This window comes from Drosophila obscura, unplaced genomic scaffold (genome assembly GCF_018151105.1).
Source record: "Drosophila obscura isolate BZ-5 IFL unplaced genomic scaffold, ASM1815110v1 contig_75, whole genome shotgun sequence".
In the NCBI taxonomy this organism is placed as follows: Eukaryota; Metazoa; Arthropoda; class Insecta; order Diptera; family Drosophilidae; genus Drosophila; species Drosophila obscura.
The window spans coordinates 1,946,628-2,017,626 of NW_024542867.1; the positions used below are offsets into that span (position 1 = coordinate 1,946,628).

At 49.0% G+C, this 70,999-nt stretch overlaps 4 protein-coding genes across 4 annotated transcripts; all 4 read right to left on the bottom strand.

Moving 5' to 3' along the window:
* Positions 1–15,901: 15,901 nt before the first annotated feature.
* LOC121405175 lies at positions 15,902–16,895 on the bottom strand. Its single transcript, XM_041595782.1, has 2 exons — positions 16,355–16,895; positions 15,902–16,299 (listed from the first exon to the last, which is right to left on the bottom strand). Exons 1-2 carry the CDS (start codon positions 16,893–16,895, stop codon positions 15,902–15,904), a joined length of 939 nt encoding a protein of 312 aa, XP_041451716.1.
* Positions 16,896–31,838: 14,943 nt separating this feature from the next.
* Positions 31,839–32,966, bottom strand: LOC121405176. The gene has a single exon (XM_041595783.1). It carries the CDS (start codon positions 32,964–32,966, stop codon positions 31,839–31,841), a length of 1,128 nt encoding a protein of 375 aa, XP_041451717.1.
* Positions 32,963–33,466, bottom strand: LOC121405177. Its single transcript, XM_041595784.1, has one exon. The coding sequence runs from the start codon at positions 33,464–33,466 to the stop codon at positions 32,963–32,965; it is 504 nt and encodes a 167-aa protein (XP_041451718.1).
* An 11,597-nt stretch (positions 33,467–45,063) lies between these two features.
* On the bottom strand, positions 45,064–54,213 carry LOC111078282. The gene is made up of 7 exons (XM_041595712.1): positions 54,180–54,213; positions 51,107–51,156; positions 51,008–51,049; positions 50,487–50,695; positions 50,229–50,381; positions 50,071–50,125; positions 45,064–45,946 (listed from the first exon to the last, which is right to left on the bottom strand). Exons 2-5 carry the CDS (start codon positions 51,153–51,155, stop codon positions 50,232–50,234), a joined length of 450 nt encoding a protein of 149 aa, XP_041451646.1. The 5' UTR covers position 51,156; positions 54,180–54,213; the 3' UTR covers positions 45,064–45,946; positions 50,071–50,125; positions 50,229–50,231.
* Between the last annotated feature and the right edge of the window lie 16,786 nt (positions 54,214–70,999).

Sequence of the window (70,999 nt, forward strand, 5' to 3'; positions counted from 1 at the left end):
GAGCGGTTGACCCGCTCAGAAGTGTTCGCTTGGGGAGCGTGTACGGCGTTATTCTGTATTTCCTCAGCAAACTCTGAAACTTTTCGGATCTAAACTGCGAACCGCTATCCGATACTATTCCCTCTGGCACCCCAAATGTATGGAACAATTCCTCCTCTAAATACTTCAGCACAATGTCAGCATTGAGTTTCTTCACTGCCTTCAGAAACACAAACTTTGAGTAGTGGTCAAGGACAATGAAAATTCCTATATTACCGCTACGAGACCTAGGATAGGGACCTAAAAAATCTATATAGAGACGCTGGAAAATCCGTTGAGACTCTGCCGCTTTTCCCATAGGTGGCCGTAAAGGAGCATTCGGGGCTTTTGACATTTTGCACTGTTCACAGGACGCTACGTACTCTTTTACGTCATTGACGAGACCTGGCCAGAAATAGTAACGCCTGATCCGCTCAAGAGTCTTGTGGACTCCACCATGGGAAGCCAGTGGGTCGTCGTGTGCTCTTTTCAGGACTTCTTTTACCATATCCTTGGGTACCCACAGCTTCCAAGCAAATGTATCATTCAGGAGGTCTCCTTTCACATGCTCAGATCGGCGATAGATCAACGAATCGACTATCTTGAGGTCGGGAAGATGATTTATATTGCTTTTAATTTTCTCGATTAGATCAACATACTCTCCTGACTTGAAATGAGCCGAATCAATGTCTACCAATAAGCCATTGCTGAAATCCACTGCAGCTACTTGATCATATGGGACCCTAGACAAAGCATCTAGAACGACATTTAACTTTCCTTTCCTGTGCTGAATGCTAAACCGGAAACCTTGAAGTTTTAAAGCCCACCTCGCTAGTCTCGAATTCAAATCACTCTGAGACATGAGCCATTTCAATGAGGCATGATCTGTAATCACTGTAAACTCCTGGCCGTCTACATAAGCTCTAAATCTTTTTATGCTTACCAAAGCAGCTAGGCATTTCTGCTCTGTAACTGTGTAGTTTCTTTGTGCTTTGTTAAGCTTCTTCGAAACAAATGCTATTGGTAACTCTTCGCCTTCAGTTGACTTCTGTACCAGGACTCCACCTACTCCACTTTTACTGGTGTCACAGTGAATAAAGAATGGTTTTGTAAAATCTGGACTTTGGAGAACCGGTGCACGGCAGAGCATGGCCTTCAAACGGTCAATCCTCTTTGCCTTCTGTCGACATCACGAAACTTTGCTTTGGCCTCAATAAATCGGTCAGAGGAGCGAATACGGACGCAAAATTGCTTATGAACTTCCGATACCACCCTGCCAGTCCTAAAAAGCTTCTTAACGCTTTTAGCGACGTTGGTAACGGAAAATCTGATATCGCAGAGACTTTTTCTGTATCAGTACGAATCCCGCCATCTCCTATTATATGCCCAAGGTATTTTACAGAGCGCATTCAGAATTTACTCTTTTCAACATTTTTAGCAAGTCAGGCCAGCTTCCCGGATCCGAGAGGCGACTATATACCAACAACAAATCGTCCAAATAAACAAAGACTTCGTTTCTAAGCGATGCAGGAATAACCTTATCCATTAATCGCGTCATCGTTTGTGCGGCATTGCAAAGGCCAAAAGGCATGTCCTTGTAATGATACAGGGGCCGTCCTGGGACCGTGAATGCAGTTTTCCCTCTAGACGCCGGATCCAACGGGATCTGCCAAAACGCGTCTTTCAAATCGAGGCTACTTATAAAAACTGCCTTTGGTAACCGGGGAAGTGGGTATGCATCCTTTTTCGTAACCTCGTTCACTTTTCTGCTGTCCAAACAGACCCTGACCTTTCCCGGTTTACGCACAAGCACTACTGGTGAAGACCACGGACTCTCTGACTCCTCAATCACTCCTAGCTGAAGCATCCGATCAATCTCAGTGTACAGCAACTTTTCGATTGCCGGTGAAACTGGGAAGTGACGTTGCTTCACTGGCTTCGCGTTGATAGTGTCTATTGTATGCGACAGCACCGATGTTTTCCTGAGTCCGGATAACGCAAAGGACGGAAAACGTTGGATAATTTCCTGCAATTGGACTAACTGTCTAGGTGTAAAAACGTGCTGTTCTGTGGCTGCTGATATTTCTGCCACAGCTAAAGGCGGGGGGAAAAGATCGAAGGATGTCCAAAAATCTATGCCTAAATAAAGATCTTGACTTAACGATGGGATTATATATAATTCTACTTCTTTACTTATTCCCTTATACTCTATGCTAGTACTAAATTTACCAACTATTTTCTGCTGATTACCATCTGCAGTACATGCATTGGATAGCACCTTTTTAAACGGTTTCCTGCTGCAAATATATTCGATTGCCAATTGGCCTCCAATACAAGTTAGTGCAGCTCCAGTATCGAGCAACCCTAGTCGTTTCTTTTCAAGGAGAAATACTTCTGAATACAGCCGCCTGTCTCCTTTCTTTCTCCTAATGCTAGCAATATATTTGACTGACTCCCAATACTTTTTTAGCCGGCGACAGTTCCGAGACTTTGTTTTCGACTGGAATTTTAAATTCGAAACCCCAATCTTTCTTATTTCGTCCAGCTTAGTATGCCAAACATACTAAAGCTGCTCATTGGGAGGCAGGTGTTCCACTCCAAGCTCTTCTCTCATTCCTTCGTCGCCGTCTGCCGGTTGGGAACACTTGACAGGGGACGAGATGCTGCAGTGTTCCTTTGGGAGTTTTTTTGGCATCTCGCACAAGACGGCTTATATGCATTCGGAATCCCGCATCCATAGCAAAAAACTTTTCTTTTTGCCGAGCAGTCTTGGTATCTGTGACCCTCTTTTCGGCAGTTCCAACAAACCAAGGATATCGCTGCCATTTCATTCCCAAACTCCGATTCCAAGAACTCTTCTGCCTCATCTCCTGAGATGTCGTCCACTAGCTCCGAGATTTGCTTTCGAAATGGAGTAGGTTTTTGGTAGCCATGGGTCCGAGGCACCTCTTCCATAAAGCATTCTCTCTTCCTGCATATATACCTCAATACCTCTATTGAATCTATTGTCTGATTCAAGATTTCATGCTGTATTTCCGGACGCAAGTTCCGACGAACGATCTCGACAAGAGTTTTATGAGATAGAGGTTGCTCGAGCTTATCCGTCAGTTTCAAGATTGCATCGAAAAATACCTCGAAACTCTCTTTTTCTCTCTGCTTTCTATCACGAATCAACTGCCTAATATCTACGTCCATTCGGGAATCCCTAAACAGATTCCGCAAGGCTGCACACAGTTCTATCCACCGCACTGAGCCTGCTGTTTTGTGATACCTCCAATAAAAATCAGATGCCTTTCCTTCAAACAAGGTTCCTCCAGCGTTTGATGTGTCAGGGCCTCTACTCTGTATATAAATGAATCAACGCTCAAGGAGTCTGGTGCTCCTGAAAAGCGAAGCTTCCAATTATTCATTATATGCCCCACCTTGTCAGGTCTCTGAGCTAAGTCAGAAGCTGCTGATCTAGGCAGAGACATCCTTGGTGGAACTGTGAAATCTACGCCCTGGTTTTCCTCGGGAATTCCTAGCAATTTATCTAAGGAAGCGTTTCTGTTTAGATTACCTATTGATGGCTGCGGAATTTGTGCATCGGCTAACCGAGCATCCACCGTGGTAGCTATCATTTGAGCGGTAAGGAGTTCATTTTGCATGCCTTTTATGGCCCCAGTAATTTCCCTTGTAGTTTTATTTGAACCTGATGGTGTATTATCTGACTGCAATTGCGATGGATTGGTCCCTTCCGTGAGAACTAGCTTCGTCTGCTGTCTAGTTTTGCCAGGCACTAGAGGCGGCTGGGAAGACGATGAGGCAAAGCATACTGTGTTGCAAGCCGGGCAAGTTGTTTGGACTTTAAAGACTTTCTTTCACAGGTTTTATGGAATTCGTGATGACATGGGGTTTTATAAGAATCTTCGGGAGCTATAGCTTCCTTGCACTGCCCGCAACGACGTGCTGCAGGAACTTCCCCTTCATCATCCGACCGATCTAGTCCCATCTTGAAATTAACTGCCTAAACTATAATAAAATTGTAAATAAAATATTAAAGAACAAAAATTTAACAACAACAAAAATTGTATCCACAAAAAATTTGTATCCACAAAAAAAAATTCCTAAATAGTTTGATCTCCCATTTAGACTAGCTCCCTGCAGAACTGCATACACTGTCCGTTCTTGACAAAGCCTAATAGAAAAGTATAAAAACAACTGATCAAACAATAAATCGTGGAAGGAGGCATTCAAATGACAAATAGCTCTCCCTGTCATCCAATCGACTCAATTGCTCGAACACGAAAAATAGGAATAAATGCGTTTCCAATCCAAACCATCAGCCGTAGACAAGTGTTTATCCTTAAGATTGTATCAACTTGATTTCCAAACGACTGAATGGCCTCTAACCATAAACAAGAAGAACAGATAGAAATAAATGAAAAGAGTAGCGGAGTGAATGTGGTCAGAAGATCGCTGCTTGCAAGTAGTCCATTCCGAAATCCTATGCATTCAATCTCAGTTATCTCTTCACTTGCAATAAAAACATCCCACTCGAACCCACATCTAACTGGACAGGTGATCCCTCCCTAGGCTATGCTGCCTGTATTCCTAATTCGGATAAGGGTCCAGTGCACGCGGAAAACTTGCATCAGTATAGTCAATTGTCATTAAAGCCATATGCTAAACAGCTTAACTTTTCAGACAACAACCTTTTGATATGCAATTGGACAGAAAATGGCTGTAAAAGAAACAGGGAAAAATGGACACTTGTGGTCAATGCAATGTGTGAGTCACCTAGTATTGAATAATCTGAATTGGTCTGATGTAAGCAACAAAGATGCCCCACGTTGGGCGCCAAAAATAAAGAACTTCTTATTTATTACTGTAATGAGTAACTAATCTAAGGCGGGATGGAATTCTCAGCTATGACCGGCACGTATTATTTCCGGCTGCTGGCTCGTCGGCAGGGGGGGTGGTGTTATTTTATTTGCCATAGTCTGAGGCCTTAATTCTGCTTTATTTTAAATTTAACGTGCAAGACAAGCCATAAACATATACCGGATAGAGAACACTACACATGATCACAAGACACAGACAATTGTCAATTCGACGGACCGACTATCCCCAGATGGATCGAGGATCGTTTTGCCCACTCTACCTTGGTCATGGCCTACCACTGAAATGTTTGTCACAGCCATAACCCCTTATTATGCAGGCACAAACTACAGTGGCTCAGAAGGGGAGATTAAAATAAAAATGATTTACGTAAACATTATATTTTTTATTAAAACTAAAGGTAGCATACTAAACTAAAATTAAAACTGCCCATCTTCGCTAATTGGGTCTGAAGGCGGCAGAGTGTGCGAGCGAGAAAGAGATAGGTAGAGGGTCTCTGGCAGCAGGGGGCGGAAGAAACAACAGAAAATGTTGCTATATTCTGGCTATAATTATGATCCGATCTGATTCAGATTCGGCAGTCTGGTAGATATGGGCATGCTCTACGATAATGCGTTTTTAGTTTTATCGTATCTTTAAAAATGTGCCTGCCACAGATTTTCGTTCTTTGTAGTGGCGGAATGGGGCGGGGCGAAATTTTGAAATACACTTGTAGCAGTGTGATATCACATGAGTCTGGAAACCAAATTTGGTTTCTCTAGCTCTTATAGTCTCTCATATCTAGGCGCTCATCAAGACGGACAGACGAATTTTTGCAAGATCCTATCAATGTAAACTAACAACACTCCCAAACTCGTTTGAGGGCAAACTTGAAACTCAAACCTGTCAAGAACGGTCTTCTGAAGAGTTGGAAAGTCAGGACATTGCTTGATTTGACCAACAGCTAATAACTCAAAGACGGATTCAGCTCCAATCAGCATGTCTATTCTTTGTGGCTTGTAGAAATAGGGATCTGCCAGTGGTAGGTTCTCTGGGATTTTTGAATCATTACATTAACTGACTGGTCAGGGTGATAACCTGAAATGGATTTCAGGATCCAAAAATCAAAGGAGAACTCACTACCATTTATGCGCGACTTTACCAAAGTGTATATTTTATTCTTTACTTGAGAATTGGATTCACCAATACCAAGCAAGGTAATACACGACTCCTCTCTACAGATCTGTAAGCGGTAGGCGAGGTTTTCCATGATGAAGTTTGTTTGGGATCCAGAGTCAAGGAGAGCTCTGGCCAAAATGTGTTCACCATTTTTTGTTCTGACACTTACGATCGACGTAGCCAAAATCACCCTGTCCAACGAAGTCGCATGAAGAGCATGAGAGGTGGAAGGGTGATCCTGATTTAAAGGAGGAGATGAACTCTGTGGGGGTGGCGGCAACGCGAGACTATTATCAGTCACTGTGTATCGATGCAACAATGTGTGATGTGAGCGGCCACAAACTCGACATTTGGCGACCTTGCATCTTACAACAAAGTGACCCTTTTGCAGACAATTTATACATAAGGACGCAGACTTTGTGAACTCGAACCTTTGCATAACCGAGAGACGTGAAAATGGCGTGCAGTTGGCAACTACATGGTCTCCCGAATTGCAATAGCTGCATGTTCGCTGAGCTCCACTGTTGGGGGAAGTGGAAGAACAAGCAAATGAACTGCGATGGTGCGACCTGCTTGGCATGACTTTTCGTGCCTTGGCTTTGTCGACTCTTCCGCATACAAATGCTGGTATCGACGATTTAAAACTTTTTCAAAGTCGGACCAAAGCGGCAACTTTTCGAAGTCAAGCTGTTCTTCCCACTTCTGTCTATTCACTGGGTCGACTCTGTTCAACACGAGATGAATAAGCATTGCATTCGAAATCTTTGTATCGTCTCCAATCGATAATAATGAACCATAGATCGATGACACTGTATCGATGAGGCTTCTTAGGGACGATGCGGACTGTTGCGAGATTTTTGGCAGATTAAACAGTGCGAAGATTTGGTTCGAGAATATTAGACATTCGTTGTCATATACTCTTTTTAGGCTGGCCATGGCCTTTGCATAATTGGCCTCGGTGACTTGGAACGCCTTTATTGTTCCTAATGCTTCATTAGAGAGGCACGAAATTAAATGATTAAATTTTTCGATCACCGGTATACTCTCATCATTATGAACAAGAGTCTCAAAAAGGCTAATAAAATTTTTAAACTCCGAATATTAACCACTAAAGTTTGGTAGTGCCAATTTCGGAAGTCGAGCACGAGTTGGGGCCGTAGAAGCTGATACCGAAGGCGGCGTATCGCTTGATAGCTTCAAGGCATCGATAAGCGACATTATCTTTGCCTTGGTTACAATGGCCATTTCTTCCAGCTCTCCAAATTCATCTTTGCTATCAATTTCTTCTATTTGCTCCTGCAATAGGTTGGCCTTGTTAATAGCAGAATTCAGAACATCGAGTCTGCATTGTAGCTCTTTCAATTGCAATGGAATCGACCCTCCCTCTAAACGATCCTCTAAGCGGCGAATGCTTTTGACTCGGTTTCTGAGCTTACTTTTTAAGTCATCGAGAACAGACTTTTTTTCTTGTGCCATTTTACTATTTATAATCTACGCGACGAAACCCAATATTTTTGTAGATAAGTAAATAATAAATGTTCAAACAAGAACGAAAATCGAGAACGACAATAATTGAATGTCGAGCCACGAGGTGTATAGTTGGTTGCAAGTGACAGCCAAAACGATATACCCTCACACTGTAGGGTAGCGCGTCACTTTCCAAGTGAGAGCCGAAAGATATATACCCTAAGAATGTAGGGTAGCGCGTCACTTTCCAAGTGAGAGCCAAAACAATATACCCTAAGAATGCAGGGTAGCGCGTCACTTGCGAAGTGACAAGAAAAACAATATACCCTCGAAAAACAGGGTAGCGCGTCACTTGGCGCTCCGTTTTGATCAAGCGCGGCAACGAAAATTCTCCCACCAAATACACAGCAAGCAACGGTGGATAAGCGAAAGCGAGAGACGAAAAGAATGCACCGGTGCAGCTGCTTGTGTGTATGTATGTATGTATGGAAGTAAGTGTTAAGGCTTGGGTTAACGAACCAACCTTTTTGGCGAATTTCACACAACGAGATGGGAAAGGGGGGGCGACAGTGATTGCGGTAAACGATATATATAATTGTGCGTCCAAATAGCGGTTCAAATAGAGTATGGTATGGTTTTTGTACATATGTGTTATATGGTGTTATATATGTATGTATGTGCACTAATAAATTAAATGCATGCAAATCAAACTCTACTATATCATACGGCTGTGCCAAGAATTGAAAGCGAGGTGCAATTTTTCCAGCACAAGACAATTTATACATATATGTATTTATGTATGTCTTCGGCTCTAGCTTTCAATTTTTTGCACAAATACCTCAGGCTCTGCGTTCGGATCTTTAAGTCCAGCTGCCACTTTCCTCTTGCAGTCCGTGCAATCACAAGGGGCCATTCGTCTCCTGGGTTGCAGCAACGGTGTCTGATGGTGAAGCGGCAGCTAACCAGCAGGGTAGCAGCAACGGTGAACGAGCAGGGTAGCAGCAACGACCAGCAACAAGCGGGTGAGGGTATTGCGCGGCCGACACGATGGTTTTGGCAAGTCTTTTGTTATTGGATACACAACACGACGCGGGCCACGATACAATACACTTTTTATTCTATAATATAGAATTAATTAGTTATATTATTTATAACTGTCTGTATGTATGTATTTTTGTTACACTATTTGTGCTATCACTGTGTCACTGTCACTATTATTTGTTGCCTTTTAATTTGTTCTTTATCGTCCACCCGGGGGCGCCATGAAAAATTAGAATAGTTTTTCTAATAACGAAAACCGAAAGACTGTGGGTGGCGTAAAGTTTATTAAAAGAGCGGAGACGAAATATTTTGTGTGCGTTCGATCGAATTCCAATTTTACGATTATATTCTAAAAACTTCATACATTTCGTTCTAAGCCAAGCTAACCTACGGTGTCAAAGCGGGGCGAATTCGCCTTGAGCGAAAGAGCGAGCTTTTATTGCGCTCCCGCCTTGCCCTAACCTACTTAAACTGGACTTCAAACAATTCAAAATAATCTCAACATTAAACATTGACTACGACGATGACATGACGAAACAGAGGGTATATATATAGATGTAAATAGAGGGAGGTAGAACCTCATTTCAGTTATTATTATTTTTGTATAGTTCATAAGTATTCCATATCGACCCTAGCATTAAGTTTTTTTCATTTTTGTTTACATATAAGAGATGTTTATAGTGGAGAATAGAGGCGAAAGCCGAGTAGGGGAAAAACATCGTGAATTCATCGGGCCATGGTCAGGAACAGTCACCGTACTCGTCATCTCCGACAGCCCCACACACACGCACACAGCCACATCAGAGAGCAAAACATACGTCACGAGCACAGCAAGCTACGATCCACTGAGAGCAAAACATACGTCACGTGCAGAAATGGCGCGCCGCAGCAGAGAGAGAAACTTCGCTCAAAATGCGGCCCAGCGATAGAACGCAGTGGCAGAGCAGCAAGCAGAGGAACGAAGGCTGAGCAGCGACTCTCAGCAGCGGCTCTCAGCAGCGGCTCTCAGCAGAGTGTGGACCCACCTCCACACAGGGGAAATAGGGAGACAGAGCGTTCCCGATGGACGATCGGGAAACAGCCGACTACCTCTGCCAAGACGCTGTCTAAAAAAGGAAGGGTTCGAGCCCGCGTCGAAGAGTGCGGCTCGGGAGTGAAGTGGAGATCGCCACAAGTTGCAGTCGTTTTCGCGGAAGAAAGAAAACCCATGCCCTGCCGCCAAACGTGACCGCGCCTACCCCGCCCAACAACTACGAAGGGAGAACACGCTACCACCAAACGAGCCGCTCGGAATACCAGGCCGTAGAGTAGGTAAGCTGGCTTCACTTAAGTGAGTAGGGACAATAGCGGTGCGATAGCTAGGGCGTAGGGAATAATTTAATAAACTTACAAAAGGAATAAACCAAATTCACCCGGATTATTCTACTGGGAGGGAACTGGGAGCTCAAACTAGTACCCCCGACCCCTGCCACCACGACTGAAGTCCAGTTAGTCCACCAAAGCCCCAACCTCAACTTACTGAAGTCGGACGCGGAAGCACGGTGACTGTAGGTAATCCTTCCTCCTTTCCCCAGTAGTTATTTCCCTGTAGTTGGGGAGTCGATCCGCGGCACTGGACGTGGAAACACGGTGCCCGTAGAGCTGATCCTCCCCCATTTCCCAGTAGCTATTTCCCTTTAGTGTGGAGAGTCAGTCTGCGACACTGGACGTGGAAACACGGTGCCCGGAGAGCTGATCCTTCTTCTCTTGCCCTTCCCCAGTAGCTATTTCCCTTTAGTTTGGAGAGCCAGTTTGCGGCACTGGACGTGGAAGCACAGTGCCCGTGGGTCTGACCCTTCCCCGTAGTAACTGCCCCTCGCCACACGTGTCCGCCCTCGCATTCCGGTGCGCCGGTGCGGCATTTACATAGATCTTCTCGAGGTCCCACAACAAATAAGAAAATCTTGCTGTAGTGGATCGGGCCCTGGCCAGACTGAGAGTCTGTATCCCAGCGGAACTTCCTTACAGATGAGACGATAGTATCTGAAGTATGGAACACGTCCGTGAAATTTTCTTTTCGGCCTCATTTTAAATATAAAATTTTATAAATTCTATTTCGACACTTGGCACCCTCTTCTGATGCAAAGTGCAGTCCTTCGGCTGCCGAGAGGAGCGCGGATCTGTTCAGGCTTTCCTCCTTATACCCAGTCCAGAGCGCATTTTGTACTCTTGCGGTGTGTCTTGGTGCGGTGAAGTCCGTCACCACAGCGAGATGGTCGCTATGAGTATATGCACTCAGCACATGCCACTTCGAGTGACGTGCAAGCTCCGGGCTTGCAAAGGTGAGGTCAATGATGGACTCTCTTCCTGCTTTGCTGTACGTTGGTGTGCTGCCTTTGTTGAGGAGGCAGATGTTTAGACTGGCAAACTCGTCTAGAAGCGATGTCCCGCGAGGTGTGTTTTTGGTGCTGCCCCAAGTCGTTGCCCAGGCGTTGAAGTCGGCCGCTATCAGGACCGGCGATTTGTCTCGGGCGTCGATGGCGATGCTGCTGATTATCTCTTCGAACTCTTGTTGGGTGAATCGTGGTGCTATGTAGCAACTATATACAAACATACCATTATATTTAGCCCTCACATAGCCCACTCTGGATAATCTGTGCGTGAGCTGGCCTGGTTGTGGGCCACAGCTCCAGATTGCCGATCCTCCGTCTGAGCTTTGCTGCCAGACTCCTTCGTGTTTTCCCGAGTAGGGCTCGCTGAGTAGCGCTATGTCTATCTTCTGCTCCAGGACTGTTTGCGCCAACAGGTCCTGAGCAGCTCGGCAGTGCTTTAGGTTAAGCTGGAGGAGCTTACCCATCAACCAGTTTAGACAGGGCCTTCTTGAACTCAGAGCAGCTGCGGCTAAGGGCTGAGTGGGCTGCCGAGCGGGTGTCTCCTGACTTGCCAATGCATAGTATGCACTTTGGTGGGTTGTTGCATATGTTGTGCATGTGGCCCTCCTCTTCGCACCTAAAGCAGGCATCTCTTGCCACTGGACGTTTGGACCTGCACCTGGCTGCAGTGTGTCCAAAGCCCATGCAGTTGTAGCATCGTGTTGGCGTAATACGGCGTCGTATGCGACACACCACCAAGCCAATTCGCACCTTGCCAAGTTCGAGGAGCCTATGGGCAAAGTCGGGCTGGAGGTTTTATGTGGCTCTTTGCGTCGCTCCATACGCTTACCGCATGTATGGCGCTGATGCGTGTGGTAGTGCGCTTTCAAGCGCTGCGGATATCGCCTCAGATACCTCTTCGCTGGTCGTTCCCTCGTCTATGTCGAGGACTTCAACCGCAGTCGTCTCCTGGATGGTCTTCCCTGCTGCCTTACCGCCAAGCGCTTCTTGAATGGCCACCTATAGCTCCTGGGTGGCAGGGTCGGAGGGTTATTGCATCCTGAGTAGCAGCTCCCCCGAGGCAGTCTTCCGGATTCCCTGAACCTTGTTTATTAGGGTCTGAAGAGTTGGTGCTGCCTTCACCAGTTTGGGGATGTCGGCGTATGATGCCTCCTCGGTGCATTTGACCAGCACTGCGTCTGGCCGGGCTGTCTTCTTATGTTTGGCACGCCTACCTCTGACCTCACTCCACTTCTGGGTTGGGTCAGCGCTTTCTGCCTTGCTTATCGGAGTTTTGGTCGCCTCTTGCCGGATGGGGACAGGATGACCTTGCCTGGGCTTGGCGCGAGCGCTCTTCTCCTCAGTTTGCGTCGCCTTAGTCGCACTGGGCTTCGTGGGGTGTGGGTCACACTTGACCAGCCTGGGTAGGGGGCCTGCAGGTTGGCAGTGGCACTGGCAATCGCCTGGCTCTGTCCTTTCCTCCGCTGGCGCCTTCAGCTGGGACCTGACTTCCATTTGCAGCTACTTCATTCGCCCGATCATTTTCTTGATGGCCATGTTAATAGACCTCTGGCCCTTCTCGTTCATTTGATGTAGGAGATCATCCAGTATTGCTCCCATCTCATCGATGTCTTGGGCGCTGGTCCTGCTTCTCTTGGGGGGGTTTTTCCTCACGCTACTCGATGGAGAAGGGGGTTCCCGCGGCCTCTTTGGGGTATCGGCGTCCTTAAAGTCGTCCTGTGGCGGCCCACTGGCAAAGCTGCGCATCGAGCTTTGCTTCATGGGCTGCGCTAAGGCTGCTAGTTGGTAAGGCGTTGTTCGGGCCACCTTTGAGGCTTTTTGGAAAGCCATTGCTCCGTTGCTTGTCATGCTACTTGACAAGTGTGCCACCGGCAAAGCAAGGTTGGGGGAAATTTTTGGGCGGGGTTTTTCCTGGCCACGTCCACAAAGCTATCTGCTGGGAGCCACTGTTTCTCCGCAGCGGGCGCTGTCAAGGGCTGTCTGCTTTGGCACCCAGTGCCCCTTCACAGCACTGCTATCGATCAGCTGGTTAGTGGCCTGCACTCTCCAGCCCTGGTATACCAGTCGATCAGCTGCGATGCCTGGAGTGGAATGTGTGCAACCCCAAAGTAGAAAGGAACGAGAAGGAACGTGTGAGTCGCTTCTGGGGACGCGACTCTACTTATACCCGTACTCAGTCAGTATATACATTTTTAGCTTATGTTTTTAAAATTTTAAAAAAAAAAAAATTTTACATTTTACATTTTTTTGTATATGATATCTACATTACATATACAATGTATATTTACATCTAACATGTGGATTTTACATGTTCCAATTATTTACATCTCCTCCGCTAGGGGTTGCCCTGAACCGGCAGAGTGAGCGAGGATAGATGGTTGTCGTTGGCGGGAGGGGGAGGGGAAGCAACAAATTAATTTTTCATTCTGGTATAATTAGATATCTGATTCAGATTAATCTGGTAGTTTGGTTTTTATAGTTTTTAGTTTTATCGTACTAAAGGCCCCCATTTTCGTCCTTTGTGTGGGCGGGGGGCGGCGAATTTTGAATACCTAGTGTGATATCACATGAGTTGAAACAAATTTGGTTTCCTAGCTTTATAGTCTTAGATCCAGGCTCATCAAGAGACAAACAGGAGCAGGGAGGACGACTGGATAAGATCGTATTATGTATCAATATATTTATGGGGTGAAACGTTTCTTGTTACAACCATTTTTTAGTAGGGTATAAAAAGGAGGAAAAAGGAGGAAAAAGGAAAAGAAAAGGCGGGAGCCTCCGGGCGTTGAGTGACAATGCACTCAAGGTGGGGCCTGGCACCCCTTGCCCCCTTTGGGTGCCCGTGAAGGAACGACGAGCAGTCCGGATCCGGGGCCATCAGGTGTGTGGCTTGACTCTCCCAGGTGAGCACGCGGTGTCAACAAACGCTTTGGCTAATATGTATGCGGGTCTTTCCGCAGGTATATTTCGCGATTTCGGACTTTGTTTTGCAGAGCAGCTGTTTGTCGCGTACGCACTCGAAAAATTCGCGACTGTGTATCATTCCGGGAGTGTTTTTTTTTTTGTATTCATTCGTTTATTTCTTCTATTCTATTTTCTTGCTTTACTACTACAATCTTACACTAGTGGGCATAATTTTAGTGCGGGCCGTGTTGGGGAGTGGGCGCCCAACGCGCGCGGTACTGCCGCAAAGCATTGCTTCGCACGCTCGAAGGCTCCTACTCCGTCTCCTGCTTACGCCTTCTCTCCAAAACTCTCAGAGTTCGCATAACGCTAGAGGCGAACTCTGCGGCCGCTTCCCATGCCCTTGGCTCGGCCAGCATGATCGGCACCAAGGTCACGGTAGAGATCCTGGCGCCACTACTGCCTCCAGGCGGAGACGTTCGCGGTCAAACCTGTGGCATTCGAAGAGGACGTGCCGTGCGTCCTCCACTATGCCGGTGCCGCACGCTGGGCACCAGTCCTCCGTCTCATGGCCGAAGCGCTTGAGGTAGCTGCGAAAGCAGCCGTGTCCACTAAGCGCCTGGGTGAGATAGAAATCTATCTGCCATCTACTGATGCTGTTTCTTCTTGCGTTAGCCTTCAGCTCGGCTCTTGTCGCCTCGCTTCCGTCCTGCGCGGCGGTATGGATCTCTTTTCTCTCCCTTATCAGCTCCCTAAGTGGGACTTGCCCGGCGATGACCAGCGCTTCTCTGGTGTTGAGAAGCATTCGCGAGAGCGCTCCTGCGGTTCCGTTGGCCTTCCTCTGCACGTACTCCAAGTGCTCCTTGAAGGAGAGGCGAGTGTCGATGAGCACCCCGAGGTACTTGATTGCCCTCTGCGAGCGTATCGTGGTGCCACCGACCTGCACACTTGCTGTTTCTACAGCTTTCCGGCTCGATATGAGCACCGCCTCAGTCTTCTGCGCTGCCAGGTCCAATCCGGCGACGGTAAGCCACGACTCCACGGCTCGGACGGCCGCGTTGGCGAGCTCCTCCACTGCGGAGAGGTGCTTGGCCACCACCACTATGGCGACGTCGTCCGCAAACCCCACCATGCTGGTGTTGGCTGGCATCGGTAGCGTCAGGACACCGTCGTACATGGCGTTCCAGAGCAGGGGTCCCAAAACGGAGCCCTGAGGGACTCCGGCTGAGACGTTGTATGCCCTGGAACTCAGACTAGTCTCGTACGTCAGCACCCTGTCGCAGAGATGCTGAAACGCTGTAGGGCCTCTAGCGTGCGGCTCCAATCGGCCGAGTTGAATGCGTTCCTTATATCGAGTGTCACCACGAGACAGTAGGATTTGGACCCTCCTCTCCATCTGGAACCAGCGCAGGCTTCCTCTGCCGTTTTAACCACCTTGGAGATGGCGTCCAGCGTCGACTTCCCCTTCCTGAACCCGTATTGCTCCGGGGAGAGGCCGCCTGCTGCTTTGATGGCTGTACTCAGCCTCGTGGCGATCACCTTCTCGAAAACCTTCCCTGTCGTGTTCAGGAGGCAGATGGGCCTGTAGGAGGACGCCTCGCCCGGCGGCTTTCCCGGCTTGGACAGCAAAAAGAGCCGTTGCCTCTTCCACCTCGATGGGAACGTACCCTCGTGGAGGCATCTGTTGAACAGACCCGTGACCTCGCTTGGGATCAGCGCTAGTGCCAGCTTCGTCGCTCGGTTAGGAATCGCATCCGGCCCCGGTGCCTGCAGCACCCCTTCCTCCGTGACCTCGCATTTGTCGTCCAGACTGTGCTCGGGGCTCGGGGATGTTGTTATGGGCCGCCCTTGCGAGAACAAGGTCCTAACGATCCCCTCCAACACTACTGGGTCCGTTGGGGCTCTGCTTCCGGCGTTGATGCTCTTGACCACCATCTTGTAGGCGCCTCCCCAGGGGTCCTCCTCGGCGGCGTCGCACAGCTTGAGGAAGCATTCTCTTTTGCTGTCTCTAATGGCGGTCTTCAACTCCTTCCGCGCGACTTTGTATGCCTCGCAGCAGGTTACTAGTCGCGGAGTTCCCCTGGCTCGTTGGAGCTGTCTTCTCGCGGTGTGGCAGAAGACTCGTTCCACCAGAAGACTGGGGCATGGTGCTTCCCAAACGCACTTCGCTGGAGCATGCTCAGGTCGCAGGCCGCTTCCACTGCCTCCCCCAGCTGGGTCGCCCACTCGTTGGCTCCGTCAGACTCTGATGCCGTGTAGGTCCGGAGGGCGCTTGCAAAGGCCTGTGTCCTCAACGTGACCTTCCGATACGCCTTCCTTTGCTGAGTAGGAGCTGCTCTTACCCGATCCGGTCCGACAAACACGCACTCGATGGCCTCGTGGTCGCTAGCGGTGTAGGCGTCGCTGATTCTCCAACTAGAGTTTCTGGCCAACGCGCTGCTGGCGTATGTGAGGTCAATGACTGACCCCATGCCTCCCCTGCTGAATGTTTGTTGGGATCCTTCGTTGAGCAGCACCATGTCCAAGGTAGGCCTCCAGCACCGTGCGTCCTCTAGCGTTGGTAAGGGAGGACCCCCACTCCTGGGCCCAGGCATTGAAGTCGCCCCCGACTACGACGTCGCTTCGTCCTCGCAGGTCTCCGATCAGCTCGTCGATGATTCGGCTGAAGGTCTCCAGCGGGAGGCTAGGCGCCAGGTAGCAGCTATAGACCCACTTACCGCCTACTTTGCCTCGGACGAACCCATCGGCCGACTTTATGTCGCAGCTCTGGGGCGTCTCCACTCCGCATGTCCACAACGTAGCTCTGCCCGAGCGATCTGTGGCCCAGTCGCTGCAGCTGGGAACCCTATAGGGCTCGCTGAGGATTGCCACCTCCGATCCCCGCTCACGCACCGTCTGTTTCAGGAGGTCCTGTGCGGCCCTGCAGTGGTTCAGGTTGAGCTGGATCAACCGCATGTCTTTCTGCGTTGACCGACCCCGCTGAACGCGGCCGGGCAGCTTTTGCTGCCGGCCTGGTGCCTGGACTCCTTCTTGCCCGCTGCCGAGCAAATGAAGCATGATGGCTCCTTTTTGCAGTCAACGGCTTTGTGCCGCTGCTAGCCGCTCCTATCTATTGCACTCCTGCAGCTGCTCGCGATGTGCCCAAGTTCCAGGCATCTGTAGCATCTCGGGAGTCCTCCTCTTTCGCGGATCCTGCAGACGGTCCAGCCGATCCGCACCTGTCCCCGCTGCATTACTGCTTTGCCCAGGGAAAAAGGCAAGCTGACCACCGCCGTTTGGGACTCCGCGTAGCCGCGTCGCAGGCTTCGCACCCTGACTCGTCCCTCCTCTATCCCGAGCTGGTCGAAATAGCGGATATGTGTGAGTTATAACACAGATTAGGTACAAAGATTATTCCCAAGTCAGTAATTTTGTAAAGGCGGTTTAAGGAACAGTTATGGATATTATAGTCAAAGAGGTAAGGCTTGCTGCGATGGAATGTCATGACGTTAGATTTGGAAATGTTAAGGGAAAGAATGTTTATTAAGCACCAGTTGTTGAGGGCGTCAAGATCAGATTGGAGACATAACGGGGACATGGGGTCGCTATAGGAGTGAGTTAAGACTTGGGGAAGATCATTGATGAATAAATTAAACAACAGAGGGCCAAGATGGCTACCTTGAGGTACCCCCGACGATACCGAGACAGGCTTAGAAAGAGAGTTATTAAAACAGACACGCTGAGATCGATTACCAAGATATGCATTAAACCAGAAAAGAAGTTTAGGCGGAAACCCTAGGAGAGATAATTTATGAATAAGCAGATTATGATTCACTGAATCAAATGCGTTACTAAAGTCAGTATAGACTACGTCAGTTCGCGACTGCTTAGCGAAACCCTCATGCACGAAAGTGGAGAATTCCAGGAGGTTAGACGAAATAGACCGACGTTTTACAAATCCATGCTGCGATTCAGAGAATAATGAACAACAAAAGTGTTGGAGCTGGGAAGTAATTATTTTTTGGAAGAGTTTAGGAATGGCGGATAACCAGACCAGATGGCTGCCTTCCCGCATCTGCTGTTGATCCAGCCGCTTCCCGGTATCGTCCTGAATGGCTCGCATATAAGAACGACGTCCGTCTTCCGCTCTCTAACTGCTTGTCTTAGGAGAGACTGTGCAGCTTCGCAGTGGTTGAGATTCAGTTGAGTGCATCTCATGCTGATCTCTTCGACAGGGCGCTCCTAAACAGGGGGCATCTACCGCTGCCGGCCACGTGCTTCCAATCGGCGCTCCGAGTCGCAGTCTTTTGCTATGTGGTCCTCCTTACCACATCTCCTGCACACCTTTGATCTATCGATCTCGCTCCTGCACTGCCGTGCCATGTGCCCGAATTCGAGGCATTGGAAGCACTTGGTGACGCTGACCCGTTCGCGGAGTCTGCATCTAACCCAGCCTACCCTCAGCACTCCCAGCTTAAGCGCCTTTTGAGCGCTCTCCGCTGGTAGCCTGATTGTGGCCGTCTGAGTTCCTCCGTATGCCTTCCGCAATTGGATGTCCTCTGCGGTTAACTCCGTGAGGGTTACCTGTCTTCTCATTGCCTCCACTATATCGTCCCTAGTGGTGATCTCGTCGAGGTCCCTGCATTCGAGACTCACCCGATGCGTCAGGGTACGGACTTCCGCCTGCTCACCCAGCGTCCCAACTACTAGACTCTTGAAAGTCTCAGTCTCCTGTCCCGATTTGTTGAGCTGCAACAAGAGCTCTCCTTTTTGTGTCCTCCTTATCCTGGCGACCGCGTCTCCGAGTCCGTGAAGGGTTTCGTCCGTCTTCACTTTACGCAGTATATCAGCGTAGCTGGTTTCGCCTTTCGTGGAAATGATGATGGCATCCGGTCGCGTCTTCTCTACGAGAGCTCCAGGCGGCTTTTCCGTCTTCTTCCTTCTGCGTCGGTTGGACACGGTCTGGAAAGGGATCTCCGCGGGCGCTTCGTTCCCCGTTTCGATGGGGGCGTCGTTTCCGACTGCTACGCCTGGCATGGTCTGTGCTTCCACTGATGCCTTGGTTCTCTTCGTCCGAGGTGTTGGCGCACCTGCAGCCTGCTTCCTCTTTGGCTCCGGAGCCGTTCTAAAGAACGGGGATGTCTGAGAGGACTGGTGTGTCCTGATCACAGCCTTAGCTCCTTCGTCATGTAGCTGGATGGCTACCAGCTCATACAGCACCCGTATGCTCTCGATCGAGTCCCTCATAGGCTGGTGTATCGAGCGCCTCTTCCCATCGTCGAGCATCTCCACAAGCTGCGTGATTTCTCTTCCGAGATCGCGCAATGCTGTGCTGCTCTCCGAGTCCTGGCGTTGCACCGGATCCGTGCGTGCCGGCGGGGGCGCGTCAGTCCGTTCGCCAGTCGGGGTCCTCGCCATTTTGTTGCTTTTTGTAAAGCCGTCTACCTTCTCTTTCGTATTTGGTGTGGTTGTGCTCATTTTGTTGGGTCCCAACTCATAAGCCGTTGTCCTTGTCCGTTGTACAGTCGCGTTTTGATCCCATGGTTGTCTAAGCAAGCGGGGAGGCCATGCGAGGGTTGACTCTCGCCCTTATGGGGTCGGGAGTTCAGAGCCGGATCCGCGCTAGTCAGGAGTGACTCAACTGAGCCTGTACGTCCAACTTAATGGCGACGAAACAAGGAGCGTGCTTAGAGATTGGCCAATTTTTCACGGGACGGGGGCAGAAGCAGCATTAGCCTAACAGCCATTTCACTCCGCGTACTAAGGTGCTAGAATACTAATTTCCGTCAGCCCAGGGGTCGTCAGGTATGACAAGGGGGGTCCAGTTCCGATCCTAAGACTTTACTGGTCTCCGTCTTAGTCGCCTTCTCGTATTAGCTAGGTACTGTGCAGACCTATTTGGGGGATACCTGACATGTGCCGGCGGTTACGAGCTGCTTTAGTGCTCTGGAGAGGAATCGACCTGTCTATTACCAAGTTAATGGAATTCAGGGTCTTTCCGCCTACTACAAGGCACCTATCCGAGCATAACATCCCCGTGTCTTCTTAGTCGCCTCATACGACATATGAGGCGTGAGGTCGATCACCGAGCCTGCACCTCCTCGGTTGAACGTATTTGCCGATCCTTGGTTCAGCAAAACCACGTCGAGCGTCGCGAAGGCCTCCAGGAGGGCCTGACCCTTCGCTATTGCGTCCGAGCTGCTGGTTTTGGAGATATCGCTGCCCCACTCCTGGGCCCACGCATTGAAATCTCCCGCAATTACGACAGGCTTGCGGTCTCTGGCATCGTCCACCAGCTCGTCTAAGGCTGCTGCGAAGCTATGGCGACTTAAGCTTGGTGGGAGGTAGCAACTATACACCCACAGACTCGCCAGTTTGGCCCGCACAAAGTGTCTATACGCTACGCATGATGTCGGCCGTATGCATGGTCTGCCACAGGACCAGATCGCTGATTTCCCCGACGAGCTATCGACCCAACATCCGTCTGCTGGGGATCGGTATGGCTCGCTGATGATGGCGACATCCGACCTTTGCTCCCGCACCGCCTGAGTGAGCAAATCGCTTGCTGCCTCGCAATGGTTTAGGTTGAGCTGGTAAAACCTAAACATGCTGGTTGGCTTTCTTGCTCTCCTTGGCTGTCATGGGACACCTCTGGCTTCCAGCAGCGTGGTTGTGCGGCTTCCCTTTTCCAGCGCAATAGAAGCATTTCGCCTCCTTACGGCAGTCGCGGATTTTGTGACCTTCAGCACCGCAACGGAAGCACCATCCGCTTCTGTCCACTGTACTGACACAATTCGCTGCGATGTGCCCAAGCTCCAGGCACTTGAAGCAGTTCAATGGCAAATTACGCTCCCTTATCCTGCACACAGACCAGGCCACCTTAATCTTCCCAACGGCCAGAATCTTTCTTGCCTCGATCGCAGAGAGGCTGATAATGGCGCGTTGCGTGCCTCCATACGCTGGACGCATACTTTTTATGGCTGCTTCATCCAGCGTGGCGCCGAGCTGCTCCTGAAATGCCTGCTTCAGGTCATTTGCTGTGGCCATCTCGTCCAGGTATACCACTTCAAGCCTCGTTTGCTGGGTGAGAGCTCGCGCCTCCACCTTCCCTTGCAGGGCAGTGCTGATGCTGTCTCTCAGCTGCTGCGTTGTATCCAGGGTAGCGCCATTTAGCTCCAGCAAGAGTGCTCCTTTGGCGGTGCACTTCACCTTGCGGACGCTCTCTCCAACCATCCTCAATTTTTCGTCCAGGCTCCGGGTGACCAGGTTTAATATTTCCGCGTACGTCATCTTATCTTTTGGCTCGATTATAATGGCATCTGCTCGCGGTCGCACCGGTCGAGTGTGTGTCCTGCCCTTCACTTCCGTCCACTCGGTTGCTGGAAGAATTTTCTCCTTTGTCTCAATCCGTCAACCTTGGTGAGGCTGCTGTAGGGGGTCTCCTCCTGGTCTTTTTTTCGCTTTGGCGTGTTAATAGCGGACGTAGCGGGGGGTCTTTTTCCTCCGGTTTGTTGAGGGGAGCACTGGGTCTGCTGGTCCTTGTGCTCAGCACGCTCCTTCCTCTGGGCGTTCGAGTCGAAGCTAAAAAGGGCCGACTTTTGCAGCCTAACCACTTTTTGCGCCAGCTCCTTCATGTCCTTGTTGAGGTACCGAGCGTCCCTCAACATTTTCGACAATTCTGTCGATTTCTCCACCAGGCTCACCAGAGTAGAGCGAAGGTCCTCAACTTCCTCTACCCCTAAAGCGCTCTTCTCGCGGGTGGCACCGCTGAAGTCAAACGGGTTGACTGGGGCTTCCGCCGGGGCTGACACCGTGAGCGTCGGCTGCTGCCTCATATGTAGGGATTCCTTTAGAGAGGATCCAGTCTGAAGGACTGGGTGTGTCCCTTTCTCCGCTGGCTGCTCTCTTGGCCATATGCCCCTGGGCGTTTGCCACTGCGGTGGGGAGCGCTGCAGGCTCGATCTCCTCTCAAAAGCCATCTTTTCCTCCTCCTCCATACTTTCCGTTATGTGCGATCGGTTAGGGTTTTGAATTCAAGTAGCCCGCGAAGCTTGAATAACCGGTTCATCGGATCCACCAATCTGGCAACCTTGCGTCGATCAGCTGCTTTCCGATACCTCCGTTGTAATAGCAACTCTGCCGATCAGCTGTTCTGTAAAATCTCCAGCCGCTCGAACAGAAAAGTTGAGTGAAAATTGTTTTTATTTTTCCTCTACTAATACCATCAAACGTGAAAGGCGCCAAACCTCCTCTTCTCCGCCCCCCTCCAGAGTGGGGCACGACTGTTTCTGCCTCTGCAACTTGGATGGGCGTCGGCGGGATCGGACACCATGCGCAGTACGTACCCTGGCGACAGTATGCTGTCCTTAACCACTTCCCTTTGTTTTGCAGGCGGTGATAGGATTATTTGCGAGGAAAACTCGGAGCTCATCCAAAACACAACCGTACTAGAAAGGGTTCGATACTACTCCTCATCCTAAGAGTGTGTGTGTATATGGCGTTGTTGGCGTCCTAAGAGTGTGTGTGTATATGGCGTTGTTCTGGGGTGGGTTGGCTTTCCTGGTAGAGGTTGTGGTATTTTGGGCCAACGGTCCACCTTGGTTTGGAATCAGTCCCGGCAGCATGAATTCGGAGTAAAGATCAGCCCCCAACACCAAGTTGGTCGTTCTCGGCCGGAACCAGCGATCGTCCGCTAGGGTGATGTTGGCCGTGTTAGCAAGAAGCTGGTCCACTACGGGCTTGATGGGGGTGCGCAACCTGGTCGGCATCACTTTCAAAATGACTTCCTTCAGGAAGTCGGAGGAGCGCGATTTGAGTACGGCCGTGCATGCCCTTTCCGTGCCGACACGGGTGACGGAGAGCCCGAAGGCCGTTGCCAGGGATGTGTCGATACGGCTGAGAGGGCAGCACGAGTCGACCACTGCACGAATGTCAAATGTTTTGGATCCCGTATCATTCACAGTTGGCAACACTCTTGTCCGTTGGCGATCCAGGATGGAGGAGAGCGAGATGGTGGGAATCGACCTGGCGGGATGTTAAGGGGAGACCTGTCGTGTGTGCGATGTCGCTCAGGTGTGTGCTGGCGAAGGTTGCTGCGGCTCGGAAATGTGCAGCAAAGTGTGGTGGTCCCCCTGGCATATCTGACACCAATCTTTCCGTCGGCACGTTGCTCCCGAATGTTGGTGCGCGAGGCACTTAGGGCAATACTTGTTTATAAGCACGGCCCGTAGTCGCTTCACCGCCGCCAAACGCATGAAGCGCTGGCACTTGCGCTGTAACGTGCAACCAGAAAAGTATTATACGCGGGCAGTGTGATTCGAGAAAGCTGGGTACGCTAATTATTATCCGGCTCTAGCTCGTCGACTTTGGGGGTGGAGTTGTTGCTACCTCGAATCTGCCCTTTTCCGCTGCTACAATTATCGATAACAGAACGCTAGAACGGTAGAAGTGATGAGAAGGACAGAAGAAGAAGTAGGCGGGAGAGAGGAGAGAGAGAGATAGGTAAAGACAAAAGAGAATAAGAGAATAAAGTAGAAGGAAGAGAAAAGAAGAGACGGAGAGACATCGGGCTTATATCCACAGCTGTTATGTGGAGACTGACCCACCCTACCTTAGGTAATTTTCTCAAAAGCATCGCGCTTCTGATGACCCCTTGTTGGACCTCTACTAAAACGCGTAGGCTGGCATCGAGTTCATTGATTTGCTTTAACTATTCTTCATGGTTATTCCTTAATGTATAAAAATGCTAAAAATGGCGATAATAGGAGAAGTGGCTTAATAACTACAAAAAGTATATAATTTGCGAGATTTATAAACTATGAAGAGTTCAAATATACATTGATTATATAAAGGCGAAGGATCCTAAGGTAGGATATATCACTTCGTCGTTAGGATTAAACAATTAACTCTATTTTTTTTAGAATTCTACCTTGCTGCATAGGAAACAACCGTATTATTTAAATTTAATTCAGGTTATTCTCCAAGTACGGTCGTTCACTAAACGCAGAGGGCTTTCCTATTCATTTATGGAAAACGCGGTTTAAAGATAAACGCTTAAGCTTGGCCACGACAGACCATTGAACAAGACGGAATCGTCCTGATGTAGGGCGAAGGTTTGTTTACGGGTCACACTACACACATACAGTTTGTTTTTTCTTGTTTTACTCACGCACAATTCATTTTTCTCCCACGGCGAAAGATCGATCTCCCGACGTGCTCTGAAAATTTAAATGTTAACTCAGGAATGGGAAATGAATACCGGGTGTGTGTCCCCTGCTTGCCACATCAAGGTACTCTAATCTTCGTCAACAGTAGGCTGCATGCCCACCAAACTTGGCGCGCACTTATCTTTTCGCAACAGCAATTACAATGTCTTAATGATATTTATGATCGTTAATAATACGGAAATGGTTTAAATGGCTAGTGTCTAGGTGCTTTTAAACTAATGATGATGATTCCATAAGGGCAACATTGCATTTAACCCAAAAATGTACATTAAGGATGTTTAACAGTGGAAGCTTTAACTAAATGAAACTTAATTAATGTTCCTAACTGACGGGGCAATTACGCTGAATTTTTAACCCATTAAAGGCTTGGGAAAATCGTCCTCAGAATTTCAGCAGGGAGTCGCGACTCGTATAGGCAGCTTCTGCTTCTTGAATTCTATAGCTTTCCACTACCGCTTGAAACGCCGATAGACCCTAGATGCAACATGTGCGAGTGAGACACCAGCCCGGAGGGACAGAAAGAGAGCTATTCTCTCACGGTAGGAGGATTCGTTTCCCCTTTACTGAGCGATGGCCAAGATCTGGAGGAGGTTACTCCATCCTCGGGAGTTAACACCCTTCCTTGGTGCTGCAACGAAGGCCGCAGGTGGCTCTAGAGCGTCATCTGCGGGTACTCGGCGTCGGCTTTTAATCCTTCTTGAGCGCCTCGGCGCGGCGCTGCTGGGCTGCCCGGTCTAGGGCGCTCCTAGCGAGGCACGGTATGCAGACTAACGAAAGGTTATCCTGGAGTTATTCCAGCCTCTGGCCGGCGGCGACTAGCGGCTTACTTGGCCAGTGACTGGAAGGCGAGAAGCGTATATGTAGCGTGGGTCGCTTCCCCGCAATGGTACAAGACCGTCCGGTCTTTGTGGCGGAGCACGTTCTACTCCTGGAGTTATTCCAGCCTCTGGCCGGCGGCGACTAGCGGCTTACTTGGCCAGCGACTGGAAGGCGAGCAGCGTATATGTAGCGTGGGTCGCTTCCCCGCAATGGTACAAGACCGTCCGGTCTTCGTGGCGGAGCACGTTCTCCTCAAAGCGAGATCCCGTAGAGCCTCCCTTTGCCTGCACGCTACTCTGTTAAACAGCGGGAGCAGTCGTTTCGGGCGCTATGGAAGAATGGTCTTAAAAAAATGCTTTAGGCGCACTCAAATTGCCTCGCTCACCCCAAATATGGCAATCCACTAGCGGATTGCACGGTTTCACTATATCAGGCAGTAACTAGCACTCTTTTTATACACTGATGCACTTTATAACTAGTATTTTCTTTTTCCGCTTGTGCAAGGCACGTCTGGTCACGAAGGCGGTATACGACGGAAAAGGAAACGCTTAGCCTGTCATTTTGACACCACGGGTTAGGCCTCACCTAATTTCGATCGTCCCTGGGCTTGATCAAAGCACCCCTGAAAACCCTCACCTACCGGTTTGAGGTCTTGCGTTTGTCAGATTTAGATTGTCTCCATCCCTGAGCACCAAGATCGATATTTTTTTCCCAGAATATACTCGATTAGTTAGTCCCGCCAACTATCGTTTTGTTACAGGTCGCTTCAGGCCCGCTACAGCGCAAAGCGTGAACATCACGGCACACGCGGCATCGGAATGATGCCGTTCCTTTTGGGCCTTTCTGCTTCTGGGATTTACGGGGTGCCATACTGCTGGGTAATAAAAAGGGGAACGAGATGGAGATTAAGAACAAGGGATTACTTTGTTTTAGACCGGATGCCAGTCTCGATAGGAAGCAATATCAGCTTCGCGATTGGACGTTTGATGACGCCTCGGGCAGTCAAGACGTCGACTACTAGGACTTTGAGATCGGCGCCAGGATATGTGTTCTGGATTCGCCCGAGGCGCCATTCGTTAGCTGGAAGATTATCTTCTTTGATGATCACGAGGTCGTTTAGTTGGAGGTCTCGCGATGGCAGCTGCCATTTGTTGCTTTTTTGGAGTTCCTTGAGGTATTCCCCTTTCCACCGGAGACAGAAATGTTGATGGAGGGACTTAAGACGCTGCCAGCGATTTAAAATAGACGCTGCGTCGGCACCAATTTCTGGCTCAGTGTTGGATAGGATTGGGCTACCGACAAGGAAGTGACCCGGGCTCAACGCCATTAGGTCGGTCGGGTCTTCGGACATTGGCGAAATTGGACGTGAATTCAGGCATGCCTCTACTTTGGAAAGTAGAGTTGACAGCTCCTCAAAGGTATGCTTGAACGTGGCCGTGGATTTATAAAAGAGAGTTTTAAAACTCTTCACCCCAGCTTCCCATAAGCCACCCATGTGTGGGGCACTAGGAGGGTTGAACTGCCAGGATAACTGTTGATGGCTGTATTTGGAAAGGACAACATTTCTTGTGGCCTCCAGAAACTCACGCGACAGGACCTTGGCAGCTCCGACAAATGTTTTCCCATTATCGGAGTGCATTGTCGCTGGACACCCACGCCGTGCTATAAATCTCGAAAATTTCGGTCGTGAGGTCTGAGGTCGCTTCCAAATGGACCGCTTTGGTGCTAAAACACACAAAGACGCAAACGTACCCCTTGGTTATCAAACAGACTCGGCCTGTTTAATTCTTAATATCAAAGGGGCCGGCAAAGTCGACACCGGTGTGTGTGAAGGGGCGCGAAAAGGAAGTACGTTGAGCATCCATCCGGTAACGGCATTCATCCGGTATGTACTGCCATTCACGGAATTCTTAACGGTATCCATGCAGGAGTATATATGTTTTCTAACGGTCCCTCCGTGTCTGTCTGTGTGTGTGTGTGTATTTTTTTGCTTGTTTTTTTTCTGTGCTTTGGGTTTTTGTTGTTTGCCAAAAATCCCTGCAATACAAAATCATACGCTGTATCCGTGTATCCTCTTCCCTTTTTTTTTTTTTGAGGGGTTGCACACACACAATTCACTCGAGTTTTACTCCGAGCTCCGCACCGAATGCTATTCCGAAGTTCACTCCAAACTCCGAGGAGAGGGAAGATACACTGAGTCGATTGTCAAGTGCAGTTGTGTTTCAAAACGAGCTCCAAGTTTTCCGCAAAAAGAATCTGTGCCACGCCTGAAAAACAAAAGGAAGGCTGTTGAAAGCAGTCTACTGTCACGCCAGTACGTACTGTGTATGTCATCTGGCCTCGCCGACGTCCCGCCTGGTTGCAGGGGCACGGTTTAGTCACGGTGTAGTAGCGCTCCACGTAGGAGGGGGAGGGCTGAATCTCTGTTTTGGCGCTTTCCACTATCCTCATTGTTAGTGGAAGAAAAAAAATTTTCACTCAACCTGTTGCTCTCGACTGGAGTTTCACAGCTGATCACAGAGTTGCCAGACAGGTGATCGTGTAGAGTTGCTCCACGGACGAAGCTGCCGGGCTTCACAGAACGATGCAAGGTTGCCAGATCGGTGGAGATTGGGCAACCGGGTGGAAGTTGAGAGCCAACGGATATTTAAAATTTGAATTTCGAAGTAGGAGGAATGGAGGAGGAGGAAAAGGTGGCCTTCGAGAGGAGGTCAAGCCTGCAGCGCTTCCCACCGCAGTGGCAGACGCCCAGAGGTGTCTGGCCAAAAGAGCAGGCCTTCGGGAAAATGGCACAATTATGCCTTGATACTGGCTCCCCATTAAAGGAGCCTCTGAAGTTGATGCAGCACCCAACGCTGACTGTCTCGGCCCCTGCAGAAGCCCCAGTCAATCCGTTCGACTTTAGCAGCGAGACTGGTGAGAGAAGCATTACGGGGACGAAGGTAGCCGCAGAGCTGCGGACTATCCTCACGACTCTCGTCGATAGGTCGACAGAACTATCAAAGATGTTGAAGGAAGCTAGATACCTAAACAAGGACATGAAGGACCTGGCGCAGAAGGTGCTGAGACTGCAAAAGTCCGCACTTTTCAGCCGATGTGTAGCTGACTACCACAAAATCCGAAACTGCCATAAGGAAGCGAAGTGCTTTCATTGCGCCGGGAACGGAAAGCCGCACAACCACATCGCTGGAAGTCAGAGATGCCCAATGGCATCCAAAGCGAACGGTAGGATGAAAAAAAACGGCCATGATTAGATGCTACCAGATCAATCTAGCAGGCTGAACCACAAGCCTGCTATAATAGCAGGTGATTTCAACGCGTGGCCTCAGGAGTGGGGTAGCGACATCTCAAAAACCAGCAGCTCGGATGCCATAGCAAAGGGACAGGCCCTTCTGGAGGCCTTCGCGACGCTGGACGTTGTCTTGCTGAACCAGCGCTCAGCGAACACGTTCAATCGGGGAGGTGCAGGATCGGTCATCGATCCCACCTTCGTCATGAGCTCCCTCTCCCCTCAGGCCAAATGGAGTTTGGGAAACCATTACACTGCCAGCGACCATGAGGCACTGGTGTTCTCGATAGGCGGCGGATCTGGAAGAACCCAGAACCAGACCGAACAGAGGCTAGCCTACAAGGGAGACACACTTCGCGTTCCGGTGTTTTTGGAGGCGATGAGCGGAGTTTCGGTAGAAGGCTCAGCGCAGCAGATGGCCAACCAGCTGTCAGAACAGCTTTTGCTCGCATGCGACGCCAGCATGACTCGAAGGAAGAAGTTCGGTGGCAAGCAGTCGCCGACCTATTGGTGGAGCGACGAGATAGCGGAGGCGAGGCGCACCTGCCTGTCTGCCAGAAGGAGCTACCAGAGATCACGCAGACGCAGTGACAGCGATTGGCCGGGATTTCACCAAGCCTATGGAGAGGTCAGAAAAACGCTGAAGACAGCTATCAAGAGGAGCAAACGGGAGTGTTTTTTGAAGCTCTGCGATTCAGCCGAGCATGACCCATGGGGAAAAGCATACAAGATGGTGATGAAGCGGTTAAACGCCAGTAACGCAGAAGCGCCCTCTGACCCACATCAACTCAGGGCTATCGTCGAGGCGCTGTTCCCTACCTGCGCAACCAACCGCGCTCCAGGAGTCGACGAGATCCAGCCACCACACGATGTGGAGCCAGTAGCGACCGAGGAGCTTTTATCCGCATCGCGAAAGATGAAGCCGAACTAGGCTCCCGGCCCGCTAGTTAAAAGGAGTCTCCGCCAGTGTTTTGGTCCACGGGTGTTCAGCATTAGTCTTGTCAGTGCCGCATTACTGGACGCTGCCTTCGCACTCGTGTAGGCTAGGCGCTCTCGGAAACAGAGCCGTGTGATCATGATCATGACCCCCAGATATTTCACCGCTCTCTTAGACGTCACTGTGGTGTCTGCGACCCTGATGCAGGCCGTCTCCACCTTCTTGCGGCTGGACACCAGCTCTGCCTCGGTCTTTTGAGGCGCGAGCTCAAGTCCGACTTGTTCCAGCCACTGCTGGATAAGCAAAATCGTCTGGTTGCAGGTCGACTCCGCCAGGGTCAGCTCTTTCGCAACCACCAGTATGACCACGTCGTCTGCGAAGCCCACCACGTGCACTCCTCGGGGGAGCCTGAGTCGCAAGATGCCGTCGTACATCACATTCCAGAGTAGAGGGCCCAGCACCGAACCCTGGGGGACGCCACCAGTCACCTCGTATTGCTCTGTACCGGTCTGCGTATCGTACAGTAGCAGCCTCCCTTCGAAGTAGCTACGCACCATCCGTAGCAGATAAGCTGGGGTATTGAAGCTCTCGAGGGCCCTCAGAATGCAGCTCCACCTTGCTGTGTTGAACGCATTTCTGATGTCAAGCGTGACCATCAGGCAGTACTCCTTCCCTCCCCCTTTCCACCGCGTGCCGGCGTGTGTGTGTGTGTGTGTTTTTTTTTTTTTTTGTGTTGTGTGTTCTGGAAGCTCTATGCCGACTCATCGCCTAATGGCGCCGAAGTGTGGGACTCTAACCCACTAAACCAATCTAACACACCAACCCCGGTCCCGGCGGAACTGTCGCGAGATATTACTTCGCCGGGGGGAAATGCCTATACGCTCATCTATTTTAGACTATGTCTATCTCTGTTCCTTGCGTGCTCTTTCTTCGCGACGCAGCTTGGTAGTCATCACTGTGGCCATGTTGCTTATCGCAGCCCAGTTTTCTTCTGACTCCAGTAGACATTGCGCTAGGTTTGCCACTGATGGCGTCCTTCCAAGCTTGTTGGTGAGGACTACCCGATCTTGCTCGAACCTTGGACATTCAAAGAAACAATGTTCCGCGTCTTCGGTGACCCGTGTGCAAAGCACACAGAAGGGGTCATCCTCGTGCTTAAACCTATGCAGGTAGGATTTAAAGCATCCATGTCCTGTCAGCAATTGGGTCAGGTGGTACTCCACTTGTCCAACTCTACGGCTCCGGCTACGATTCAGCCAACTCTGCAGGTCGGGGATTAGCCTATGTGTCCAACGCCCTTTGATGCTGGAGTCCCAGGCGCTTTGCCATTGCCGTATTGTGCGCTGCCTCGCGTCGCCTCTGGTATCCTGGTCGCTAGTCCCTAGATCTCTTTGTGCCCTTATTCCTGCGGCTTCTGTTGCCAACAGGTGGAGAGGGATCATTCCTGCTACCACTAGTGCTGCGTCTTGCGATACCGTTCTGAATGCACAGCATACTCTCAACGCGCACACTCTCTGGACTGCGTTGCATTCTCGGGCATATGTTTTCTGTTTCAATGCATCGGCCCATATTGGTGCCGCATACATTAACGTCGAACTTACCACGCTCGCCAAGAGCTTCCGTCTTGGCTGTTTTGGTCCTCGCGTGTTTGCCATTATTCGAGATAGGGCAACTGCCGTCTTACCGGCTTTGCTGCTTGCATACTCCATGTGGTGCTTGAAACTGAGTCTATGGTCGATCATGACCCCCAGGTACTTCAGGCTTGGACTAGAGCTAATAGTGGAGTCACCTACTTGGATTGTGGCCGTCTCAACTATCTTTCTGCTGCTTATGAGCACCGCCTCTGTCTTATGGGTGGCTAATGTTAGGCCTCTCCCGGAAAGCCATGTTTTGGCTCGCTCTACGGCGTCATTGCAGATTCTTTGTGCCTCTTCTCTATATTTTGCCACTGCGACTATTGCTATGTCGTCAGCAAAACCTATCACCGTGGCGCCAATTGGCATATTCATCTGAAGGATTCCATCATACATGATGTTCCACAGCAGCGGTCCGAGTACCGATCCCTGGGGAACACCTCCAGTGATTTGGTGCTCAAGTGTCCCCTTGTCTGTCTCAAATATGAGCACTCGGTCTCTGAGATAGTCAGCGATGATTATCTGCAAATACGGCGGTACTTGGAAGTTTTCCAATGCTTCTAGTATGTGGTCCCAACTGGCAGAGTTAAACGCATTTTGGACGTCGAGTGTTGTCACTATGCAGTACTCTTTGCTCCCATACATCCATCGGGTGCCATCTATAGCTCGCTTTGCTATCTCACATACCTCGCCGATTGCGTCCACAGTGGAGCTGCCTTTGCGGAACCCATACTGTCTCGGTGAGAGTTGACGCGTTACAGCTGCATCCAGCCTTGTGTGGATTATGCGCTCGAGGATCTTACCCACTGTGTCTAGCATGCAGAGTGGTCTGTAAGATGATGGCTCCTCGGTCGGCTTGTTCCCTTTGGGTATAAGGACAAGCCGCTGTCGCTTCCATGGTCTGGGGAATATTCCTTCGGACATGCACGCGTTGAAGAGTCCCACATAGGTCTGTGGATTTGTCTCCATCGCAGTGCGGAGTACGGCATTTGGAACCCCATCAGGTCCCGGTGCTTTGCCGTCCTTGGTCCGAGTTAAAGCTTCGAGGATTTCTGCTTCTGTAGTGGGTTCTATTTCAAGTGGCGGAATTCCTTCCGTCACTCTCTGGGCTGACACTTACTCTGGAAATAGAGTTCCCACTATGTTTGCCAGCAGATCTGCACACATTGGTGGCGGGGAACTGAACACTCGCAGTTTCTTCATCACCAGCCTGTATGCGTAGCCCCAAGGGTTCGCATCTGCGTCTTCGCAGAGCTTTTCAAAGCATTTTCGCTTGCTTTCTTTGATCTGCCTCTTCAGGAGGCGTCTGCATTCTTTATATTCCCCTTGGAGCCTCTCGAATTCCGGGGATCCTCTCGAGCGTTGATATAGCCGCCTTTTGTGGTGGCACTCCCGCCTGGCACTAGCTATATCTGCAGTCCACCAGTATGTTGGGCTACGATTGCCAGGGCTCGGCCTTTTCCTTAGCATGGAGGCGTCGCATGCTGCCAACGTTTGCATAGCCAGTTGGCTTGCTCTTTCTGAGGCTGTCCCGCTGGTCTCGTAATGCTCGAACATGGCTCGTACCATGTCCGGCTCCAGCGTTTCGACTTTGTACCTGATCTGCTTGCCCAGGACAGAGTTGCGTGCTGCAACGTCCTTGACTTCATAGATCAGGGCCGAATGGTCACTCCCAGTATAGATGTCGCTAACCTTCCAAGTTGTCCTCGGGCTAAGGCTACTGCTCGCGAACGTTAGGTCTATTATGGACCCCGTTCCTGCTCTGCCGAATGTCTGCTGGCTGCCTGTGTTTAGCAGCACGGCATCGAGCGTCGCGAAGCTTTCTAAGAGTACCTGTCCCCTTGGGTTGGTTCTCGGGCACCCCCACTCCGTCGCCCATGCGTTAAAGTCGCCGGCAATGATGGTAGGGTGTTTCTCCCGGGCGTCATCCGCAATGCCTTCCAGCACCGCCGTCGCTTGCTGCAACGTGAGGCTCGGTGGCAGATAGCAGCTGTAGATGTAAACATCATTCAGCCGTGCTCTGGCGAAACCGTCTCCGACACATGTGTGCCGTAGTTGCTGCGTTGGGCTGCCACAGCTCCATATCGCTGCTTTTTTCCTACAATCAGCAATCCACTCCTCGGAATTGCGATTGCGGTATTGCTCGCTTATGACTGCTACATCAATGCGGTGTTCTCTGACGGTTTGCTCCAGTAGCTGCTGGGTCACCTCACAGTGGTTGAGGTTTATTTGGATGATTTTCATCTATCCCTCATTTGCTGGATCGCCTTTTGGTACTGCGGGCACCTCGAACTCGTCGTTTGGTGCTTCGTGTCCCTCGCCCGGTGCCGCTTGCAGAGAATGCAGGTCGGCTGGGCTTTGCAGTCTTTAGCCTGGTGGTCTGTTTCTGAGCAATTGTAGCAGCACTTTGAGAAGTCTTGGGCACTTTTGCAGTTCGTCGCGATGTGCCCAAACTCCATGCACTTAAAGCATCTTCTAGGCGTGGTTTTGGGCCGTATCCGGCAATACCCCCATCCCAGGCGGATTCTTCCTTTCCCTATAAGCGTCGCTGCTACTGTCGGCGAGACTTTCAGCGTCAGGGTCTGGGCCTCATTTATGGCTACCCCTGCCTGCTCCGTTAGCTCCGCCAGCACTTCCTCTTGAGTGGACACCTCGTCTATGTCCTTTACCTCAATGATCGCCGTTTCAGTAAGGCTTCTGACTTCGGCCGTGCTTCCGAGCGCCTCCTGCACCGCTGCCTGCATTTCCTGGGTTTTCGGGTCTGCCGATTTCTCCAGAACTAGTAGGAGCTCTCCCTTTGCGGTGCGTCGCACCCCTTGCACTGTTTGCCCTAGGGCCTTAAGGCTTAATGCTTCCTCTGGGCCATGGTGGCGGCACATGCTGCATCGATGCTCTCCATGACTTGGTTGGCCATGCACTCCGCGTTACCATGCGTCACGAGGTTTGACATCATGTTCGAAAACAGCGCAGTGTTGAACCTATCCGCGCGGTAGCATTTCCATCTAGGCGCGTCTGCTATGACGCCAGCAACCTGCTCGCCAATGTTGCAGATAATGGCCATGTGGTCGCTCGCTGTGTAGGCGTTGCTGATACTCCAACCCGAGGTGTTGAAGAGTGAGCTGCTGGTAAAGGTGAGGTCTACGATCGATCCGAATCCTGCCCTGGAGAAGGTATGTTGCACACCCTGATTGAGGAGCGCTATGTCCAGGGGTGCGATGGTCTCCAGCAAGACCCTACCTCTCGCATTCGTTGAGGCGCTTCCCCATTCCTCTGCCCACGCGTTGAAATCGCCTATGATAGCCACTGGGTGATGATCTTTGACATCAGCCGCTAGATTTTCTATGATACCTGTGAATTCGGCGAGCGACAGGCTTGGAGCGAGGTAAACACTGTACATCCAGACCCTTCCAACCTTTGCGCGTACGAATCCCACCTCCGGGCTTACGTTGGTGGCCTGCATGGGTGTGGTACCGCAAAGCCATAGCGCGGCTTTTTTGGTGGCATCCAGTAAGAATACCGGGGACTCCATGGGGCGGTATGGCTCGCTGATAATGGCAAGGTCTACCGCCATTTCTCTCACTGTTTGGCTTAGCAGGTCCTGAGCCGCAGCACAGTGATTGAGGTTGAGCTGTAATAGCTTCATCATTGCGGCGGCAAACTGGACCCACCTTTGGCTGCTGGGCATCTCTTGCTACCCGCGTAGTGATCCGTGTCCTTGCCCTTGTTAGCCGTGCAGATGAAGCAGCGTAGATCGCTCTGGCAGGTTGCGGCCTTATGGCCGTTTGCGCCGCACCTGAGGCAGCATCCGGTGCGATCCACCGCGCTCTTGCACCTGATTGTGTGTGTTTTTTTTGTATTCATTTAATGGCTTCCTCAATAGTGCTTATACCTAAGAACAATACAATATGGTACGAACAGTTGGGGGACAGATGGGGTAGGGGTCGTGCGAGCAGCGGTACTGCCGCAAGGCATTGCTTCGCCCGCGCGGAGACACCTACTCCGTTTGCTCCTTCCGCCTTCTCTCCATGGCCCTGAGCGTTTTCATAACGCTCGCGGCGAACACCGTGGCAGCTTCCCAGATCCTCTGGTCTGCCAGCATCAGCGGCACCAGGTTGTCGACGCATATTGCAGACCCTGCAATGGCTTCAAGCTCCTGTCGCTCGTATGCGAACCGGTGGCACTCGAAGAGGACGCGCTGAGCGTCCTCCACTATGCCAGAGCCGCACTCCGGGCACCAGTCCTCCGTATCGTGCCCAAAGCGCTTGAGGTAGCTGCGGAAGCAGCCATGCCCGCTCAGTGCCTGGGTTAGGTAGTGGTCTACCTGCCCGTGCTTCCTTCCGACCCAGGACGAGATGTGTGGGATGAGGGAGTGCGTCCAGCCCCCTTTTTGGGAGCTGTCCCACCTCCTCTGCCATTTCTCCATGCTGCTCCTTCTGGCGGCAGCCTTCAGCTCTGACTTGCTGATTCCTGCTTCGTCGTCCTGCAGGGCGTCTTAAATTTCTCTGCGCTCCCGGATCAGCTCCCCTAGAGGAATATGCCCGGCGATGACCAGCGCTGCCTCGTCCGAGATGGTCCGGAACGCGCATGCGATCCTGATGGCGCATAGCCGATACGTGGCCTCCAGCCCCCGCATATAGCTTTTCACCGTTGCGGCCTTCGCCCACACCGGCGCGGCGTAGAGCATTTGCGCCGTTACAACGCTCGTCAGCAGCTTCCTCGTTGCCTGTTTTGGGCCTCTGGTGTTGAGCAGCAACCTCGAGAGCGATCCTACGGTTCCGCTGGCCTTCTTGTTGATGTACTCCAGGTGCTCCTTGAAGGATAGCCTCGTGTCTATGTGGACACCCAGGTATTTAATCGACCTTTGGGAGGTGATCGTGGTCCCTCCGACCTGCACGATGGCAGTCTCCACCGCTTTTCGGCTCGATATGAGCACCGCCTCCGTCTTGTGGGCCGCCAGCTCGAGGCCTGCTACCGCTAGCCACGATTCCACGGCTTGGATAGCCTCGTTGGCGAGGTTTTCTACGGCGGCAAGGTCCTTTGCGACCACCCCTATCGCGACGTCGTCCGCGAAGCCTACCAAGCTTGTGCTGGCTGTCATCGGCAACCTCAAAACTCCATCGTACATGGCGTTCCAGAGCAGGGGTCCCAAAACGGAGCCCTGCGGGACTCCGGCTGAGACTTCGTATGCTCTGGAACCCAGACTCGTGTCCATCGTGAGTACCCTGGCGCTGAAATAGCTGTAAGCTATATTCAGAAGGTACCCCGGGATGTTGAAGCTTCTGAGGGCCTCCAGCGTTCGGCCCCAATCGGCAGAGTTGAAGGCGTTCCTTACATCCAGCGTCACCACCAGACAGTAGGACTTGCTTCCACCTCTCCACCTGGTTCCCGCGCATGCCTCCTTTGCCGTTACTACCACTCTTGAGATGGCGTCCAGCGTTGACTTCCCCTTCCTGAAGCCGTATTGGCCCGGGGAGAGACCGCCAGCCGCTTCGATGGCTGCACTCAGCCTCGTTGCAACCACCTTCTCGAAGACCTTCCCGATGGTGTCCAGCAGACAGATGGGCCTGTAGGAGGAGGCCTCTCCTGGTGGCTTGCCCGGCTTGGCCAGAAGTAGCAGCCGCTGCCTCTTCCACCTCTCGGGGAACGTGCCCTCCTGTAGGCACTGGTTAAACAGGCCAGCAACCTCCGTCGGGAGCAGCGCTAGCGCCAGCTTTAGCGCCCTGTTGGGGATCGCATCTGGGCCCGGTGCCTTCTTGGGCTTTAGGCGTCTGCCCGCACGCCGTACCTCGTCTTCCGTGACCTCGGATATCTCGCCTCGTCTTAACTCCGACCGTGGAGAGCTCACGACCCGTTGCCCTCGTGGGAACAGGGCGCTAACTATCCCCTCCAGCTCCTCGGGATCAGTTGGGGCTTTGCCTCCCGCGTTGATCCTCTTCACCACCATCTGGTACGCACGTCCCCAGGGATCTTCTTCAACTGCATCGCACAGCTTGAGGAAGCATTCCCTCTTGCTGCTCCTGATGGCTGTCTTCAGCTCCTTTCTTGCCGCCTTGTAGCGCTCGCTGCAGCTGTCCAGGCGCGAAGTGCCCCTAGCCCGTTGCAGAAGCCTTCTGGCGCGGAGGCATGTTCTGCCCCTCGCTCAGGCACGCCCACCGAGCACTGGATTGCGTCGTGGTCGCTGGCGGTGTAGACCTCGCTGACCTTCCATCGAGCGTGGCGTGCCAGCGCGCTGCTGGCGTATGTGATGTCAATGTCTGACCCCGTGCCTGCCCTGCTGAAGGTTTGCCGGGACCCTTCGTTTAGCAGGACGATGTCCAGCGTGGCGAAAGCCTCTAGCACCGTGCGACCTCTGGCATTGGTACGGGAGGACCCCCATTCCTGGGCCCAGGCATTGAAGTCGCCCCCGACCACGACGTTGCTCCGTCCTCTCAGGTCGCTGCACAGATCGTCCAGGATCCTGCTGAAGCTCTCCAGCGAGAGACTGGGCGCCAGGTAGCAGCTGTACAGCCACGTACCTCCAACGTTCGCCCGGACGAATCCTTCTGCTGACTTGGCGTCGCGCATCTGTGGAGCATTCACTCCGCAGAGCCACAGGGAAGCTTTGCCAGTGCTGTCCGTGGCCCACACGCTGCTGCTCCCCACCTTGTAGGGTTCGCTGAGGATTGCCACCTCCGAGCCCAGCTCACGCACCGTCTGCGCCAGGAGATCCTGCGCCACTCTGCAGTAATTCAGATTTAGTTGGATCAACTGCATGAGGATCTGGCGTTCTTGACCCCGCTGCTTGCGGCTGGGCAGCTCCTACTGCCTGCCTGATGCCTTGTCTCCTTCATCCCAGCTGCTGAGCAGATAAAGCACGATGGCTCCTTGCTGCACTCGGCTGCCTTGTGCCCCTGTCCACCGCATTTGATGCAGCAGCCGCTCCTGTCCACCGAGCTCTTGCAATTACTTGCAATATGCCCGGGTTCCAGGCACCTGTAGCATCTTGGGAGACCCTCTCTTTCTCGGATCCTGCAGACGGTCCAGCCGATCCGCACCTCGCCGCGCTCCAAAACGGCTTTGCCCACGGAAAAGGGCAAGCTGACCACCGCTAACTGTGACTCCGAGTAGCCTCGTCGCAAGCTCCGCACTCGGATTTGGCCCTCCTCGATTTTGTTCTGGCTCGCGATGGCGCCGCAGATCTCCCGCTCCGTTGCGAGTTCCCGCCCGCTTGTACTATGACAGCGTCTGGGCGTGCGCGACGTCTGTCCTCGGCTTTTTAGCCACTAAACTCCACCCGCTTTCACGGTCAGGCTCCTTGTTGGCTGGGGCGTGCGCCGCCTTCTCCTCGTGTGGCTTATCTGGGCCTTCTTCTGTTTCTTCCGGCGCCTTTGTGGCTGCTGGGCGCATAAGCGTTGGAGCCTCCCCCAGCGGGGCCATCCGACACAACAGGCTGGCTAAGCCTTCGCCACGGCTCGGTTTGCGATGCGGCATCCGTCTTCCAGATGGTCGTTGTGTGCTGTCCTTGTCCGCGCTTGAACGCTCTGTGAGCATTTAGACCGGACTACGCCCGCTGCGCCCTCCTATGTCGCTCCCCTCGGCTGCCTGGTTTGCATCCTGTATGGCCTACGGTGGAGTCGTGGCCGATGAGTGCCAGCTGGTAGATTGGTGAACTACCCAGCACTATCGATCGCAGTCAGCTGTTTGGCGAGTCGGCGAGGAAAAGAAAAACAAAATTGCGCGTGGAAATTTCGTTTGTTGTTGCTCGGAGAACACAGGCGAGAGCGTGGAACGGTACGTACCCCCCTCTTCTCCTTCTCACTCTCCTTTTTTTAGGGTGGTTTATCGCCTGCAACTTGGCACCTTCACTGGAGGATTCAAAACCACGACCGTTCACTTTCGGTAATCACACTCGTCCCTGATTGTGTGTGTGTGTGTGTTTTTTTTTTTGTGTTGTGTGTTCTGGAAGCTCTATGCCGACTCAGCGCCTAATGGCGCCGAAGTGTGGGATCTAACCCACTAAACCAATCTAACACACCAACCCCGGTCCCGGCGGAACTGTCGCGAGATATTACTTCGCCGGGGGGAAATGCCTATACGCTCATTCTATTTAGACTATGTCTATCTCTGTTCCTTGCGTGCTCTTTCTTCGCGACGCAGCTTGGTAGTCATCACTGTGGCCATGTTGCTTATCGCAGCCCAGTTTTCTTCTGACTCCAGTAGACATTGCGCTACGTTTGCCACTGATGGCGTCCTTCCAAGCTTGTTGGTGAGGACTACCCGATCTTGCTCGAACCTTGGACATTCAAAGAAACAATGTTCCGCGTCTTCGGTGACCCGTCTGCAAAGCACACAGAAGGGGTCATCCTCGTGCTTAAACCTATGCAGGTAGGATTTAAAGCATCCATGTCCTGTCAGCAATTGGGTGAGGTGGTACTCCACTTGTCCATGGCTACGGCTCAGCCAACTCTGCAGGTCAGGGATTAGCCTATGTGTCCAACGCCCTTTGCTGCTGGAGTCCCAGGCGCTTTGCCATTGCCGTATTGAGCGCTGCCTCGCGTTGTGTGTGTGTGTGTGTGTGTGTGTGTGTGTGACACACTTCTGGGACACTTCTGAAAATGTCCTATATTAAATCATTGGGTCCGCCTGTTGCTAACTCTCGCCCATACTATTCCCACTCGCCTTGCATGGCAAATAAAGAAAGCTAACATAATCAAACAAACTGTGTTGTGAATTAATCAAAGTACAAATTGTCGATTTAACTCTACGCTATTGAAAAATCTCAATAGCTCAACATTTTGGTGACCCCGACGTGATGTAATCGATAAATATATATATATATATATATGCCTCGCAAATACAACTTGTCGGTTGTTTAATTCGCTGTGTACCACGGTTTTTCGATTCGTCGTTTGTGCACAAGCAACATAAGCGGTTCTCGCGTCATCTGCTTTGCGGTTTTTCTTGCGGTTGCTTCATTTCGGTTTTCGGTGCTCTAAGTGTACATGCCATTGTTGTTGTCAGCTGCACCTACTCAGTTCCTTTAAAACTGTGAACTTTCGCTGCTGGTCTGTAGAACTGTGAGCCCGTGTGCTTGAGCGCTGTGATCGAGTGTACAGTTCCTATAAAACTGTTCGAGGCTATTCACCGGTTATTAACCGCTCCGTGCTTCAGAAACTTTAACCCAGTGCTTCGTAAACATACCCAATGGCTTCTAATAGCACCCCCTCACTCTTGCCCCCCTCACCATTGTTCGTCGATTCGGAAGCTGCATTCTACAAGCGCAAGGTGCAATCCATGGTAGGGGCAGCACGGAGAATCGAAACGGCCGTCGGCAAGGAGAGAATTGGCGAGCTCAGTGAGGAGGAGCTGAACGTGAGGCTGAAGTTGCTAGCGGAGCTTGTAGCACCATAATGCCCTGGAAAGGATTGATCTCGATGAGATCGGCAGTCCCTTGAGGGATGAGTTTGACGAGTGCGTGGTCATGCTGGAGATTCGCATGATACGGGAGTTAAACAAGCGGCAGCCCGCAATGCTACCATGCTCAATGCAAAGGCGGCCACGCCTGCCGGAGTTAAAGCTTCCTGAGTTCAGTGGGGGCTACGCTCAGTATTCCTCGTTTTGGAGCATGTTTTTCTCCATAATAGACAAGGATACCGATTTGTCAAATGTGGAGAAGCTGCAGCACCTGCGTTCCTGCCTGAAAGGACCAGCACTAGACACTATTTCGTCTCTAGAGTTCACGCACGCCAGCTATCCCATTAGGCTAGACCTCCTTGATAAGCGTTTTAATAACAAACGTTTAATTTTTCAGGCGCATGTCACGGACACGCAAGCCAAGTGGGAGGAAACGTCATCGCTGGACAGCATACCCACAAGCCAACAATTCACCGCATTTCTGGAGCAAAGATGTCAGAAGTTGGAGAATCGGGAGCACGCTATGGCAATGTATACGCCTGTCATTCAGGTGGGAAAGATTAAAAAAGTACAGAGCAACACTAGAAGTTCATTTGTAGCCACTGAGTCTGTTTCTCTTGAGTGTCTATTTTGCAATACTGCTGGCCATAGTATATATACATGCGCGCTGTTTGGGAATCTTTTGCCGTCCCTTCGCTTAATTGAGGTGAAAAAGCTTGGTCTTTGCCTGAATTGCCTGAAGGCTGGCCATCAATTGCGCACTTGCAGGTCATCAGCTTGTCGTCACTGTGGTAGCAAACATCACACTTTATTGCATTTAAACGCCAGACCCTCGCCCACGGAACCCGTTGTCTCTTCATTCCCGCACCTTGAAGCGCAGCCACAGTCCTCAGCAGCCTCTCTGGTTGCACAGAACTCCTGCAGGGATGTGGTGCTCTTAGCCACTGCAGTTGTTCTGCTGAGGGATCGTGCTGGATCGCTCGTACCATGTCGGGCACTCTTGGACTCCGGATCACAAATGCACCTTATAACCTCCAGCCTCGCCCAACAACTTAGACTGAACGAGAAGGAACGTGCGAGTCGCTTCTGGGGACGCGACTCTACTTATACCCGTACTCAGTCAGCATATACATTTTTGAGCATATGATTTTTTAGAATTTTATAATTAAAAATAAAAATTTTACATTTTACATTTTTTTGCTACATCTTTTATCTACATCTACATATATTATGTATATTCTACATCTAACATGTAGATTATACATGTACCATTTAGATTCTACATCTCCTCCGCTAGGGGTTGCTCGCGCACTGAACGCGGCAGAGTGTGCGAGCGAGAAGGAAAATGAGTTGTGTTGTCGTGGGCAGGAGGGGGCAGGGGAAGCGACTGAAAATTAATTTCTTCATTCTGGCTATAATTATGATCTGATCTGATTCAGATTCGGCAGTCTGGTAGATATGGGCCTTTCACAGATTTTCGTCCTTTGTGGCGGCAGAAGGGGGCGGGGCGAAATTTTGAAATACACTTCGAGCAGTGTTATATCACATGAGTGTGGAAACCAAACTTGGTTGCCCTAGCCCTTATAGTCTCTGAGATCTAGGCGCTCAACAAGACGGACAGATAGACGGACAGACAGACAGACACACAGACGGACAGACAGACATGGCTATATCGACTCGGCTATTGATGCTGATCAAGAATATATATACTTTATGGGGTCGGAAACGTTTCCTTCTCTGCGTTACACACATCCACTTTTACCACAAATCTAATATACCCCTTAACTCTTTTTTGAGTACGGGTATAAAAACGAAACACCAATTTGCCAATTGGCAGTGGAAATTGCCAAATAATTACTATTAGTGCGCCGTGCCACTAACCATACAGTATACACTCAGCTGCGCCCCTGTCGTTGTATGAACTGGCACATCTATATACTGTATGGTTAGTGGCCGTGCCTTGGTCGCGAGTAATTTATTTGGAAAGTGGAGAATGTTGGAGTTGGGGTAGCGGTCGAGAAAAGTGGCTGGAGTGCACGAATTGTACGAAATCTCGAATTTAATATTAAATTTGGCACTTGCGCGGAATATGTATGTAGTGTATGTGTGTGCAGTATTTATATATTTGGTATATTGGTATATTTATGCGGGGTGTAATAATTGGATGTACATTTATAGTCGGCAATATGGAATTTGCGGCCAACTATGGACATAAATATATGAATGTATGAGTAAATGTAGGTATGTGGACAGGTACAGGAATAAAACACTTAATTTTAATTGTAGTTGCACTCGGAATGTGCCAGTGTATATTTTTATTGGGGTGGGTCGTGCATGGAATGCACTTGGAGAGACACGGATGTAGGTGTGTTTGTATGTCCGCAAGCCGCTCTCATGGGCTGGAATGTGCGTACATACATATGCTCGGAATGCACTTTTTAATTAATTTTTAATTATTTAATTTGTCCGCGAATAATGGACAGACACAAGGAATTGAAGAACTACCGTATCACTGGTAGTTGGAGATGAACGAAGAGAGAACGGCCGGAATCGCCGATGATATGGCTTTGTCGAAAAAAGAAGAGACACGGATAACGGATGGCACAGAATGAGGAAATAAGTACATGTATAAGAATATATATATGTACTTATATCGCGGAACTCGGACTTTTCGGAATTTTGGAACACAAATCGCGAATGGATGGGATTTGTGGCACACGAAAATCGTACTTATCTTGGCATCCTGGTGGTGAAGGCGATGCCGTGCTCGAAGGCTGAATATGGTTGGGGAAGGCGAAGTATATCCGGCTCGATGGACCAATGTTTGAGCGAAGAGGCGTCGCGAAGTCCCACAGTTGATTTCCAAAAGATAAAGACGAGAAAGCGAGTTCCAATTTCTTCACAGTTTATTCGTAGGGTTAATTGTAGTATAAATATGTATATGTGTATCGCGTGCAAAAGACGGCCGTTTTGCTTGGGGTGGAAAAGCGAATTAATTACAGATCGGTGGCGCTTAAGCTGCCGAGGGCTGTCGGCCGCGAAAGCGGGAGCGTGGGCGTGGGCGGGAGCGCAAGCGTGGTGAGTATGCGCGCGAGAGCGCGTCGCCGGGGGGAAAAATGCTCTTAAGTACGATGGCGAGAGCGATGGCGAGAGCGAGGGCGAGAGCGAGGGCGACCGCTTGTGTAGCTGGAACGCTAACAGCGATGTGTGGCTGGAATGCCCACAGAGCGGTTGCCCCGCCAGCGCCGTCTTCACTCTGAACAATTGCTATTGAAGACCTTTGCTTGATGATGGCAAGCAAAGCATTAGCTCAATTAGGTATGACGGCGCCTAATCGTGATATAGACGACCTTTTCAACAAAGAACTGGAGCGTGAACAGCAGTATGATCGTGCCGAGCTTAATGCGTTAGTGCAAAATAATGAGCCACGGTTAAATAAACTACTCGACAAAATCGAACTTTTTTTTTCCTCAAGGATCCAAACCGACTTTTTCTGATAGATATGGGGATTTCAAAATTTTTAAAGAATTATGGTTTTTTTCTATGGCAGAACCTTTTTTTTGAAGAATTTTTGAAGTCTGTTATTTTTTTTTTTAAGCTTTTTTCAAAGTTAGCGCTTGTTTTTTTCACATAGCTCTAGTATCTTACGTCTGGTTGTAAAGAACTTTACTATTTTGAAAAGATAATTAAAACAGCTAGAAGTTAAGCCCAAACACTTTGTGATTACAGCTTACCGTCTGGGAAATATGAAGCATTGAAATGCAAAAATTATGATTTATGTGCGGTATTTTTTACGAAATTTTGACTTTAAAAACTCAGGAAAAGTCGAAAAAAAATTATACCCAATTCCCAGTTGGGCCCGCAACCATCGAAAAGGTATTTTTTGTTCATTTTTTTCAATTTTTAGGTTTGGTTAACGAATTTTAGCTCCAAAGACTTAGATCATAGATCATAGATCTATCATAGATTTTAATGAGCGATACCTTGAACGACGCCATATTAATGCACCTATACACAAAAAAATAGAGGACACTCTTCGACTTTTCCTGAGTTTTTAAAGTCAAAATTTCGTAAAAAATACCGCACAAAAATCATAATTTTTGCATTTCAATGCTTTATATTTCCCAGACGGTAAGCTGTAATCACAAAGTGTTTGGGCTTAACTTCTAGCTGTTTTAATTACCTTTTCAAAATAGCAAAGTTCTTTACAACCAGACGTAAGATACTAGAGCTATGTGAAAAAACAGCGCTACCTCTGAAAAAAGCTTTAAGAAAAAATACCAGTTTTCAAAAATTCTTCAAAAAAAAGTTCTGCCATAGAAAAAAAAATATCATCAAACCATTTCTAAGCCCCAAATCTTTAAGAAAAAGTTCGTTTTGTTCCTTGAGGAAAAATCGTGTTGACTAGTGTAATCGGCTTTTCTCACCCCTTTCCCGCGGTTTCTTTTGTTTCATCTCTTCTTTTGCGCGTGCCAATGCATCAATACCCTTTCAATAAGGTACATTGATTTTTTATCAGCTAGGTAATATAGACATAAAAGTTGATAAACATGATTTTGTAAACTTATTTTTACATTTTTATAAAAGTTTTTTATTTAAACATGGTAACAATAAAATCTATATAAACAAATTTTATTTTTACTATGATTAAATAATAGACCATAATGAGAATGTAATTTTTACAAGGTTACCAAACAAATACCAATTAAACTATTATTTTTTTTTATTTCCAAACATATCATTGCGCTCAAAATTTTAAACATTTAAAGAGTATACAAATTCGGTGGGTAAAAAAAAAATTTCGGTTTTTTTTTTCCACTAACAAATTGCATTGACTCTGACAAAATAGAACGGTGAGAAGGAGACGAAATGAGCGAGAGTAGAAGAGTTAGGGTCGAATGCAGGTAGAGAAAACTAAAAATATGAGAGAGAGAGGGAAATCTATGGATATCTGCTTCTCTTTCTTACGAGTCAGCTTCGATCTCTAGCAGTTGAAGCTGGTCAGAATTTCATGCTGACGTCGACGTCGCTGCCTTTGTCGACGTCGAGCCCGAACAATTTTTCCTATGACACTTTCATGCCGTGACAGCCAGAACTGCAGGGACGTGACTTCAGGCGTCTCAAAATTATCAGCATACACACATACACAGCTCTTTAGTAGTTTTGATATTAGGAATTTAGTTTAAACGCGATTAAAAATACTTGGTGACTGGGCCCATAACCTGTTGGTTTATCTAATATTCTGAGTAATAATTAAGACGGTTTGTGTAATACTTTTAAATGTTTCTTTAATGTTCTTTTCGTATATATAGCCGCGGCTTGCATGCGCACAGTTCAGAGTCAGAGATAGAAGAGAACAATCAAACTAAAGAGATGGCCTATCGCCAATTCCACCTATCGATACATATCGATGAGATCTTTGTCTCTTTTGTATGTAACACACTGGTTACTTCAACACACCTCCTCAAAAGATACATAGATCTAATATTTATAACAATGAAGAATATAACTTATATAGCAGCAAGCCGAGCATTCTGGGAGTTACAAACTACAGTCCAACATTTGTTGCAAAGGGTTGGGGAAACCCCAGAAAAACCCAACCAGACCATATTACTTAAATATTATAAATTTACAAATTATACATTAATTCATCTTTACAAAATCAAAAATAATAAAAAAATTGTACTATTCATTAGTATGTTGAGATCAAAAGGTAGTTTAAACAAGCTTCATCAGTTTATAAGTCCCAGTTGTTCTCGCAGGTAGACGAATCGAGGTCCAGGCAATGGCTTCGTCAAAATATCCGCCAGTTGTTTATCTGTGGAAATATACTTAACACAAATTAGTTTTTGTTCAATTTGCTCTCTTGAGAAGTGATATTTAATATCAATATGTTTTGTTCTTTTGTGGCATGTGGGATTATTAGCAATACTAATACAACCTTGGTTGTCTTCAAAAACATTTATAGGCTCATTAAATTCTAATCTAACACTTTTAGCTAAAGACTTTAACCACATAGCTTCTCTCGTAACCTCAAATAATGCCATATACTCAGCCTCAGTAGATGAAGCTGCAACTGAATTTTGCTTTCTTGTATTCCAGCAAATAAGGGATGAACCAAACATTTTAAACAAATAACCCGTTGTACTCTTTCTATCATTTTCATTTCCAGCCCAGTCAGAATCAACGTATCCAGCAAAAATATTTGCATGATTTATACTTATTACAAAAGTTAGCTTAAGATTGTTTGTGCCTTTCAAATATCTTAAAACTCTTTTAAGGCATTGCCATAGTTCTTTATTATTTTTACTGGTATATCTACTTAAAATTCCAACAGCTGTGCTCAAGTCAGGGCGAGTACAAAACATTATGTACATTAAACATCCAATTACATTCCTACAAGGAGCATTATATATTTCATCGGAATTTAATGCTTCATAATTGAGTTTACTTGTTAGTGGAGTACTAACTGGGTTGCAATCATCCATGCTAAATTTCTTTAAGACATTATTAATGTATGCAGACTGACTAAGTTCTAGTTTATGAATTGGGAGTACTGGTGGCTTATCTTTAAGCCTTTCACTTTTTCGTACTTCAGGTTTTGCTTCCAAACTACAATTTTGGAAACAAGGCTTGTCTTTTTCCTTACTCTCATTCAGGACATGACTGTGACTATTTCCCATACTTTCATTCTGGGCATCAACATCATCTGTACTATCATTCGAGACTTCAAAATTTATATTTCCCATACTCTCATTCTGGGTCTGAACATTTATATTTCCCATACTCTCATTCTGGACAACAATACCATCCATACTGTCATTCTGGATCTGAAAATTAATATTTCCCATACTCTCATTCTGGGCAACAATACCATTCATACTGTCATTCTGGATCTGAACATTGATATCTCCCATACTCTCATTCTGGGCAACAATATCATCCGTACTTTCATTCGGAATCTCTGAAACGTTTCCGACCCCATAAAGTATATATATTCTTGATCAGCATCAATAGCCGAGTCGATATAGCCATGTCTGTCTGTCCGTCCGTCTGTCCGTCCGTCCGTCCGTCCGTGTGTCCGTCTTGATGAGCGCTTAGATCTCAGAGACTATAAGAGCTAGAGCAACCAAATTTTGTTTCCAGACTCATGTAATATCACACTGCTACAAGTGTATTTCAAAATTTCGCCCCGCCCCCTTCCGCCCCCATAAAGGACGAAAATCTGTGGCAGGAACATTTTTAAAGAGACGATAAAACTAAAAACGCAGTATCGTAGAAAATGACCATATCTACCAGATTGCCGAATCTGAATCAGATCGGATCATAATTATAGCCAGAATGAAGAAATGAATTTTCTGTTGGTTCCCTCTCCTTCTCCAGCGCTGCTGACGCTACTGATTCTCTTTCTCGCTCGCACACTCTGCCGCGTTCAGTGCGCGAGCAACCCCTAGCGGAGGAGATGTAGAATATGAATGGTACATCTATAATCTACATGTTAGATGTAAAATATATATACATTGTAGATGTAGATAACAGATGTAGCAAAAAAATTTAATATGTAAAATTTTTGTTTTTTCTAAAATTCTTAAAAATCATAAGCTCAAAAATGTATATACTGACTGAGTACGGGTATAAGAAGAGTCGCGTCCCCAGAAGCGACTCACACGTTCCTTCTAGTTTTTTTTTATTCTAAAAAATCATTAGCTCAAAAATGTATATACAGACTGAGTACGGCTATAAGTAGAGTCACGTCCCCAGAAGCGACTCACACGTTCCTTCTCGTTAAACTTAGCAAATGGTAATCTGGCTTGCTTTCCATTAACGCAAGCTTCACATAAATCATTACCAAATACAATGTTATTTAACAAATTTATATCTTCACACATATTGTTTCTCTTTAATTCTATTAATTTTCCCTTGCGAATATGTCCCATTCGCTCATGCCAAAATTGATACATATTTAAATTATTTTTATTAGTTATATATGCTCGATTGCATAGTTCAAATTCTATAACGGGAACATCATAAAAATACGTACTTTTAAAAATAACGGTCACACCTCCTGCCGAAAACACAATCTCCATACCAGCATCTTGCATTTTCTCAACCGAAAGAAGATTCTGAGGAATGTGCTCGCAGAACAGCACGTTCTCGAGGGTGATTTTTGATTTTTGGTCACTCTGTAGCTCCATAGTACCTTTGGCTGTTGCCTGTACGTACTCGGCGCATTTGGCGATTGCGATCTCAATTGGCCGCTCCAAATCCTTGCAATTCAGCAACAGACTTTTTGTATTTACCATATGGTCAGAAGCGCCTGAGTCCAGGATAAACGAAATGGAGTTCACATTTTTTGTTCGGTACATTGACGACCCTTTTTAGCATAAAGGCAATGTGTCTGTCTGGGTGGTGTGCATTGGCCGTGTGAGCTTGCCTGCCATTTTCATTTATATTATTTGTGGAATTATTATTATAATTCTTTTGCCCCCCTTTGAAACTGAAACAGTCCTTTTTAATATGTCCCATTTTATTACAGAAATGGCATTTCAGATTTGCTCTTTTATTCATTTTGTTCTTAAAATTGTTTTTGTTTTTGAAGTTATTACTTGTATTGAATTTATTTCCTTATAACCATCATTTCGTACGGCTTGTAAAACTTTGAAACTGGTATCTTTCTTAGAACTTTTGAATGTTATTTCCAGATATAATTCTTGAGCGATGAATCGGCTGGACGCTAAACTTTTGCGCTCATATATGTTGTCCAAATTTTTGAGAATTTCCTGCGAGGTACACCCTTTGGTTACAAAACTGAGAAATGAATCTCCTAAATATTCGATAATTAAACTTTTCGCGACTCTTTCGGCCTTTTGCCACTGATCAGTTTCTTCATCTGGTTTTTCCCGGTCGATCACCTTTAGGACATCATTTTCGGACAAGAGCGCTCTTATTCTAAACTTCCAGATCGAATAGTTTTTACCGTCGAAAAGTTGTATGTTCCTTTTTATTTTATCCATTTTATTTTATTATTCAGTTTGGCTTCGCACAACTACACACACACACGTCGTCCAATTTCTGCAAGACTGTACACATACAAGATCTTTGAGTATGTACACACGCAAATGCATACAGCAGGCGTCGTCGTCCCACATACAAATTTTGAAAAAATGCGGTTCTGGAAATTTCCGCGTGGTAACACACGAACACAATTTTCGTGTAAGCATCGCTGACACACACACACTAGCTTTGCAATAGTAGTGCGGTTCTGTAAATTTCTGCGTGTGCACATATATGTACATACAATTTTTGGGCAAGCGTCGACAGGTTTTTACAAAATTTCCAGGAAATATATATGTATATACTCACGCACAATTGAGATTTACTTAGGATTTCCAGCCAGGCTTCGCTTCATCTCCAGAAATGCGTTCGTGTATGCACACATATGCAATAAGTTGCATACCCCTGCAGTTCCAAAAGTCACTTTTCACTCGTGATTCATTCGGTGAATCACTCATGGCATGTCCTCTGCCACTGGTGACTCACTGGTGAAACTCCAGATGCAATTTGTATGGACATGTCCGCTTTTGTCACTCGTGAAACTTCATATGAAATTTGCACTGAATATTCTAGTGATTTCACCGGTGGCTTATACGTATAAGCCATGAGTGAAATCACTCGAGTGATTCACCGGGACATGCCACGAGTGATTTCACCGGGACATGCCATGAGTGATTTCACTTGGGCCATGCCACGAGTGATTTCACTTGAGACACTTCCAAAAATGTCCTATATGAAATCACACGCGACATTTCTCATGAATATTAAAAAATGTCACGGTTAATTTAAATTTTAAAGCTACGTACAAGCTCTTTAAACAACATCATTTAAATACGACTAAAAATTTTTATTCTAAAGTTTTTCTTAATTATATTGTTTTTTTATATTTAAAATCGCCTACCTTATGGTGCTATCTGCCGACTCGATCGGATTATGCATCCGCAAGGCTCCTGAAACTAAAAAAAAATTATAAGTTTTATATTTTAAATACGTTTTATTTCTTTTTATTAAAACGAATTAATGAATTGTTAGACATTCTTAACTTTTATTTCGTCTTACTTGTTAAAACCGAATAGAGCCCAGCCCGGGATCGCAGACTTTTTTTCCGCAAGTCCCGTCGAGGTTGTATCCTCTCACAACCTGCTCGTCCAACACACTTTTCAGGCACCTCGACAATGGCTCCTTCTCCAGAAGCTTCCAAACTTGTTTGATCTGTAAATATATACAAAATCATGTAAATAGCTTTAAGTCGTTTAAGATAAAGTAATATTGTAATTTTTATGGCGCATGTAGCTTCCCTCCTTGTTCCGTACTTACGTAAACATCTTTTAGCTGAGGGGTCATGAGCTCCACAAACATATCGAGCTCCTCCTCTGTTTTTATTGGGAACGTTATTGCCCCTGGGACTACCTGCTCTCCCTTCACCTGCACTTTAACGAGAGCGGCTACTTCGGCGAGTTTGTCCGCCATAACATCAACTTTCTCCATCAATAGACGGTTCTGGTCCCGGAGGAGCTGCATCTCTTCTGAAATATGAAAAAATATATATTAATGAATTATTTTGATAAATGGACAGTTTATATATACACTGATAAAATAATGGAACAGTAAACATAGATACTTTGTATATTGAATAAAAAAAGACATTTAATATTTTAATTAAATATAAAATTGAGTAAATGCGGTAAGTGTATTAAATAATGTATATTAATATGTTTTGTATTTAATATTGTTTTTTATATTTAATTAAAATATTAAATATGTCTTTTTTTATTCAATATACAAAGTATCTATGTTTACAGTTCCATTAGTTTATCACTGTAGGATTGGAAACATACCTTTCAGCACGGAAATTATTCTTTCATCACGTAATGGCTCTTCTGTAACAACATTTTTTTTATTAATACAGATATCGTTTAAAGGGTATGTAGACTTACCATTCTCACCGAAGTCCATTCGCCTAATTTTGAAAGGTGGCTGAGACATACTAAATAGATCAAATACAAAATTATAAAACAAGGTATTATATGTATGTATAGCTAAATTTAACTATTAGCTAAGGTCCTAACGTTTTTTTTTTTTTTGGTGGTGAACCATGGCAGGTGAATCTTCGAAAGATATTTAAAGCCCCGTTGCAATAAATATGCCCGATTCGCAATGAAATTACGCCTACGGACTAAACACCTCCATATAAAAACAATAAATTAATTAATCAAACCTATTAATCCTATGAAAAATGCAGGCAAGGAGCTAAAACTATTTTTCCCTTATAAGGCATGGCTACTGCTTTTCTTTTAAAGTCTCCTACTAAAAACCTTTGAATGGAACAAGGCGCTTCTAGACTAACTAAATATATACCTAGGCTAGTCGACCTTAAAGGTTCATTAAAAAAACTTCCTATATCTTTTAACTCCCTACCTATTATAAAAATCGCTCCTAGTTCCTCTTCAAATGACTCTATTTGGATTGGTATCTCGTCTCTGACAAAACAAAAATTATCTGGTTCCCTATCGCTAAGGGTACAGTCGTTAATTTTTAGAACCCTGCCTACTAATTTAACTTCTTCCCTTTCTGGAGCTACATAACTTTCTTCGACTGTTTTCCTATCAATTTGTTCTAGGATATGCGTAGGCTTTCGGACAACTTTCTTAAGGGTCTGTAAGTAATTCTCAAACGCGTAAGAAGATCCTGAAATCGGGTTCCCGATTTGTTTTACAGTCTCTCTTACATGGAGTAAGCCGTGAACATTGTAGGACACACTGTTTTCGCCAAAAATAATAGGAAAATTTTTAACAAAAAGATTTAACATTTGTTGAGCAATCTCAACATTATTTTCCCGTTGTTTTTGCGAGCAGAGCAGTCTATATGCACAGTGTAATAACAAAAATACATAATACTGCTCCTCATGGATTGTATCTTTAAAAGCTACAATTCCAGTGTACAATAAAAATTGCCTAAACTCGGTGCTTTTCCAGTGAGGAAGCTCTAGCAATGTCCTCGGCTTTCGTGCAAATTCCCTAGGTATACAACCTCGCAATGACGCTAATATTTCAGAAATATTTAGTTTATTTTGTTTAAAAATTTTATTTATTACTTTATTATGGTAAATTCTATCTAAAAACTTACGCATTACACCTAGCTCAATAAGATGCATGCAATCTAAAGGAACTTGGGTTATCATACGATCGCCAAGTTTTTCAAAAGCGGACTGAACCCTAAAGTAATCATTGTTATGTTGACTTGGGTACTTTCGGTTTAAAAAAGCTTCATCTGTTATTAACTCTGCACAACGAGTGCTGTAAGTTAAGGTCGAATCCACTTTATATGCTACCTGTAAGCACTTGGTACAGCCGTGACTGGATGTATGTCCAGGTGTACCTGTAACAAATGCCCTTGCAGGAGCATCGCAAACCACCGCTCGAAGTTCAAGGTTAATTTTTTTATTTAAAATGGTAAATCCATTTTTCATAAGATCGGATAACTCACTAGAGAATTTGGACAAATATTCGGTTGAATTGAAAGGCTTATTGTGACCAGCAAAAATACCTGTTGGTAACACCGAACATTTATTTATATTATTTAATCTAACTAAAATGGGCCACAATTGCGAACGAGAGCTTTTAAATAAGGGAAGACCTTCAACATTAATGTCAATGCTCAGTACGTCGGGTAGTTTTGCAACAACAGATAGTTTTTTTAATTGCTTTAATAGGCCGATATGCAAATATGAACCACCTCCTATTTGCATAACATCTGGCTTTTTACTGCAATTAAATTTATAAAAAGGCTTTACATGTAAGCCTTCCGAATTCAAAATTTTAATCAATTCCAAAACACAACTACGCTTGGGCTTGTGCTTGACAAACCACTTTTTTAATTTTGAAGTTAAATCTTCATTATCTGTTTCTACCTCCATGACTTCTATATATTCCTGATCTACTTCTGTATTTGCCTGCTCTACTACGATATCTTACTGATTAAAATTATCTAACACCTGTGAGTCAATCGGTCTTTCTTCGACTGCTCTTAGCTTTTCAGCTAGTTGATCCCTTTCCCTTTTCACTAATCTACGAATTTGACGAGAACCAACCATTTTGCCTATCTAAATTAATAAAAAAATGAATATTTATTTATTGAGACCTGTAAGTTTAAAAATTTATTGATCATTAATAAATAATACATTAAGTATATTAAGTATATATATATTAAAACATTAAACATTGAGTTTGCAATAATTTCCACTTTTCCATAATATTTGACTTCTAAGTAAATTTCAATACAAATTATTAAACAAAAAAAAAAATTATTAACCAAAAAAACTTTTGAAAAACACGAAAAAAAAAAATAATATTTTATCTATTAATTTTCCTATCACTGTATATATTTGTATGAGTGTTAAACCTGATTTTAAATCAAAAGAACTCGAATTTTATGGAAAAGTAAAAAATGTTTCTGCAAATGGTAGTGGAAAATGTACATATAAAACCACCTTATCTTGGTAAAAATAAATTTGTGACGAAATATGCTTGTTTAAGTGTTCATTCAAACACACAAAATATTGTGTTTTTTTTTCAAAAATTATTTTGTATGATTAACACAATTGATTTTAATATTTTTGTGGTTTTTAAATACATTTTAATTGTCGTAATGTAGGAAATGTTAATTGCAAACTGCTATTTCTTTGCACACAGCTGTATGTAACACAAACAACAACATTTTCGTCACAAATTGTTTAACTTTCACCGAGTTTAATGGATTTTTATATACACATAAGTCAACTTCACAAATGCCACACAATATTTCATTCAATTATTTATGTTTTATAATTATTTGCAGTTACATACATACATATGTACATGGGTTTCACATGGGTAAACAAACTCCCGCTGCGATGCACTCGGTTAACGGCATCGTATGGCTAGAATGTTTTAGACATATTTGGTCTTGCTAAACCCATGTAACACTTTATTATAACTAATGACGCGCACTTTATTGACTAAATGCACTTACCTGACTTTCGTAAACAATTAAAAACACTTTTTAAAACACAAAACAGATATAAACAAACGCTTCAAAAAAATTGCTGCCTTTCTCTATGAAAAAAATGAACCAATAACACTACTCGACAAAATCGAACTTTTTTTTTCCTCAAGGATCCAAACCGACTTTTTCTGATAGATATGGGGATTTAAAATTTTTTAAAGAATTATGGTTTTTTTTCTATGGCAGAACTTTTTTTTGAAGAATTTTTGAAGTCTGGTATTTTTTTTTAAAGCTTTTTTTAGAGGTAGCGCTTGTTTTTTTCACATAGCTCTAGTATCTTACGTCTGGTTGTAAAAAACTTTGCTATTTTGAAAAGATAATTAAAACAGCTAGAAGTTAAGCCCAAACACTTTGTGATTACAGCTTACCGTCTGGGAAATATAAAGCATTGAAATGCAAAAATGATGATTTTTGTGCGGTATTTTTTACGAAATTTTGACTTTAAAAACTCAGGAAAAGTCGTTTGGCGTCGTTTAAGGTATCGCTCATTAAAATCTATGGAGAGACTTTGGAGCTAAAATTCGTTAACCAAACCTAAAAAATGAAAAAAAATGAACAAAAAATACCTTTTCGATGGTTGCGGGCCCAACTGGGAATTGGGTATAATTTTTTTTCGACTTTTCCTGAGTTTTTAAAGTCAAAATTTCGTAAAAAATACCGCACAAAAATCATAATTTTTGCATTTCAATGCTTTATATTTCCCAGACGGTAAGCTGTAATCACAAAGTGTTTGGGCTTAACTTCTAGCTGTTTTAATTACCTTTTCGAAATAGCAAAGTTCTTTACAACCAGACGTAAGATACTAGAGCTATGTGAAAAAAACAGCGCTACCTCTGAAAAAAGCTTTAAGAAAAAATACCAGTTTTCAAAAATTCTTCAAAAAAAAGTTCTGCCATAGAAAAAATAAAAAAATATCATCAAACCATTTCTAAGCCCCAAATCTTTAAGAAAAAGTTCGTTTTGTTCCTTGAGGAAAAATCGTGTTGACTAGTGTAATCGGCTTTTCTCACCCCTTTCCCGCGGTTTCTTTTGTTTCATCTCTTCTTTGGCGCGTGCCAATGCATCAATACCCTTTCAATAAGGTACATTGATTTTTTATCAGCTAGGTAATATAGACATAAAAGTTGATAAACATGATTTTGTAAACTTATTTTTACATTTTTATAAAAGTTTTTTATTTAAACATGGTAACAATAAAATCTATATGAACAAATTTTATTTTTACTATGATTAAATAATAGACCATAATGAGAATGTAATTTTTACAAGGTTACCAAACAAATACCAATTAAACTATTATTTTTTATTTCCAAACATATCATTGCGCTCAAAATTGTAAACATTTAAAGAGTATACAAATTCGGTGGGTAAAAAAAAATTTCGGTTATTTTTTTTCCACTAACAAATTGCATTGACTCTGACAAAATAGAACGGTGAGAAGGAGACGAAATGAGCGAGAGTAGAAGAGTTAGGGTCGAATGCAGGTAGAGAAAACTAAAAATATGAGAGAGAGGGAAATCTATGGATATCTGCTTCTCTTTCTTACGAGTCAGCTTCGATCTCTAGCAGTTGAAGCTGGTCAGAATTTCATGCTGACGTCGACGTCGCTGCCTTTGCCGACGTCGAGCCCGAACAATTTTTCCTATGACACTTTCATGCCGTGACAGCCAGAACTGCAGGGACGTGACTTCAGGCGTCTCAAAATTATCAGCATACACACATACACAGCTCTTTAGTAGTTTTGATATTAGGAATTTAGTTTAAACGCGATTAAAAATACTTGGTGACAGGGCCCATAACCTGTTGGTTTATCTAATATTCTGAGTAATAATTAAGACGGTTTGTGTAATACTTTTAAATGTTTCTTTAATGTTCTTTTCGTATATATAGCCGAGGCTTGCATGCGCACAGTTCAGAGTCAGAGATAGAAGAGAACAATCAAACTAAAGAGATGGCCTATCGCCAATTCCACCTATCGATACATATCGATGAGATCTTTGTCTCTTTTGTATGTAACACACTGGTTACTTCAAAAGGTTCGTTGCCTCACAGACAAAAGAGAATGCACGGGTGGGTTTAATTACTGGCTATGGATAATTTATTGGTATTTTATACTTAGTGGATCTTACGTTCTATATAGGTTAGGTAAGGTTAGGTTGAGGCGGCTGTCGGGATCGTCAGAGACCCGACACACCGCATAGATCGTTCCCTCTTCTCTTGTGAAACACTACACTGCGATCCGTCTGGGACTGATTGTAGACATGTCCGAAATGTCAATTAGGAAAAGTGCGCCCAAGTATTGAAGTCTCCTTCTACTGAGAGCCGGACAGAAGCAGAACCGATGTTCCACAGTCTCCTCCTCGTCCTCATCTTTACAGCTCCAGAAGTCGTTATAGGGGGCACCCAGCCTGTTTGCATGGGTGCCTATTAGCCAATGTCCCGTAGTGGAGCGTATGACTGAACTGCACCTGCTCCTACTGAGTTTGCAAAGCTCATCGGTGCGCTTTCTAGTAATGTTAGGCCATGTTTGCCGAGTTATGCGACATAGTGGCACTGTTTGCCATCTGTCATTTATTAGTCGCTTAAAATGTTCTTTTATTTTGAGCTTGCAGGTGGCCATTGGCTTACGAATATCCTCCATATCGTGCAGAAGGGGGATTGTTGTTGTTAATATAGTTAGTAGGTTTGGTGCTTTCGAGCGATAGGACTGTCTCGATGTACCTGTGGTCGGAGAAGGAGTGGTCCTCTAGGACTCTCCAACTCTTCATTATGTCTGACAGTTTGTGAGACAATAGAGTGAGGTCAATAACCTCTTGACGGTTTTTTATAATGAATGTGGGGTCATTACCCCGATTACCAATAGCTAGGTTGGAGTTAAGGATGAAGCTGAAAAGTGACTCACCCCTTACATTTGTATCCGAGCTCCCCCATTGGGTGTGGTGAGCGTTGGCATCGCAGCCTCTTATTAGGCTTGTATCCGACCTTTCGCTGTCGCTGGCTATCTTGCGAACGAGGTCACTGGGAGGATCGCTTTCCTCGTGAGCCATGTAGGACGACACCAGGTTCAGGCGTGTCCCCTGTAGCTCTAGGTTAGCCGCCGTGTTGTCGCCATTGCAAAAATTGTGGAGCAGAAAGATATTTAGGTGCTTTCTTGCTAGAATGCAGGTTCAAATTTTACCTTCAGTTTGGGCTACAATCAGCTTGTAGTCCTTCGTCGCTAATCCACAGACCTTGCCTCCTACCACCCAAGGCTCTTGGATTAGGACTATGTCCCCTCCGCTCGCGACTAAGCGGAGTATTAGGGCAGCGGATGCTGCTTTACAGTGGTGGAGATTTATCTGCAGAAGCCTCAGAGACTTCATTAGAGTTGTTCTCCACCACTGTTATGTCGGCGTCAGAGTCGTCGAGAATTTCTTCACGACACAACGCCTCAAAATCGAGCATCAGCTCCGTCTCCGAGGAGTAGCTCTCCAGGGCCGGCTCCGGGTCTACGTCGGGTGCCTCGATCTCCGAGGCAATGTCCTGCTCAACTGGGTTGTTGACAGGACGCGCCTCGGCCGCTGCATCCGACTTGTGACCTTCATGGTCACCGAGCTGAACCCGAAGTTGAGCTCTCCCTTGGCTGCCTCGATCGGGGCTAGTGACTTCTTTTTTAGGATTATCACTTCCTGGTTAGTGGGGTCTTTCGATGCCTCCACTTTGACCACCTTCCAGTCTGAGGTTGGCAGTGTTGGGTTGCATCTCTGCAACATCCTGAGGATCCGCTCGGGCTTCTAAAAGTGGCCGGCACCCATATGCGAGCCCTTGGTCTACTGGGCACCTCGCTACAGTCCACAGCGACGAGCTTCGCCCCAGCGTAGACTTCTCCGATTTGCGCCACCGCAGCTTTGTAGAGATTCACGGATCGCTCATCTTCGCAGGCTACCACTTTGATGCTTCCCTGGAACCATCCCATGTCTTTGCAGACTGGAGGTGGCCCGGGATCCTTCTCGAGAAGCTCGAAGCAGCGGTCGGCCAGTGCCGCTTCCACCCACTTCCATTGGCTTCTAGGTATTTTCCCCTCCGCGCTGCCGTTGTCGAGAACGCCTATCAGCGTCCCCTCTTTGGCAATATGAGCGAAGGATACGTTCGGTAGCACTCTGGAGCGCTTCGCGGCAGGTCCGGGCGACTCTTGCGAGCGCTGCCTTTTCGGTTGTGCAGCCACCTTCTGTGGCTCCACATTGAAGTTGGGCAGCACCGCCGAGGCCCATTCCACCTTTTTCAGCCAGTCTGCTGTTGGACTGACTTCTTTGCTGACGTTCTGCCGACGGAGTATGTGCCCAGCACTCCTCTTTTCGGCATAGCTGAATTTTTTGGCTTGGACACTGGTTGATGGCAAGCCATCACCCGCCGCTTCACCGGAAGGTTGAGCAGCCGCAATATTGCTTAGCTGCCCTACCATGGTATCAGTTTTGGGTGTTGGCTTTCCACCCATCCCAGATTTGGGATGGGACCCACCCGGGTTCATACCTGCGTCTTCCACCGTGCAGGTCTTTTCTGCATCTGAGCGGATCGGGCCAGGCCTTTGGGCCGCTGCCTTCTCCCGCTTGGGATTGCTCCCAGCCGGCACTTGGGGAGTGCCTCTCTCGTTTTTTTTGTTTATGTTTTTGCATTTTTTGTATTTATCCATATGATTCCCACGAGCTGCAAAGAAGGGGAACGGTCCACCCCGGCAGAGCTCTACTTTACCCGGGTAAGGCATAATTAGAACAGGGGGCTGCCAAGTCCCTGAGCTCTCCGTTCACGACTGGGCTAGTTTTGTACCGGGCCCCCAGCCAGGCTGACTCTTGGCACGGGTCGAGTGACACCTTAGTCCGGCCCGGTGTGAGGTGAGTGTTGGGGCTGGGATGTGGGTAGGTAATGTGTAGGGATGGGAGTGTGTGAGCTACTTAATGAGAGGCGGCACCACAAGCGCATCGTCAGTGTTGCTGCGTCGCGAACACCCGCTGGCTGTCCGGGACTGCTTATTTCGGTACTCTCCCTCAGAGCCAACTTAGTTGATACTCTTTAGGATGCCCGCTTATTCGCAGCTGACCCACCCACTAGGGTAGGCCGTTCGCTATCCGCAACCTGCGACCCGTCCGGTGGCCTCAGCTAGGCCCCCTCTGAGCCACCTCAAAGCCCAATAGGATCATCGGATACGTTCTATATAACAATGAATCGTTTCTCTATTTCTATACGCTCTCGCGCCACCGGCCCCTCAGGCTCCTCGCTGGTGCTGTGTCTATGTGTCCGACCTGGCTCGCGCCTGATCTACACACACAACTCCGCACACACTGAGTCGCTTTTGCTCGCTTTGGCGATAGCGATACCTGTTGTCCCTCCTTTGGCACTTCGCAGACCTTGTTCGATTTGCTGGGTCGTACTGCTGCCTGTTGGTCACTTTGATCCTTCCTTGGACTCTTACGTTGACTCTCCTTGTCGTTGGTTCTACCGCACTCGCTTATGTTCGCGCCTTTCCTCGTGATTCGCACTCTACTGACTGTCCCTTTTACTGTTGCCGGGCTCCTCTTATACCCTCGCTTCGACGCTGGCGTCCGCGCCTCTGCCTAGCAACAGCGGTAAATCCGTGCACCGTTGGTAATTTTCCATCGGCCTCTTCGCTTGTTTCCATCACGTTCTTAACGGAACGGGCTGGTGGCGTGATCTCATGTCCATACGTCCATACATGGTCATGCGCTGGACCACTGCCGGCCCGCTCCCGCCGTTCCTAGCCTGACGTGAGCGCCGCTCCTTGCGTGCTCCTCCATTCCCGACTCTCTCCACGGGATCGTACCGGACTTGGTCCCCTTGTGAGGAAACTCCATTCCTCACACTTCCCCCTTTCTTTACCTCCCTTCGTTTTCCTCCCGGCCACCTGCCCGTTTGCGCGCGCTCACGCTGGTTCCGGACTGGTTCCTCCATTGCCCGATCGGTTCGCCACCTATCGAGTCGGGTCTGCCGATTTAGTTCCGGAACCAGCTCCATGCATGGTTCTCCCGATAGGTGCGCGTCTCGCGTGCACGATAGGTGCGCCTCTGATCGTGCTGCCAGACCCTCTTCACGTGTTGCCGGATCGCTCCCCTTTTCACGTATTGCTTCCGCTTGCGGTAACTATTGTATACGCTGGCCGGCCGCGTTTTCGCGTAAGTTTTATGTTTCTGCCCTCGTGGGCTCTGTGTACTCGCGTGTTAACCCCACGCCTATCCCGACATCAAGCTGCCATGCCCCGGGGTAAGTTGTACTTCATTCTTTATTCATTTTAATCTCATTCACAAATTTTCCCTCCCACCTTTCACGCCTCGACGGACACCTCGACCTGGTTTGCCGACGCCGACACCCGGTACCGTAGCCCGCGCACCCTCACAAGATGCTTTACGCGCCGGCCGATCCGGCGTGTGCCTTCGACTGCCCGGACCACTGCCTCCGGCCACTCTTCGATGGCCACGTGTCGCCAGCGGACAATCTCCCCCGTCGGCTCCTCCATCGACTGCTGTCTCTGCAGCTGCGGCCGGGCGACCTCAGCCCGATGGGCACGATGTTTGCCGCATCAGGACAGACCTAGCCTTGGGCTTCGCAGGTGAGGGCCACACTCACGGACCGCTTTCCCACCTCTCACCTTCCGTGTCCGCTGCCGGTTCTTTCGACGCCGTCGCTGGCGCTGCCGGTTCCTCCGTCGCCATCGCTGGCGCTGGCGCTGCCGCTTCCTCCGTCGCTGCCGCTGTCGGTGCCTCTGTCGCTGCCGTGGTCGGCGTCTCCGTCGCTGTCGCAGGCTTCCCGGTATCCACCGCCGCCGTCGCAGCCGGTGCCTCCGCTGCTGCGTGTGTTCCCGCTGTCGCTGGCTCCCGTGCCTCCGACGCCGTCTCCTCTGCCGCCCTGGCCTCTGCCTGCCTTCGGTGCTGCCGTGGATCGCGCGCGTTGCTTCGCGGGGCTGGCTCCTCCTCCCATACATTCCGGTCTTCCTGCGCCTCCGATGGTGCGGGTCCCGACGCCCACGTGATGTGTATTGTTTGGTGGTGCCATAGCATGCCATTCCTCACTGCCGTGTGAACGCTTTGCGACACAAATGGACCGCATTCTCCGGACCGCCCCACTGGGGCTGCTGTGCCTGTTCCTGTGGCGGCTTCTTCGGTGACTCCTGCCGTCGTGGCGACGACTGTTGTGGCGGTGAATTCGGTGGTAGCGATTTTGGTGGCGGCGACTGCGGGGGCGTTGGCTGTTGCGTGCTCTGTGGCTGCGGCGGTGGATCAGGATGCCGGCGTTCCCATAAGGGTGCCTCTTCACCCTGTTGTGGCTGTTGCTGCCCCGCCGGTCTGTCAAACAGGCCCGTCTTCACCTTTAAGAACCTCGGAGGAGGCAGAGCCTCCTCCTCGTTTCCCCCGTGGGCTTCGGCTTCACGCCGCGCGGCCTCCATCTGCCGCTGCAGGGCGGCCTGTGCCTCCCGCATTATGGCCTTGTTCAGCGCCGCCTCCCTTTGCGCCTTCTCTGCTGCCTTCCTTCGGGCCTCCTCCTCGCGTCACCGCTCCTCCTCGCGTCGTGCCTCTGCTGCTGCTCCATATGGCTTCTCCGTATGGCCTCGGCTGGTGGCCGCGCTGCTGGCGTCGCTGTCGGCTGCGCTATCCGTTGCAGCGGTACCTCTGCCATCCGTCTCGGTACCTCTGCCGTCCGTCTCTGCTGCGCTGCTGGCCTCCTTGTTGGCCTTGCCGTCGGCTGCGATGGCGTCGCTGGCGGCCTGAGTGTCGTAGGCTGCTGCGGCTTCCGTTGCCCTGCAGCTTCGCGCTTCCTCTCACGCAAATAGCGTTCCGCCGATCGGATGGCGATGCCGAGGAATGCTGCGTCGCGCCGCAGCTCCTGCTCCCGTTCCCGCTTCTCCTCCTCGTTGAGCTGCATGCTCCTGAGCTCGGCTCTCCTTGGAGCCGGCTCGACTGAGACTACCACCACGTCGCTGTCTTCGCTGTCCTCCTCCTCCGTTGCTCCTGGCGACACTTCCGGCTCCTGCCTGCTTCGAGGAGACGCCCTCGAGGACCACTCGCTCCTTGGAGATGCCATGGCCAGAAATTCATCGAACGAGCCTTCCTCTACCCTGTCGCGGTGCCTGCTTCCCGTGGGGTCCTCGGCCTCGAGCTCCTCATCAGCCATTCGTTCCGGGGTCTCCTCATTGGCCTCCAATACTGCCACTGACAGCCTTTCTTCCAACCGCCCTTTCCTTCGGCCTCTCGCAGGGATCACGACCCTGTGCCCCGCACAGGTCACCTCTGCTCCGACTGCGGCAATGAAATCCCAGCCTAGTACCAGCGCATCGATGACTCCTGGCAGCACAAGAAGTGCCATTGAGACCACTTTGTCCCCGAACGCCAGCTCCACTTCGATTTTTGTATCGATGGTTCGACGGCGTCCATCGGCCAAACGCACTTGCTTGTCGGTTTTCTCCTCGCGCCCCTCCCCACGCAGCTCTTCCGCCAGCTCACAGCTGACAAAGCTGCTAGTGGCCCCTGTGTCGACCGTGGCCTTCCATTTCCTCCCTGCGATGTCCACCACGGCTGACAGCTGCACATCCTCCACGGTGAGTTCACCGATTAGGTTTCGGGGGCTGCAGCCTGCGACCCCGGCACGGCCCTCCTCGGCTTGGGTCGCGGGGTGTTTTCCGACCTATTGCAGCACTGCCATGTCGTGACGCAGACCTTTCCACACCTCCAGCAGAATGTCCACTGTCGCCCTTGACATGCCTGTGACCAATGCTCGTCGCTCCGGCATCGTCGGCACGCTTGGGCGGGATTCTTAACCTATCCCCCCTCTACATTGGAATGTGTCTGGCCTTCCGTCGCTGCCGCCACTTAATATTTCGTTTGTCCAGCTACGGCTGCCGGCTCGTCCTGGCACCTCCGGCATACTTCAGTGCCTCGAACTCATCCGCTAGCATCATCATGTGGTCCAGGTCCTTGCACCTATGTGGCCTGATGAATATGCGCAGATCTGGCATGCTGTTCTCGCGGATGAGCTCCATCTGCTCCTCAGGAGTACATTTGAGGGTCTCATGAGGGTCTGCATGTCCACCATGTAGTCCTTGAATGACTCTTTCCCATTTTTGCTTCCTTTGTCGTACCTCTTGGAGCAACTTCTCGAAGTACCCCCTCGGTAAGAAGTAGGCCTTGAAGCTTATTGCGAAGGCTTCCCATGTTTGCCACTGCCGGTTATTTGGCGATGAACCACATCAACGCCCGGCCCTTCAGCAACTCTGGCATTGCTCTGGGAATCAGATTCATGTCCTGACCGTACATATCAGCCGACCATTGGACCTGCTCCAGAAACTCCAGGGGCTTCGCCGTCCCATCGAAACGGAACGACCATTCCCTCACCTGTTTGGCTACATTCGTGTATAGTATGCGAGACTGCCTCCCGGCCTGCGCCTCGGGAACTTCCAGCCCCTCTTCGTTGCGGCTCCTCGATGGTTCTCGCATCGCGGTGTTCCGGGCCTCCGCTGGATCCACACTCTTTGGCCGTGGTCTGCTGACAGACGGCCTCGGGGAGCGGCTCCTGTCTGGTATCGCCAGGCTTGCTATGAGGTCCTCCGCCGGCATTTTACACACCGATGACGCGCCCGCACCTCCCGGCAATGGCAGACGCTCGTACGCGTCTGGCCTATCTTCCGCCTGTGGCAAGGGTGAAGCTCTACCTGCCCGGAGCTCCCAGACCTCCAGCAGGTCTGCGCACTCTGGATCCGCCTCGTGCTTTTCCACCCAGTCCTTAAATTGTCTCCACATTTCGGACACGGTGCCTTCCAATTCCAGCCCAAACTCTAGGGCACACCGGACCAGTTCTTCCTCAGGGAATGGATCCATTGTCGGCTCCTCATGGTGTATAGATACCTCGCTCAGTACCGCCCTTCCCAATGCACTCCTTTCTTTGCTTGTCGTGAGGCCCCACGTTGGGCGCCAGTTGTAACGAACTGTTTCTGTCCGTCTGAATCAGCGAGGCCGGCTCAGCGGCCGACGGGTTCGTTGCAACAAATTTGTATGTTGCCTCACAGGCAAAAGAGAATGCACGGGTGGGTTTAATTACTGGCTATGGGTACTTTATTGGTATCTTATACTTAGTGGATCTTACGTTCTATATAGGTTAGGTAAGGTTAGGTTGAGGCGGCGGTCGGGATCGTCAGAGACCCGACACACCGCATAGATCGTTCCCTCTTCCCTCGTGAGACACTATGTTATCCATTGTCCCATCCGGATGCCCTTATGAAGCCTGCGATCCGCCTGGGACTGATTGTAGACATGTCCGAAATGTCAATTAGGAAAGGTGCGCCCATGTATTGAAGTCTCCTTCTACTGAGGGCCGGACAGGAGCAGAACAGATGTTCCACAGTCTCCTCGTCCTCATCTTTACAGCTCCGACAGAAGTCGTTATAGGGGGCACCCAGCCTGTTTGCATGGGTGCCTATTAACCAATGTCCCGTAGTGGAGCGTATGACTGAACTGCACCTGCTCCTACTGAGTTTGCAAAGCTCATCGGTGCGCTTTCTAGTAATGTTAGGCCATGTTTGCCGAGTTATGCGACATAGTGGCACTGTTTGCCATCTGTCATTTATTAGTCGCTTAAAATGTTCTTTTATTTTGAGCTTGCAGGTGGCCATTGGCATACGAATATCCTCCTTATCATGGAAAAGGGGGATTGTTGTTCTTAATATAATGTGAAGGAGCAGGCTCCTGCACAACCACAGGGCAGTGGACACCGTCCTACCACAAGAGTGGTAAAACCCACACGGGCTCATCGAGGCGGGCCGGCAAACAGGACTGCCAATATTTTTGATTTCATTATTTCTTATTTTTTCCTATCGACTTATTTACTATTCATTTACTCCATATTATCCATTATTACTCATATTAGACTTAAGCAGTTAACGAAAATATATATAATAAGAAGTTAAACTAAGCATTGATTAGTGGGAACGATGGTCACTGGGAGCAGTCAGGTACCATCACTAGGAACCAGGAACCAGCACCAAGAACCAGCACCCAGAGCCAGGAACCAGCAGCAAGACGAAGAACCAGCACCCAGAGCCAGGAACCAGCAGCAAGAACGAAGAACCAGTACCAAGAACACAAAAGAGAAAAACCGAGCGAACGAAAAAGGAGCATACGCTTAAGAGAGCGATAGGCGGGCCTAAGCAAAGAGAACATAGCTGACCGTCGGGAGAAGAGAGCCCTTCCCAAGCATAACTGGCACGCGTCAGAAAAAATGAGCAGCAGAGCCAACGACGCAATGCTAGCACAAAGCCGAAAACCACCCCAAGCCAGCCCACAGCAGCCGAGAGAGGAGCAGCGCCGCGACGCGAGAGATAATCGACGATCGGCTCAGCGTTCGGCAGCTAAGCTACAACGCGGCCGAGGGCCGGGCAGAATTACCGGCAGAGGCCGGATCAAGCGGCTTGGCACGCGTCAAAAAAGATGCGAGCGGGGAGTCGAAAAATGGTGTCAGAGCAGTCGAGTTCCAGAGCAGAGTCCAGAGCGAGTGCGATCGCCGTGACCCCCGCCCCCACGATTGGCAACAACGACAACAACACAGGACCCAACCAACGACACCGACGGAATCCTGGCCGCTGAAGATTTCCCCAACACGGAGGCCACTAAGAATCAGGGAAATAACACCAAACCAGGCGAAAGAGGACGGGTAAGCCGGCTCACTTACGTGGGTGTGTAGGGAGAGAAAGAGACGGTGCGATAGGTAGGGACCCAACCACGGATATAATAAAGAATATATTTAAAACGCTCTTGGTTATTGTATCGGCTGCCCCAAACTGTACCCTTCCATCTCTACACCACTATCATTGGGGAGACGGGCCATAGCATCGGTACGCGGTCAACGCACGGTGACTGTGGTCCGCCCCTCCCCCTTCCCGTAGCACCTTCCCCGTAGAAAACCACGCCTTTTTCCCCCCGGAGGACCAGTTGAAAGGTGTGTACGCGGGAACGCGCGGCACGCACGGCACCCCGAAGCTGGATTCCCCATTCCCCCCGAGCATTTCTTTCCCGTGCCTGGCTGTAAGGGCCCCGTTCTGATCCCACGCGCGGAGCGCCGCACTTTTCCCTCGCCACTCATTCCAATCTCTAGGTCCCAAAAATACAAATAGGCTGTATTAGGATCGGGCCCTGGGCAGACTGAGAGGCTGTACCCCGGCCTGAGAAAACATCCTTACAGATGGTGCCCGAGCAGGGACCTTTAGAGAAGAAATTTGCGAAAAATAGGGCAAGGAATTGTAGGAGCAACCAGCGATAAGTGGTATGAACACCAGTACAGCGTAGATCAGCCTCAGAGAATCACCCACACCCAAAGCCAAGACCACAGACCCAGCCCCTTATACCTCGTGGGACGACGACAGGGACACCACAGAATCATCCAAGAACAAGGAGCCGAGCAACAACACACGCAGGCAGCAGAAATCAGCACCATACATCTTTTTTTTTCGACCCTCCAACCCATGTACAGCTGAGGCTGGTTTTTCTTAGCTCCTCGCAGCCACGCGCCAAGAGAAGTTTGGCAACAGCGCAGCCACGCGGTCGCAGCATCGCCACGCGCAGATCACGCGACGTGAAAATCGGCAACCGCGCGACCACGTTTCGCGGTCGGCCGTAGCGGCAGCGACGCCCGAAAACACATTGGCGCACGTGTGGGAAAGAGACAGCAAGTGACGCCAGAAGTGCGGCAACAGCGCGACCACGTTTCGCGGTCGGCCGTAGCAGCAGCGGCGCCCGAAAACACATTGGCGCACAGGCGAGAAAGAGACAGCAGGTGACGCCGAGAAGTTCGGCAACAACGCAACAACGCGGTCGCAGCATCGCCACGCGCAGATCGCGCGACGTGAAAATCGGCAACCGCGCTTCGATGCCCCAGAGGGGCAGCAGCGACAAAACTACACGGCGACGGTAACTACGCAAGAACAATATAAGGAGTTCTAGCCCTCGACGTGAACAGTGAACAAAATAAAAGCTCTAGCTTCCAACGAAAAAGACTCTAACAAACAAAAGCCCTGTTCATAGATCCTTTAGTGCAAAACCAAATATCCTGCCGCAGGATCGATCGCCTAGTACCGCGCCGCGAATCCTGACAAAGGATCAAAAGTCCTGGGTGCCAAACCAAGCATCCGTCCGCAGGATCACCCGCCTTGTACCAACCGTTTGGTAACGTGCCGCGTCTCGTGCCAACGTGCACCGATCCCTAGTGCTGTGCCCATAGCCCCGCCAAGGACCACCGATTCCTAGCACTGTGCCGTGCACCCGTGTCCGGAAGGATGCTTATTCCCCACACCAAGCCACCTAGCCCTACACGCTACGACCTCAAAGGGGAAACATGGGCTCGCGCTGGATATCCTACCGTCGGAAGGACGAGCTACAAGGAGTAGCCCAAGAGTTCGGACTCGAGGCTGCCGGAACAGTGGATGAGCTCCGAAGCCGGATCACCGGGTTTATTTCACGCGGCGGCCACTCGGAGGAAATTCAGGTACCCCGGCCTGAGAAAACATCCTTACAGATGGTGCCCGAGCAGGGACCTTTAGAGAAGAAATTTGCGAAAAATAGGGCAAGGAATTGTAGGAGCAACCAGCGATAAGTGGTATGAACACCAGTACAGCGTAGATCAGCCTCAGAGAATCACCCACACCCAAAGCCAAGACCACAGACCCAGCCCCTTATACCTCGTGGGACGACGACAGGGACACCACAGAATCATCCAAGAACAAGGAGCCGAGCAACAACACACGCAGGCAGCAGAAATCAGCACCATACATCTTTTTTTTTCGACCCTCCAACCCATGTACAGCTGAGGCTGGTTTTTCTTAGCTCCTCGCAGCCACGCGCCAAGAGAAGTTTGGCAACAGCGCAGCCACGCGGTCGCAGCATCGCCACGCGCAGATCACGCGACGTGAAAATCGGCAACCGCGCGACCACGTTTCGCGGTCGGCCGTAGCGGCAGCGACGCCCGAAAACACATTGGCGCACGTGTGGGAAAGAGACAGCAAGTGACGCCAGAAGTGCGGCAACAGCGCGACCACGTTTCGCGGTCGGCCGTAGCAGCAGCGGCGCCCGAAAACACATTGGCGCACAGGCGAGAAAGAGACAGCAGGTGACGCCGAGAAGTTCGGCAACAACGCAACAACGCGGTCGCAGCATCGCCACGCGCAGATCGCGCGACGTGAAAATCGGCAACCGCGCTTCGATGCCCCAGAGGGGCAGCAGCGAAAAAACTACACGGCGACGGTAACTACGCAAGAACAATATAAGGGTTCTAGCCCTCGACGTGAACAGTGAACAAAATAAAAGCTCTAGCTTCCAACGAAAAAGACTCTAACAAACAAAAGCCCTGTTCATAGATCCTTTAGTGCAAAACCAAATATCCTGCCGCAGGATCGATCGCCTAGTACCGCGCCGCGAATCCTGACAAAGGATCAAAAGTCCTGGGTGCCAAACCAAGCATCCGTCCGCAGGATCACCCGCCTTGTACCAACCGTTTGGTAACGTGCCGCGTCTCGTGCCAACGTGCACCGATCCCTAGTGCTGTGCCCATAGCCCTTGCCAAGGACCACCGATTCCTAGCACTGTGCCGTGCACCCGTGTCCGGAAGGAGTACTTATTCCCCCACACCAAGCCACCTAGCCCTACACGCTACGACCTCAAAGGGGAAACATGGGCTCGCGCTGGATATCCTACCGTCGGAAGGACGAGCTACAAGGAGTAGCCCAAGAGTTCGGACTCGAGGCTGCCGGAACAGTGGATGAGCTCCGAAGCCGGATCACCGGGTTTATTTCACGCGGCGGCCACTCGGAGGAAATTCAGGCAAGGATAGCTGAGTTGGACACCCACTTCGGCAGTATCCCCAGTCCCAGGGACCCACGAAGCCCCGCAACGTCTCCAGGACCAGAGACGCGAGCAAAGGAGGAAGGAGGCAGGGATAGGAAGCAGCTCTTATTGGTGATCCCTGAACCAGCCACTCATCCCAAATCTCCAGGTCGCCCCATGACCCTCAGGACACCTCCAGGACAAGGAACGGAGGCCTCCGAGCCACCGCCCACCGACGGAAACCTCCAGCAAGGCCCAATTCTGGAACTGCCACAATGGGTACTCCCCGAGTTGCCCAGCACGAGCCAAGGATTGGGAATCAGTGCCGCTGGACCCCGCGACACGACCGCTGAGCCACAGGCTGGCCAGGGTAACCACCAGCAACCCAACAGACAGGAGCCACCCCAAATGGCCGTGGCTGACCACCGGGGGTCAGCCATCAATCGTCGACAGCCACTACCAACCTGGTATGTCTCAGGGACAACGGGCCCCACACTCAGGAGGCGAGGTCTCGTCTTCCCTGCTGGCAGACAAGCTCAGGAAATGGGGGCTCACGTTCAATGGCCATACGGACCCTCTGGCATTCATCGAACGACTAGAGGAGCGGGTCGAGTCGTACGGAGGAAGCCCGGAGCAACTGCCACGAGCCGTATCCGGTCTCTTGACAGGTAAGGCCGAGGGGTGGTTTCGAACCTTTCAGATGCAAGGCCAGAACTGGACAGATTTCCGGAAGGAATTCTTGGAGTTTTTCTTGCCGCCCCGATACTTCCAACGCTTAGAGGACACCATCCGGAGCCGGGAACAGAAGCCCAAGGAGTCCTTGCGGGACTACCTGATCGAGCTACGACTGATGATGCAGCGGGCTCAGTACACTCGAGAACAGGAATTGGACCGGATTTACGAGAATCTTCAACCAGAGTATCAAATGTATACTCGCAGGCAAGACTTCCGCTCGCTGACGGAATTAACTCAGCTCATCTCGGCATATGAGACCGCCAGGGACCGCGGCCCATCGCGCACCAACGTATCTACACCGACGTACCTACAGCGGGCCTCACACGGAGGCCAAGGGGCCACAAACCAACGGGGTGCCCACCACGAGGCATCCAGAAGGTCAGAGGCCGCCCATCTAGGGAAACGGCAGGATGAGGAGGGACCAGTCGACGTGCGACGGGCCTGCCGGAAGTGCGGAGAAGATGGACATTTTCGTAGCGACTGCAACAATCAACAGAAGCTATTCTGTTGGGAGTGCGGCCGCCGAGGAATCCGGACTATCAATTGCTGCCGAAAGCTCGAGTCGGGAAACGAGTCGGAGACACACACCCAAGATCCGGGGACATCCACCCACTAAGCATGGCAGGAGGGAGGATCGTGGCACTGGTGACCATCAATGGAAGGGCTTCCTCAGCCACACTCGACACAGGGGCCACCCGGTCTTTCATTAGCCGGCGGATAGCGGACGAAATAGGAACGGCAGAAACCAACGAGCAGTGAGAACCAGGATCAGCCTAGCCGACCACTCAAGGAAGGAGATCACACAGGCAGTAGCAGCGACGGTGCGCCTCGACCAGCAGGAAACACAGGTATCTCTCTTAGTGTTACCCACAGTACTGGATGACATCATTCTGGGGCTTGACTTTCTGTGTGGTATCCGTGCAAGGATCCACTGTGGACGAGCGTATCTGCAACTCAAGCGGCGCCAACACCCTCCTGAGAACACACCAGAAATCACGGCGTCACTGGGTCCAAGAACGGTGACGTTTGCCGACCCAATAGTCATGAACGACGGACTGACCTCCACTCAAACGCCCACAACAGCCATAGCCAAGCATGATGCGACAACCAAAGCAGGACAACAGATTCGACACCCAAACCGGACCCAAGCCCGATTACGACAAGGAAAGCTGCGACACCGATGGGTCCAACCATGGCCAGTTCCCT

Bases quoted from the DNA above. Each gene is read 5' to 3' on its own strand.
- LOC121405175 (XM_041595782.1), bottom strand. From the start codon at position 16,895: ATGCTTCATTTGCTCGGCAGCGGGCAAGAAGGAGTCCAGGCACCAGGC. The intron at 16,300-16,354 runs GTGCTGCTCAAC...GCATGGGGTCAG, and splicing joins GGAGGCCTACCTTGGACATG to TCATTGACCTCACATACGCC.
- LOC121405176 (XM_041595783.1), bottom strand. From the start codon at position 32,966: ATGAAAATCATCCAAATAAACCTCAACCACTGTGAGGTGACCCAGCAG.
- LOC121405177 (XM_041595784.1), bottom strand. From the start codon at position 33,466: ATGCAGGCAGCGGTGCAGGAGGCGCTCGGAAGCACGGCCGAAGTCAGA.
- LOC111078282 (XM_041595712.1), bottom strand. From the start codon at position 51,155: ATGTCTCAGCCACCTTTCAAAATTAGGCGAATGGACTTCGGTGAGAAT. The intron at 50,696-51,007 runs GTATGTTTCCAA...TTCATATTTCAG, and splicing joins AATAATTTCCGTGCTGAAAG to AAGAGATGCAGCTCCTCCGG. The intron at 50,382-50,486 runs GTAAGTACGGAA...ATATATTTACAG, and splicing joins CTCAGCTAAAAGATGTTTAC to ATCAAACAAGTTTGGAAGCT.